Raw genomic sequence first — 72,089 nt, forward strand, 5'->3', positions numbered from 1 at the left:
TGGAATCCCAGCTCCACAATTTTGCATGCAAATGTACACATTTGCCACATGCAGTCACAGTGCTGTAGTCTATAGCTATCATAAAGCAATGCTTTCATAACACTTGCATACCCCACAGCCCTTTTACCTTCTAGGACAGCCATTGCAAAAGAGTTAGGTTCAGCTAGCCCTTAACCTGGTCAAGTTGCTATAGACCAGCTATGAGCGGAAAATGTTGTAGAGAGCACCCCCTTCTTGTTCAAAGCCTCTATGGATTGCCACAAGATGGTATTGGTTCCTGGCAGATGAAGCTCAAAAGTGTTAAGCATCTACCTATGTGGTGTTGATACGCAGAAAAAGGAAAGTAAGAGGAACAGGAGTACAAAATCAGATAGAGGAGAGGAAGTAGCTGCTTGCATAAATGCCTGAACACAGCACACCAGAAAGCAGTATCCAGGAAGGAAGGAAGCAAGGACAAGAAGACAACAACTGAATGCCAACCTAGGAAGTGCAGAGGGCAAAAGTGAAACACAAGAGTTGGTGGTGCAAATGTAAAAACCAGCTATCAAAGAAATAAATGAAACCACAGTAAGAAGTGATATTTCTGGACTCAAAGGTGTGCACTCGCCAGGAACGTTAGGAATTGTGGTTTAACCCTGACCAGGCAGCTCAGCATCACCCAGCTGCTCGCTCACTCTCCCACAGTGGGGTTGGGTGAGAACTGGAAAGCTAAACGTGAGAAAACTCACGGGGTAAGATGGCAGCAAAAGCTGTGCACACAAGCAAAGCACAGCAAGCAATTCATTCACTGCTTCCCATTGGCAGGCAGATGTGCAACCATTTCCAGGAAAGCAGGGCCCAGCACACTAACAGTTACTGGGACAACAGACGTCATCATTGCAAATGTCCCCCTAATACTAAACTGGTTTAGGACTAAATCTATCAGTGTAGCAGTGGTTTGTAGGAAGGACTTATTCTTGGTCTGAACACTTGGTTACAGACACACACGAAGATCTCTGCCAAAAATACTCCTACAAGAGAGAAAAGGTACTGTGAATTATGCCATATTGAGAGTCTATACATAAGACAATTTGGACTGTATACCCCAACAGCATAACACCACACTGGAAGACTAAACTTTGCCCTTACTTTTTTTTTAATCACTAAAACATTTTTGCTGCTTCAGACTTTGGGACTCTACACTAACTCACATTTCTTTCTGATTAAATTAAAGAATAGGCTTTTGACAAATTAATATCCATCAGTGATTTTGGAAAAATAATAAGAAAATATTACAAAGTGATGGAACTAAATTTGAAAAAAGTTACAGCTTTTACAGTACAAAAGCAATAAAATAGAGGAAAAAAAGATAACTGCTGTGACGTGGACTCAGTTGCTTTGCAAAATTTATATTTTACATCACCATTTCATAAAACACTTATAAATATTAAAAGATGCATACGATATTTTTCAGCAGCTTGTTTTAGAAATTGCGTAGCTTAACATTTATTGTTTGAACATGAAATTGTGGGCTTCAAAAATAGTTTAGCTTGGCTTTTATTTCTTTCTAGGAAAGGCCAAAAACTTACTCTAATATTTGATTTTTATTTCCTTCACATAGAATATTCATAAACATACAGTGCATTTCTGCATCGAAACAAGGGGTACTGGTGTTTACGCCAGGGTATACATATGCATATAAGAACAAAGGCAGTAATTTGCCTGGGTAATTTTCAAGTGAGAAAAAGTAAAGCCATTTCTTATAATAATTTAGCTCCCTTAAATTAGTTGGTAGGTTAAAACAATAAATTAATAAAAAGTAGATCCTTAATTTTTTACTAAATTTATTGACAATCAAATGGAACTAAACAGCTGGGCGTAAGTTTGGGTTCTCCTCAAATTAGTCCATGAAAGACAGATTAAACAGCCCTGGAAGAAAAGTTGCAGCACTATGAATATGATCATTAGCTTTTTTTTTTTTTTTTTTTTTTTTTTTTTTTTTTTTAAACCCAGCTATGTAGCAGGAATATAAAAAATTAACAGAAAGTACATTTTGATGTTTAAAATTATTGAAAATTGAGCACCAACATATGTTCTGCAGCCCTCCTCTCCCTCAAGCTATTATCTTTAATTGTACGTAGACTGTTCTGCTGTTCTCTTATAAAACAATTTACACATTTTCATTTCAAATTATGGTAGACTGGAATAAACTCCTTGTTCAACATTGTTATGCATATTGCTGTTGCAGATATAAAACTTTTGGTTGTAAGGCTTAAGAAGTCTTTTGACAAAATAAATGTTCCTGGCCATGTCTGGATTTGGCTTATAGTCATACTACATGACTACTAAAAGCAGTGGTTTTGTGTGTGTGTATTTTTTGTTTTGTTTGATTTTAATACTTCAGGAGCTCACAACTCAAGCCTACACTCAAAGTCAACAGGAAAGGGAAATGTTAAACTAGTTATCAAAGAAAAGAACTGAGTACAACACAAGACCAAGGTGAAATCTCAGCCTCTGAGTTCAGTGACAAAACACAGTGAGGACCAGGGAGGACTTCCGATTTGTTTTATACCACTTGAGCACATGGACACACTTCCTAAGACTCTTCTCTAAAGCCCTGCTGGAAAGACAATTAAATGCACCAGACAGCGATCTAATTACATATTTCAAAGATAGAACCCCGCATAAAGAAATGTTTACATTCTTCAACACGATGTGAGGAAACTGAAATTAATTTCCTTAGCCAGGGAGTCTGACTATAGAAGCATGAAATGTAGCTTAAGCAGCTCAAAAAGAGAGACTAATTTTCCCCAGTAGCAGCTATTCCTACCTGTAGGTTGAAATCTCTGTTGGAAGCCCAGAGCCAGGTTATGCTATATTTAGCATTGCTGCATGGAGACACTTCAGGTAGGTTTGGAAGTGAACAAGCTAGCTCAATACTGTACTGCAACTATTTTAGTTACCTAATTCAAAAGGGGTAGAGTACCTTACCCCAGGTGGACACAGCTTTGGCACCCAAGCACCTGCTCCACATGGTGACAGACGTTTTCTGCAGAAAGCTCTACTTCTGTACTTAGGTCAGAACTTTTCAGATGGGACTGAGTCTAATTTTTAGTGTCATTGAAAAGGAGATAGAGAAACCCAGAAATAGAAGCCAGTATCTAGATCAGCCCGTTGTCACGAAGTCAGATCATCTATTCCCAAGTCTTCGCTGACAGATGTTTGTCAAGAGCCTTCTTAAAAACCCGTGATGAGGGAGCCTTCACAGCATCCCCAGGCAATCTATTACTTAGTGCATGACATCTGAAAACAAGCTCAAAGGTACAGAATGTAAATTAAAAATCTGCTGAGAAACCTCAAACAAGTGCTTTGGGGAAATCCCAGTCTGCTTTAACACTCGGAGAATACTGTTTCTTGTTCATAAAATCTGTACGTTTCATGTACATAAACTATAGAAAAAAGTAATATGCCAAGTACAATTAACTGGAATTGCAGATTAATCAGGTCTAGTCCTGAGTTGCCTATACTGTCTGGTCTACATAGACAAAAGGACTACCTTTGTCCCCAGGAAATCATACTCAATGTATAGAAGAGGCAGCCCATTGGCAGACTGATCTAGAAATACCAAAGGTGTAAGACAGCTCTGGTGAGCAGATAGGCAGCATTTGGGATTTCAAACTTTCATGAAGTTTCTGTAAGCTTTTAATGGAAACATGGAACTGAAGGGGGAGAGATAACTTTGCACTTATTTGAAGATAACTCCCTGCAGGTACAAGAGGCATCAGAAAAGGCAGAAAGATTGTTTTAATGTGAATCCAGCAATACAGAAAGTTGATGGCATGGACTGGTTGAGAGCCAGACAACTGGCTTCCCTGTAATGAATAGGAGATTACTTAAGAAATGATAGAGCAGTCGTAAGAAAATGGGAATGGACTCAGCAGCTTAGAAATTGATGGCTAGCAGCTTCTGTTTGATTAGATTAACAGAAAGAGAACCGCAGAGAAATGCTTACAGAGAACTTAAAAATGAAGTAGTACCAGAAACAAATCTTCACAATATTTTGCTGAGAGATTTGGAGGGGCAGGGCAGAGAACTAGGAAAGATTACATTTGTCAGGGTTAGGCAGAAGAATTCTTTAAGTGATATAAGTACAAAAAAGGCTAGATGAAAATTTCATCTGTATACTTTGATATAAAGTGCATGATTTAGTTCCGTTATTCAGAAAAAAATCTGCAAAACTATGTTGGAAACACAAACAGGTCTGACCTGAGGTTATCACTTGCAGAAGACTAGTATCATGAGAGTGATATTTTCTGCAGCAATTAGGACAACAGCTAGTAAGAGGAGTTTTGAGAATCAAGATTAAAAGCTCCATCTATCAATCGTGTGTTGCAATCATAAAGCAAAGGAAGACATCTGAGGCACAGTACAAGATTTTAATGTGGGGAAAAAAAATGATCTAGATTTTAGCTGTAGATTTGTGAGGGAGAAAGTTGGTGTTTGCTGATGAGGCTTATAGGTGGGAACTTAAAGAATAAAAACTTTTATTAGCTTTAGTGTGTGGTATTTTTGGATTTTGCAATGCCAAAGCTTCCTGTTAGGAGATGTACAAAGACACTGCTTTGGATCATTATTATATTCACACAGTGTAATTACAGTGATTAGCAAAGAAACTTTTTGAAGTTTCATCAGCCTTCAAGATGTACTGATTTCCAGGTCCATTTACAAGAACATGTTGCTGGCAAAAGCTGCCTTTTCAGCTTGTTACTCCAGAAAATATTGAAGGTACACTTAGATGAATACATTTTGTGATGATATTAGGTAAACGTCAATATGACAATGGACCTTTTAATTCCAACTCACAAGAAACTAGCGGAAATTGTGGTGATATGAAAAGGTGATATTATTAAAGCATTGATATTGTATTTCTCTAATATTATTGAAGCAATTTAGTGAGTGTGCAAAGAAGAACTCAAAGCTTATGCTGAGGAAGTTCTCAGTAGGTATTTCCATAGCAAGAAAGTATAAATAATTTAAAGTATAAATAATTCTCTCCAGAATTAGTTCCTCATTCTTTGAAGCCTGGAAAAAATGTGCAGTGATAAATAATTTTGGTCCCTTCATAAAACAAGAAATTAATTCTCTGATGGAGAGATGCGCTGGTGAGCATTTTTCCTGAAGTCTTAAAAACTGACCCATAAAAATTAGGCTTTACTACTACTATTAAGGTACTAAGCATTGTCTGTTGAAATAGAAACACCTTTACATCATGAAACAGAAAATAAGTGTCCTCACCCATCTGTATTTCATGGGGTTACGACCACAATCTGTTAAGTCAATGCAGAAGTGGTACAGAGCATACATTGACTGTCTCCTCAGCTCCTGGTTTTGGCTTTACCTGGATGTAAAGAGTTCCTTATAATGGGAAGCTGCATTACTACTCCATGGATAGGCTCCTTGTAGAACTGTGCCTTCATAAAAGAAGCACTTTGAGAAATGTATTCAAGTTTAACTAGGCTTGATAACCTTTTAGAAAGTTTTGTTTCTTTTTTTTTTTTTTTTTTTTTTTTTTTTGTAGGACCCCTACAGAGCTATCTTAGTGAAAACTGTAGTCATTTTTTAGCTCCAAGATAAGTGAGGTTCAGTGATTTTACTATGAAAAAAAATGAATCTGTATTTTTGCTCCCCAAGTGTAAGTCTCATGACTTTGGCTTCATATTGCGCAAGAGGCTGGAAGATGCATATAAGCACCATGCAATTCATATCACCTCAGTTGTTCAATGAGTCGCATGGTCACCGGTTCCCAGCTCCTACTTTGTGCATAGTTAACATCAGTAGAGGTTAATTACAGCTACCCATAAAGCTTCATTACAAAGAGTAAAATAAATTGAACTATTTCAGCTATCTTAATTATTTTTAAAATTATATAATACAGTCAATGTAATAATGATTGTAAAATAGTTTATACGTTTGCTAAAAACATTCTGAAGCATCTGAACTATTTCACAAGTATAAAAGGTTAGGACTATATAAACAAAAATGATATTCACTAAGAAGCTAATGTTACAAGGTTTTACATCAGGAGTTTTACATCAGTCTCTAAAATTACCTGATTTATCTAGATGCAGGCACACAGGTACTGTGCCAAGGCTTTACCATCAAAAGGAGCAATTCTGTCTTCCTGTAGGAAGACTGAAGTTTAAATCTCATTCTTCACTACAAACTATCACAACAAATCCAGAATATCCTCTACCCTGGTCCCTGGAATATAGGGAATTATCTTATTTAAAAAGGGAAAATTATTACAGTGCTAAAACCCAGTCTCCCTTCCAGCTTCCTGTTGTATCTGTCATCAACACCAGCAACTTTAAACCCTATATTTCAAAAAATATATTGATACAGAGAAAATAATTGAGAAATAATTGATGAATTGAGAAAAAGGGTAACATTCTTCAGATGTGCTGTCAAATAGCCATCATTTATGCATATATCAGTGCATTTTGTCTCGGGGAGTAATTTAAGTAGAGGACAAATAATGAAGAAATTTCATTGTGAAACACTGAAGTAGACTTTTGTGAAACATACTGAAATAGAAATATGAAGTAGAAATAGAAATACAGAATGAGCAGTCACCATCTACATAAGTTTTGTTAAGCATTGTATAAATTATGCAGATTTAACAGCAGCTTGGTGGTTGCTAGGAGGAATATTCAATACCCCTAAACTGTCCGCATTTGGTGAAACTTCCTAGAAATTAGATCATGCTGCAAGGATGTTAAAGAAGTGAGCTGTAGAATTCCTAAGGAAACACAATTGATTTGTCTGCATCTATTAGATCACATCTTTGATATACCTAGATTACAAAGGAAAGTTTTCCATAAATCCAGAATTTACTGCTGACAATGAAATTTGCTGCAAAATATTCAACGTGCTTCTTCAAAAAGTGTTTGCAAGGTTATTTTGTTGTTTTAAGAACAATGGTTAACAGCATACAATTACTCCCTAATCTACACTGCTTCTTAAACCCTTTTTTGAAGATACTGATGAAGAAAAGCTAGATTATTTCTTCCTTTTATGATGGCTAGTCCCTGCCTCAAGCCTGAGTGAGCGCATTTGACATGGGTATTGCTAAGAGGGAAAGGGAATGCTACTGGGCCTTGGTTTTCTGCCCACTTATCCCACCAAAAAGGTCTGCAGCTTATCCTCCCATACAGGTGCTGAGTAACAGAATGACAAGGCTTTTTGTTTTCCCTCAGTTCCACAAGAGGAATAGATCTGGTTGGTATGCAGCTCCAGACTTGATTCATAGAGCTGGAAAAAGTTAGTCTTTTATAATGATGACATTTCTGCTGGTTGGCTAAAACAATACCTTTTCACATGAAAATATTGGAAAAAAAAATCGTGAGAAAAGTATCGAGTATCTTTCTAGAGAAAATCTTGAAAAAAGTATCTTAAATTTAAGTTACTGAAATTAAGTATTTTTTATTCATAGCTTTTGATGGGGCCCAGACAGGAGCATGCTTAACAGTTAACCAGAAGAATTTTTTTTCTTCTACAAGTCAAAAATGAAATAGGGAGTGTTGTGATATCCCCCTTTCCACGATCGGAAACAACGGGCTCCTTGTTCTCCAGCTAACATTTGATTCCTCCCACATTCTTCTAATCCACTGGAGTTTATTTGCAGGGAATGGCAGGTTTATTCCATGGCATTTGGAATTTAACATGTTAGTAACTGGCAAAATTGGCACATTGTATAAGGCACAGAAGCAATTAAGAAAACTGTTAATGATTGCTGAGAAATCCATAGTGTGAGATTTACCCCTACTTCATTTTTGTCTCATCAAGATAAAATGAGCTTTGTTTTATAGTGTCCATTTGTTATTTTGGCTTCTCTGTGTTATTTGTATGCTTCTGTACAGCATGTCTACTACCTTGACCTTCTGCTTAATATACTACATAGGAAGTTTTACAAACCATATTTCAAAGAATTAGTTTCCACTATGAGAATGATGCTTCCAGTTGTCAGTGACACACTTGAAATCAATTATCACTCACTAATAAAAAAGAAGTAAAGCAGTAAAAAGTAAGACAAAAGAACAGCAAAAAAAGCATACTCCAAAGAAAGCTTTGACAGCAGGAGACAAAAGTAGCAGAGCTCCATGACATTTGCTTGGGACTTCAGTATCACTTTTGGCTAAATGGAAGGAATCCAGGTAACAAGGTGAACAGAGGCAACCTAAAATCCTGAAGTGAATTAGGTAAGATTAAGTTAGATGGCTCCAAATAATTTCTAATAAAAATCAAAGGGGAATTGTATCAATGATTCTTTTTGCAAAGAAATGGAAAACGTATCAGGTGTATTTTTCTTAATGAAGAAAAGTAGCCTGTCAAATTGTTCTAGCACCCTAAACTTTACCCCTAAATTTGAATTGTGTTGTCTAAGGTATTCAAGCACTGCTGAGAAGAACACGGGATTTAGGCATGGATAGCCCCAGTCCTTTCAATGGGTCTTAAAGGCGTGCTTGGCTTAGATATCTGCTTGGCTTACAGCCCTAATGACTTAGTTAAACAATTCATTGTGGATGCAGTTCAGAAAAGGGTAAAAACAGGTATTAAACTTTGGATTTAAAGAAATTAAGGTCAAAGGCAGTGCTTAAAATCTTCAGTATCGAGCCATGGGAAATGCAAGGTCAGTCAATTAAGCATGTGGATATGTCCGCATTTCCTTTTGAGGGTCACCCCAGACACCTATAGCCCAGAGCTTTTAGAGGCTCATGCCAAGGCCATTGCAGGTATAGCCGGGGCTGCGTGTGCCAGGACAGCCCAAACCCATTTGCTCAGGTAGGCTGCTCAGTGAAGCAGGCGTTCAGATGGGGAAGAAGCAGAGCATAGAGCACACAACGCTCCCTGGAGCACTGGAGGCACATTCACCAAGGCAGATTTATAATAAGCCAGATGGACACATGTTATAGACAATATGGCATGGAAGTCACACTCAACCATCATCAGTTGCTAACTTACCTAACTGAGTAACTAACTACCCTACACCTCCAACAGATGTAAATATTTTTCCCACTTCCCCCATTTATGCAGCTTTTACTGGTCTCTATCATGTATGTTTTTTTCCTTTTATATAATATTGTGTTTTAAAAAAATAGTTCTCTTACCAAACACACACACACAGAAGGTAAACCCTATGGGCATTTTGGTAATAAAATTAAAATGAATCTAAATAGAACTTAATTCTCCAAAATCAGTTTTGTTCCACTGCATTTAGCAGTGTGAAATAAAAGAAACCATGGATCTAATGGAAATTGGAAAAAAAAAAAAAAAAAAAAAAAAAGCTAAATTTCCATTGAAATGGAAGCAAACCAGCTTCAGGGACATTAAAAATCACCTTTTATTGTCATTAAATAGCAAACATTTAATAGGGTGGCTGGGGGAATAACACAAGTTATTTGACATACAAATCATAAGTAAAAACACGCATGGCCTGCTGTGAGAAACGTGATAAAATCCTTTTCAGTGTCTGTCAGAATGGAGCTGTCTATAAACAAGCAATAATTTGTTTCAAATATTGTGTGCTGGATCATTAAGTGAGGAAAAAAGGCAACAAAAACAACCAAAAAGTTCTTAAATCATACATGAGTGTTTGTGAACAAAGACATATTTCTGGCATTATGGAATGCACCCAGGATGTGAATCTGAAGGAAACCACACATTATGTACGTGAGAGGACAGGAAAGCCATAGGAGCAGACGCAAGCTGTTGTCACGCTTCAGTCAGCTGGGACTTTCCAACAATTCATTCTACCTATGCTTCAGGACTTCGCCAAAAAGCTTTTCACTCTCATCTCAGCAAGAGTACAGGCAGCTGTATTTTGATGCATGCTCTGAATAGATGTATTAGATTCATCTTTTTGGTGTGGTCCTGGGTAAGCATTAACTGAGAGGTTTTAGGAAGGAAAAGGGAAAGCTGTGCTGAAAACCAGTTGCCAATAACTCAGTGTCAGGGTTGTCACCCAGCAGTGAACATATGGCTGCCGAAGCGCGCTCTCCTGTGTCCTAGATGAACTGGTGGGGATCCCTTCTTGCTGGGACTTACCTGAGACATCCTCTCAGTGGGAGCTGGACCGTGAGGCAGTTGGAGTGCTCTCTATCAAGCAAAAGATCTTCCTTAAACTATATCCATACACCTGTATAAATTTTATCAAGTATAATAATCTTGTACTTAATCAAGTACCATAATCTTGGACCCCTAAAATAGATTCTACGTGGACCATTAAAAACATTTTTATTCTTTCAGGTGGATTTTTCATGATCCTGGACAGCCATTTGTGTTTTGGTGCCAGTACTACCCACCCACTCCAGATGTTTCAAGCCTGATCCAAAACTACTGACATCAGAAGAAACATCCCCTTGAATCCACAGATTTTTGGATCTGGTCTTTCCTGTTCATCATTTTTCTGTTTAAAAACATTAGTACTTTACTCTTCCTGAAGATATTGACCCTTTTTTGGCTTTTCACCCAAAACATTGTTCCTTTATGAACCCATCTTAGAGGAAGAGCTATTAATTTTCCTGCAGGATACATAACACATTTTGCAGATGAATGTCATTGTGTAAAGAAGCCTTCAGCTTTAGATAAGCAATAATGCATTCCAGCAGGATGATTTACAAGAAGAGTTTTAATTTTTCACTTTTCTGCTGGTCTAGCCCATTAAAGGCTTGGCTATGATGCCTGCCAACTCCCCTTCATAGGATGAAATACAAGAGCAAGGATTCTCTGTGTTCAGCTTCATAGAACAGAAATGCTCTATGTAGGAAGAGTTGCTTGTGTTCCCCTTTTTCCACCCACCTCCCCAAATTTCCTACATGCTCTGAAGTAGGAGACTTGCAGCCTGTAAACTTCTTGTTTCCGAGTATTAAGATTTAAGATACCACAAAATGAGGTTTATGACAAATTACGGAACAGCAAGGCTGTGCAGCTCTTTTCTGTGCCTCTTAAGAGCCCCACAGGAGGTCACTGAGATCATACCCTACAGCCTCGTCATCATCTCCCTTCATTTACATTTTATCTAATTTTCTCTCGTCTGTCTTGGTACTTATCACCATAATTGCCTCGCAATGAGTTTTGACAACTACTGAGAAGGCGGGGGAATACAGGCAGGAGAGCAGCTGCCACAGGCCTAAAATCTCAGAGGCTGCCACGGTGAAATATTGTGTGAATGACAGCAGGAACCCTCAAGTTTGTAGTGGAGAACCCCAAACCAGCAGGTGGTTTTTCTGTCAAACTGCTTTTTTTCCCCCACCCCGGGGTTGTTTGTCATCCCCCATTATTTATATTCAGCTTGATGCGCAGTACAGAATTACAGTTCAAATTTGCCTGCTGGAAAGTTAAGGCATGTGGTCTGTGACATCTTCCTGGGGAAACAGTGGAATTAAATGAAAAGTGATGCAAGCCTTTTAATAGCATTTAATTGGTAATTGGATGCTTTAGGAGTAAACAACTGTTAAATAATATTGATGAAAGGTCTGTCAAAAGATGAATACATTGTCTGGTAAGCAACTGTGTGGGCAAATATTTCAATTGCTCCAGTCTAGCCAGACAGTGTCTGAGTAATTCCTGAACCTGGTCTTTTAAATTGAGCTGGGCTGGCTTCCAGACAAGAGCAAATCTATCCTCTGGGCTGTATGGCTAAAGACCTCAGTGCAGAGCTATGATCGTTGTTCCTTCTGTGATTTCCCATTCTTTCAATTCCTGACATTTTATATTACAACATTGCTTTTGTTACTATTGCTTTAATCCCCTAGACACTGCTAGGTTTAAAAAAGTGGTCCAAATAACTAAACTACTGTACAAAGGTTTGCTTCATCATTACAGGTTAGGACTCTAGTTCTCTAAAGATTCATATGTATGGGATAAGTCTTTACGGGAGTTGGGAGTTTTTCTTCAAGCATTTGCAGGATTTAGACATAGAAAGTTTAACTGAAATTTTACTTTGCTGGTAAATTGGAATAGTTGTGATGATCTGCACACTGAATTGAAATAAAAACAAGGGAAAAGCTTCCATAACAATCCCTTTTGATTCCAAAGTTTGTTACAGGCATTGCCACACCGTGTGTGGCCTTAGGCTGCATGTACATAAAAGTCCCGCTAGTTCAACCTCAGCAAGAACACGACATCGTGTATCTACTGAGAATATTTAAGTAGGCTTGATCATATAGTCTTTGTAAAAAAGATATATCCTAAAGCTGAAAAAATGTTAATGATGGTCATACAAGTATGAGCAGTGTCATTTCAAAGAGTCTACATTGATGATTATCTTTGCACTATTAAAACCAAATACTCCATCCTACTCCCAGGTTATGAACCGTAACTGAATAAAGCAAAACATAACTCCTGAACCTCACTCATCACTCTTTATACATGGAGGCCAGCTATGACTATTGTGCACATGGTGATGATACTTGAAACTTAAAGGAGTTATGCCTTGAAATTCATCAGACATTTTAAAACAACAGATTTTGAAATAAAAAGGGCAGTAAGAATGTCATAGCACCCATTCACTTTCACCACCTAAACCAGCATATTATTTGAATAAATTCCGCATTGCAATTTAAAAATATTTAATATTGCTGCCAGTAGTTTTTGGCAGATGTTTAAGATGAAGAAAACTTTTATACACTCACATTCTCTTCAAGTAATAATGCTTTTTTCTTGACAAAATTACCAGAGTTAGTAAATGAGAATATAAGAATAAACACATGCTTAATCCAGGTCCCTAAATATATGTATCCTTCAGAAGTGTTGCATGACCTGAATGGTTTAGCCTTCACTCTTGGTAATGCTTTAGATGCTTAGGGCTCCACATGTCACAGAATTTTAATAAGAGTTCATTGGCTAAAAGAAAAAAAAAAAAAAAAAAGAAAAAAAAAGTACAAGGTATTATAATATTTCCTTTATCACAGAAGTAGCTCTACATTGTAGCAGCATGCCAGCAAGACAGCATCCAGCTGGGATGCAAACTGATCTTTCCTTCCCTTACTTTCCAAGATTGGAATTAATCCCTGCATTAGATACTGACAGAATTTGTTTTAGGGATTAAATTTGCTCAAAGCCTTTGTTCATAGGAAATGCAGCATGTGATACACAGATGACTAAGCATTATCATAAGCTAATAAAAAGACAGAGATAAGGACCAAATCGGTAGAAACAAAATTTCAAAGGTAAAATATTCCCTTTGCCTGCAAGTTTTTTTCCTTCTCTCTTGAACCCTGTTTTACTTTTCGATTCAAACTCATTTCTTCACTATGTTATTTTATGGAGTCGATGAAAACCTGATAACCCCCTTTTGCTAAGGAGGCAGAAGAACTAATTGCTTTTTGTTCACTATCTTGGCTGATGGGTGAGAAGCTAAAACCCAATTTATCCAGTAATTGCTACGTTCATGAAAAACAGCATCAAAGCCTCGATGCGTTTTACTGTTGTCTCTTGGGAAGGCTCATGTCTAATTCTTATGCTGATATGGCTCATAATATAGTCCTCTGACTCTTCTATTTGCTCTTGCAATTACAAGGTTTCTTATTCCATTGTGCATATTCCTCTGAACTAAGATTAGCTTAACTGAGCTTCCTTTGAAAACTTGCCTACCCATCAAATGCATCAGGCCTAATGCATTCTGTAGCCACGCAAAATCAATGAACAGCACAATTTTCTGCTTCCTGCAATGATCAATAGGATTCACATAATGGGTGGAAAATTTTTAATCATGACAGCCCAGCATCTAGCAGGCATAAATCTTCCCTGCATTATAACCTCTCCATTTCCCACTAGTACAAATTTGCAGGTATTGAATAATATTTATGTAGCAGATACATTATGAAAAGCAATACAATTAGAACTTCACACTTCAGTGATGATGGGTTGAGACCCCAGAGGCTTGTTTCCCAGACAATGTACTGGCTTCCGTATTCCAAATGCAAAATCCTTTCTTCCTCCAGGAATGTTTTTTGCAGAATCTATACTTCCTCTGGATCAGATCTGACAAAGCTCAGGAAAATGTTACCTCAGACAGACCATAGCTAAATAAGCACATTTAAATGATGGAGCCTTCTCTCCCACCTCTGCCCTGGCTCATTTTGTGGAGTTGTAAGGTCTCGCACCAGGCCCTTCCTCCTCTCAAACACCATGATGGAAGAGAAGGTGCCCTCTGACAGGGCAACCTGAGGCACATCAACATTCTTTTAGAAGTGCACGGTTGTTTACCACAGGTATTTCAGAGGGCACACGTCCTCTGAAACAAGAAGAGCTGCTACAAGAGGAGTAACTCCCTTTTTCTGTATTTCTTTCATGAGAGTTCAGAAATAGTATAAGAGAGAAGTGTAATCCAAATTGTTTCCGCTGATGTCCCAAATTCTGTCTATATTCAGAATTGCTCTTATCACTTATAAAATAATAGAGAGAAAATAATTTCCCAGTTAACAAAAACAGTTAAAGATCCATGAAGATCAGTAGGGCAACCTCTAAAGGAACATCACTCCACCCTAGTTTTCAGTCTAACTGTGGACAAGATTTTGAAGAATAAATTGGGGGTTTTGATGTTTCAGATTTTGAAAGGATCTTTTAAATGACAGTTTTGGAAAGCTTGGAGTACCTGCTTAATGCTTTGTTAAAGCCCAGTGCAATGTTCATTGCTTCTGAAGTTACTCTGCATAGTGAAATGCTAACAGGAATCACCTCATTCTGAATTCACAGCCATCCTCCTGCTGCCTTAGGGCTTGGGTCAAATGCTGAAAGGAAGCCTGAGCTTCCTAAAATGAGTGTAGGACAGACTTGCCAGGTCAAATTGAGTGTCTTTTCCACAGTTTTTATCTGTTTTTAATTGAAAGAAGATCACACCTTCAATATGTCTTCCAGAAATTAGCAAAAGAGAGAGAACTCAGTTATTCCACACACTAAAATATACCAAATTAGCATAGCAGAATGAAGCTCTGGAATAGCGTAATAGTCCAGATACTCTGTATTATTAGTCAGTGAATTTTAATCATAAAAAGAAATTTGGGCATCTTAAAATGTAATTAGACATTAAAATGAGGAATTTGTAGGTTTGACCAACTTGCTTTCATCTTTGTAAAACAGATATTTCTAGTACTTCCAACTGAAAATATTTCTAGATTTTTTTTTCTATTTTAATTTGGTTTATTCTTCACAAGACAGTTTATATTTGTTAGAAACATTAAAAGATGTTCTCAGGCCTGAAGGAGTACTGTTGGTCAACTAGATAACAGAAAGTAGTGCAGCAAACCTGGTTTTCCCATCATAATTGGGATTATATATTGACGTAATCCCATCCCTTACGCTATTTTAGTCTTCTGTAGTGTTCTTACAGACCTGAATATTTAACAGAGCAGTGTCAGATCAAATATGGCAAACCCTGGAGAAGAAACCACTCTTCAAAGAAACTTTGACATGCAATTTTGTAGTTTTTAACCTAATATATTCTGTGCAAGAAACGGGAAATGATTTGGCATAAGAAACTCAGCAGGAATATCAAGTTTGAGTATTGATGCAAAATTGTCCCAAAGTAGTGTGTGATGCAGTGAGCATTTCTTTAACTTAATGCTTTTTCAGAAGCTCATCACTACAAAACCTAACTGCTGTGTAAGTACAAAGGAAGACTTACACGCCTAAGAAAAGTTTAAGGATGAGCAAGAGCCTCCCTGTGTCAGGGTATTCCAGTACTTTTTGTTGCTCTGAGTCTACAAATCTCAGGATCTGGTTTTAAATGGGGAAGAGAAGGTCTGTGGTGCAAAAGCTTAGAGGAATCAAATGGCAGCTGGCATGCAGGTGCCTGAGATACAACCATCCCTTTTCCTGGCTCATACCTCACAGGCACTGCTGCCAAACAAGAACGAGACCCTGTTAGACTACAGCTGTATGTCTTTATTGATATATTCTAGGAATGGATTCTATTTTCATCATCTGCCATTATGTTATACTCACAACCCTATACATGGCTTTAATGCTGAGCCCTTTTTTGTCCTTGCCAGACTGTCAGAGAACATCTTTCCAGCTCCTTATGCTCAGTAAATCAGCATGATTTGCTATGCCTTTGATCTTAGTGGAGAGTGGGTTTCACTGGGCACAAACACAAGTGCTAGCCAAATGTGAACCACTGAAGACTCTGGTAAATAACATTCAAAAAGTCAATGAACTGTGTCACTGCTCAATTCTGTGAAAAAAAATAGAGTTGCAAAAATTTCAGACTATTCTTTAATAATCATTGAAATACGACTGGAAAAGCAAAGGGTATGTGATAAGCACTTCATTACTACACTGTCACAACTGTAACTGTCTACATATTTGCAGAGGTTTAGAAAGAAGATTCCTTTTCCTTATTTTTATAAGAATTTTCTAAAGGAGAAAGTATTAACTTGCAACTTGCAGTGAAGACACACGAATATAATCACTCAATACAGATAGAGGATTATAGCATGAGTCCATCAAATATCTACAGAGAGCATAAGGCTATTCTTCCTATTTTTAACATTAATATGTGGAAAGAGACAAATTCAGTGTAAAATTCTTAGTGAATCTATCATTAGGAAGCTAATCAAATAAAACATTTAGTTGGGGGTTCTGCTGTTACTTCTCAGTTTCTGCTGGAATCTATACTGAGAAATGAAAAGCCTCACAGCCTCATTAATCACAACATCAAATCACAACTTCACAACCTCAGAGTCCTTCCCACAAGCAAAGACGTGTGCTTCCTGGCCAATAGTCTGTCTGAAACTGATAAATCAGTGCTAACTGTAGGCAGATAGTACAGAAAACTATTTGAGCCATGTGCACAGACCAGATACAGTTGAGTTACACAGCCGAGGGATTCCATAAGCAATTAAACATAATTTATAAATGAAGTAATTAAATTATATTCACATACACTGTATTGACTGCGTGCCAATAGATATTTACACTATGATATATCCTTTCTATAGATTAGGAAGATATATTTTGAGTTTTGCACTCGGCCTGTAAGAATGTGTGGTCAGTTAGACTTAACCTACAGGAAAGTCACAGGGTGCTGTGACTTCACAAAAACTTCACAAAAAGTAGCATCTAATGATTTTCCCTCCTTTGGTTAGTGCTTCAATTTTGTTTTCTTTATTATGAGATATCACATTGAGCTTCTAAAGATCTCAATTAAGAAACATCCACAAAAGATGCACAGAATAGTAATTCAGCAGTGTAAACATACCCTTCCACACAGCTCATCATACACACGAGTACTGCACAGCATCACTCAACTCCTCCACTTCATCTAGGACATCCTACACAGACTCTCCTCAGGAAAGGCACTAACTTTTCTTGTATGTTAAAAAAAAAAAAAAAAAAAAGTCACAGTTCTATTTTATTACCAAGCAATATTTCTAGATTCATTATTAGTGTTAATATAGAAGGTGAAAAATGATGCCATTATGTTAGCAGATGGCCAGCTTTACCACTCCACTTAAATCCTATAGTTACATAGTCTCCCAGGTAGGCACATTCCAGTGTCCTTCATCTGCCTCTCAACTCCTTTTTTCGGCTGAAATAAAATGTAAGAAGTAAAGCAGCAAAGTACTTAAATCCTAGAAACGTGGCTTTTTTATTTTATTTTGTTTTATTATTATTATTATTTTTATTAACACACTTGATGCTTTAGAAAAAACACTGGCTAAATTTAGATCATTATTGCTCCCTCTTTTCTCCAAGGCTGAGGTGAAGAAGTATCCAGCAGGGCTTTGGCTATGCAGCACCACCACTGGCAAGCAGAGCTGCAGAGAAACCTGCAGTTCCCCCCAAATTCCTCCACAACTCTTCCCTCATGTAATAACTAAAGAAGTATCGCCTTAGTCACACTTCTATTGCCTGCCTTTCTCTAAAGCTCCTTTCTGGCAGGCAGGCAGGCTAATTTTAAACATGAGAAGTAAAATATCTACAGTATTAAACAAAATGCAGCTGATTGCCAATGCAAAAAGCATTCCTGCAGATACCCAAGTTTCATTAAATGATTCATCCTTCTCATCCCTAGGAACTTTGCAAATGAATGACTTTGGATAGGCCCAAAGTGATAGAATATAAACATGTTGATAAATACAATGTTGCCTACAACTTTTAGTTAGAATATACAAAAACTAGACAAGAACACCACTCAAACTAAACATTTCCCACTAAGTTGTCAGTTGTCAATTACTGATACGGTGTTTAGTAATTATTACACTTCAAAAGTTACTTGTTCTTTGTAACAATTCATAATTTTAACTTTACATCCTACTACTATTTAGCTTGTAAATTATTAATTCATGCATGAACATGCACAAATACATAATACACATGTAGCTGCCTTTGCTACAAACATCTTTAAAAAAGATACACGGCTGACTTCTTCCTGTTTAATTTGCAGTATAATTTTTGTAATGCACTGGTTTCCCCTTAACATCAAGAACAAACATAATCGCAAAGCTACTTTAAAAAAAGGTTAAAATATTATGTTAAAATATATTGCTGAGCATCATTTCCTGTCTCCATGCCCAAAGTAATCAAAGTGTTTTACCCTCTTTTATGTTGCACATTAATTGAAATTCCGCTGGAGCTGGGGAGCCACAGTCTAGACTATATAAAACACCACACAGAAATGACAGTGCCTGCTGAAAAGACTTTATGTTCCGGTAGTCCTTTTTGTCATTATAACTAATTATGTAAGACCAAATAAGCCTGCAATATTAACTCAGCACTCAGGGGTTCCTAGAAATGGATGCTCCCTGTGATGCTATGGATATTAGAAAATGCAGTTTCACAGTTTCGTTGTCAGTAGGGCCATGTGATCTATTAAGTAGTGTCATGTAGGAGAGAAAGAGAAAAAGGCAAGTCTTCGGTAAAATATCTTGGTTCGCCGCGGCACTTTCCACTGCTCTAATTTTTATTATAGTTTATTCTTTAGTAATGATGTATGTACAGGAAGAAATTCTACTCTGTCCGTTGTCAGGCTGTTCAGTGAGATGTTAAAGCTAATCTCAACATACCAGGAACAAAAATATTCTTTTAAGGGAAAGATAATTTCCTGTGATTATTATTCACTATGAAATTCAAAGACTTCAGTAGCTTTACAAATTATCTGGAATGAAAAAGAACAAAGAATGTGAAATATTTTCTATTTATATTTTTCAGATTGCAACAATAGAGCCTTTGAATCCTATTTTTTAAATAAAAATCACGTTTTGACTTTCCATAAATGTTCTTTTGTTTATTGAAGATCTTTTTGGAAGGAAAAATCATTTTTATCAGTAACAGAACAAAATAGATAAGACTACATTGAGCACTAAGAAATACACAATTGCTTTCTCTTCCTTAGGTATTTTGTGTTTGACAGAAGTTAAGCAGTACTTTCAGTTATTTCCATGTAAGTAATGGGCTTGTTGTTGTATTTATTACTGGGAGTGCTGTTTTGGTATTGCTGATACTTTATATTAAATGTCCAAAATTAGGTTCATTCTCATTGAGCATGTGATTCACTAATAATCTGGAGGAAAATCTATTTCTCTTGATGGCATATCTGTAAAGTAGTTGCAATTGTATTAGTGTTAAATCCCCACATTTCCTTGATTATGGTGTTGCACACTGTGTTGCCACTTTCCCAATTTCAAGTTTTTATTCCAGTTCAGTAGACAAAATAAGGCTTTCACTTGCTTTGATAACTCTGAAAAGTGAGAGGTTATAAAAGACCCAAACCTTTAGTCACACAGTGCATAGTATATATAGTTTGTGCAATAGGAAGATACTTTATTTGTATCAGCCAAATCAGTTACCTTCTAGTAAGTTCTACAGCATTCTGGAGAGCCTGGTACCCATTTTCAAGGCCACTTTTTGGAGGAGATCATTGCTGCCATATCTGAAAAGCCGGTTAAGCCTGCAGAGTCCTACCAACATTGGTTGGCATTTGTCTGCCATTGGGTCAGGCCTGTCAAACATTATTTGAATCTATTTGGCATCAAGCAGATATAAAGTTAAAACATTCAAAGTTCAAGAACATGCACCACATTTATGAGACAGTAATGCAGCAGTAAGCATCTACATTCCTCTTAGCTATCATTTTGTGGCAGAACCACAGTATTCGATGGCAGGTTGGGTTTGTCCCCATGTTTTCGATCTGCTCACTGTTCTCTGGTACATCTGCAATGCTATCAACTCTTCTCCTTGCTGGGCATAGCCCTTTCCACTGGCATCTGCCCTGACGCAACAAGCCAGCCATAAATGTTTATAGGAAATCATAGTAATGCCGAAAGTGATGCTGTGTCTATGCCTTGCCTGACCATTTGAATAAACAAGCCGAGGTTCAGGCTGGCAAGCAGAGCCAAGAGATTGTTGTTCAGCTCTGGCATTTTACATTTTCATACAGTAGTGAAGCATCTATAAATAGCCTTTGAGGAACATAAACATTTTAGTATAATGGGATTCATGTTTAATATGGGCAATGACTTCCCTTCCCTTAGGATCACAATTAAAATGTTTAGACAAAATTAAACTGCTTCTTGGGAAGATGCTATGATGCAGAGTACAATATTTAAACCAACTCCCAGTGCCTGACAGAAAATGGTTCTTTGCAATCAAGCTCTAAAAGAGGAGACAACATAGCTGTTTATTACCGCTACATATGCTGATAAAATATAGACACTTGAGCCCCAATATCAGAATTATAGAGAAAAATTGTATTTCTGAAAGAAACTGCCATTCCTTTTTTTCTGAGGAGAGATTAGTAGTTGTCTGAGGCAAGTTTGGGACATGTTTTTATTATTAACTAGCATCATGTTATTGGCTGGCTGGCTTTGGCAAGACAGATTTTCATGTACAGAGCAGTTTGATAGAAATTGCTGTCTGTCTATTATTTGCAAGAAACAGGTTTTAATCACAGTATTCTCTCTCCTTGTAAGATCCTTGGCTCTGGCCGCAAAGCTCTCATGCAGAGCTCAGGCAGGGAGGAAAGACAGTTGCTCAATGCCATTACGAGTCTCCAGTTAATCCAGGAGCTAATGAGGACTCTAGCCCTTGGCACAAAATGGGGTCATCTCTGGGCAGCTCCCACCTATACCCCATTCCAGTCCTCTACAATGGGTTGTTATGACAGACTAGAAACATCCAGACCAAGGGTTGTTTTGTTTTTCTTGTTGCTGTTGGTTTATTTTATTTACAAGGAAGACAACTAGGTGTTTTCCCTCTTTGCTACCCCTTACCCTACATTTACAAAGTTTGAGAGAAGGCATTATGACAAGGATTTCTACAGAACCTCTCTGGAAATGAGTGGCAAGAACTGACAGTGACTGAAAACAAGCACAACCTAAAATGCCATCAGATATTCAGGAAAAGGGAGCTATGCTGGCCAAATTTAAGAGATGAGTTCTTTGCTTTGAGTAAGTGGCATATACTTCCAGGTTTGCCATTTATTCACTGATAAGCTCCCCTATTCAACCTTTACTATTTAGCTGTTCTTAGGTTTGCTATTCTGGCCACTCTAGTTGAAGTACGCAGCTTTAGAAATGTTGTTAGGATTAAATTATACATTTTGTGATTATTAGGTCTAGCCCCACAACAAGATGACTGTTGAGAACGTGATCATACTAAGGACTTATATTCCAGATGTGCTGAGAAATCCCTGCCCCTCTAGATTCTGAGCTCTGTCCCTAGTGCTGTTAAGAGAACAACTCCATACTTAATTTCTGTTTCAAGTTTTCAGTCTTATTCCAAGGACCATGGATAGTTCCACATGTATACTCTGAATACTCACTCATATACCATCTTTAAGAGAAATTCCTTATCACATTTTAGAGCTCTTCACTGCTCAGATACCTTTGAGTTTCCGTTGCAACACCATCTCACATTAGATCTGCTAGTTCTGATTCCCATCACATCAATCAAACATGGGTGGAAAATGTGTTTCCGCTGAACCTAATTCATTAAATTGTCAAGAGCTGCTGATGTAATATCATAATGAGAAGAGGAAACAGACACAGAAAGCAGAGATTTATTTATTTTTTTTTAAACCAGAGCTACTTAATGGTGAAGAACTGTAGTCTTTGCATTACAGAGAGGACTTGGGGAGCTGTTAATTTCTTCTGTTAACGTTGTTATTCTCTGTCACAGTCTATACTGCCCTGGAGATATAAGCTAAATGCTTAATTGACATCTGTTCCTAGAATGCTAGTTTTGTTTTGGGAGTTGTTCCATGCTGTGTGTAACCTGTGGCTGAAGTTTCTGGCATTATGTATCCTTCTTCAACTAATCTGTATGACCACGGTGAGATCATGTGCAGTGCCAGCTTCTGATTGACTGCATTGGCCACATTGCCATGGAAGTTTCCCACCTTCTGCACACAAGAACACCACAATGAAGCCTTGGAAGCACAATGACATTTATTTTTACCATTTTAGCCACCTTGGTTCAGCTAAAGCTACAGGTAGCTCTCCTGCATATTGGATGTGTTAGTTTCTCACAGAGCTATCGTGAACCCATGCTGTGTGGAAGACCAGTGCAGCCTGAAATCTGAGTGAAAACATGCCTTCCCAGTCTGTGTGCTTGCAGAGCTTTATTGATCTTGCTGTAACCCATCACGATACTTTGATGTCTGACTTAGGCCAGCACTGCCCCCCGTGCAGCCAGAGGGGAAGTCCTGCACTGACACCTAGAAAGTTCCCAGCAGTATCTGAGTGCTTGAGGTAGCACATCAAATCTTCCCCTATTCTTGCATTAAATCTTCAAAAGGGCAGCATTTTAAACTATGATATTCTGGAGGCAGTTCACTTTGTTTTATCAGCATTACCTAAGTTCCCTTACTTGAAACTGGCCTTTAAAGTTTCTGTCAGAAGACAGTGCAACTTTTAACTCATGAAGAAAGCTAATACCAGACAAGCAGACAAGACAAACAGCAAGATCAGACTTCAGGTTTCAGGCAGACATTTTGTGAGTTACTAGAAGCCATAGAACTTCTCTTCTAGTTTATAAAACTGAGAATTTCATAGCCAAGAAAACAAGAAAAACTACTAGAACGTGACAAAACAGATCCTTAATGAGAAGCACTAAGGAACCATTAATGTGCATTCCTCCATTTTGGCATTAGAAAACATCTGTAGTGTTTGCATTCTGCAGCATCTTAGGCTTTGAGAATGTACATAATATATACCTTCTGCCTCAAGATTTGAGTATCTTAAAGCCCTCTGTAGTCGACACAAGCAGTTTTTTGTATTACGATAGTGTATGCCGATTGTATAAGACTTTTGCAAATTCAGTTACAAAATATATTTACTCATGAAAAATGTAAAGTATGAATATACAAGCTCCAAGAACAATAAATCAACTATTAAAGCTACAGATGCTCACTTCCAAGCATGCTTGAAATATTACCTATTTTCAATTATTCTACCATCTTCATAAAAAAATCACACTGTTGCTTCTCAAAAGACAAAGACCTTGCAAGCAGCATTACCACTTAGAAATAAGGCTAAAAAACTCTGCATGAATACTGACCACAGCCCACAGTCCAGTTCAAAATGCCCCACAGTAAAAGGAGCCCTAAAGCCTGTCACAGGTGGGCACTGGGCTTCCTAAGGGTTACCAAATATTGATGACTTCCTGCAGCTAGCCAGCTTTCGTCAACTAAGACTCAGGGACCCGGGAAGGCAGGTCTAGGCAGCAAAAGCAGAGGTAAATTTAAGATCAGAATCCTTCCAAAGTGCTGCTCTAACCCATCTGATCTGGATGGTCTTGTGCATTGTGTCAGAAATATGTAGGCACATGAGCACCTGGACTACCATTTTCTCCCAAAATAATCCCTGACAGAAACACGAACACATCCATTCCAGCACTGTTCAGTGAGACACAAAGTGAATACATCCATAGGCTGTAAAGGACAGATTTTCCTGTGAATTTTCTCTGTATACTCTTCACTCAAGCCTTATGGTGGAAACCTAGTATTAACAATACTTCTGAACATGCCATGGAAACAGCCTATTTACTGTAAAACTGAAATTGTGGGGGATTTTCCAGAAACTTTAGCTTCCATGCTGTTTTCATTCCTATTACTTTTGAAAAATTTAGGAAACAGTAAAGATATCATAAAGCTGCTCTAAGACAGAATCAATATTTATCTAGTTAGAGAATAGATGTTATTTTGGACATTAGAGCTAAAAGCATGGCAGAACATTTGCATTTGTTTTAAAAATTTAATTCTATATGCTCAATGAACAAAATATGCAAATATAATAGGCAATGTGCAAGCATATAAAATTAAATGTTACTTTAAATGTTTAATGATTTTGTGGACATTAGTGAAACAAAAAGAATGACATCTTTTGACAAATTCTGCCTATGTTAGTCTGACTTTGGTCACCTAATGGCCAATGATATAAATAGTCACCTCTGGTCTTTACTGTACGGATTGGTTACAAGTGAGGCTACATATGGGACTGGTCATGACTTGACTCAGGTACAGGATGAGGGTCTGCTGAACACTGTCCCACTGGGGCGTGGATTGCATTTGACTCACCACAGCATCCACCTTGTTTTCACCAGGAGCAGATGGGAGGGAAAAAGAAATGAAGCAGGCCACAGTGGAAGTATGCTGTCTTTCCAAAAGGAGCAAAGTGACTGTCAAATGCATTATTATTTCCTAACATTGCTCTTCGTAATTAGCAACTGTGCTTTGTTGCTATAGGGATGATTTGGGATCATGAATCCAAAAGGTGAGACACAGGGAGGCGAGTTACTGCACAAGAATGGAGCCTAGAGGTGTCAAAGTCGTATGGGTGAAAGGAAGGGAATCACAAAAATTTCTTCATAAAAATGTGTCCTTATTTGAAAATAGCTGTGTTAAAACATTTTTACAAGCTGAAGGTTACACACCGTCACAGGACCAGAGCTCAGTTCTTGGAAGACAGAGCTCACAGCGATGCATGACATGACTTAATTCTTGACAGATCTATGCTGACCGAGTTAAAACCCAGAAGTGCTTCGGAAAGGCCTATTGCTATACTATTTTTCTTTTTTACGGGAAATACTGGACTAAGTTTGGAATTAGTCATGATGGCCTGCTGAGTAACTAAAGCCCATTTTCATAACAGCCCCTAAACACCATGCTGATTTCTTAAACATCAGCTATGCACATACTTGGGTGGAGAGCAATTACAGCTGTAAGGGATGTATTACTGTCTTCTGGGGATAAAGAAACGTACTTTTTTTCTCCACAATCTTATGTTCTTCTGCAAGAGGGACTCTCAGCAACAAGATTTCAAGAGAAAAGTAACTTTTTTTTTTTTTTTTCTCCAAAAGGAAAGTAAGTCTCCTCATTATCAGACTTTAAATAATGACTTGAACTTTTTCTTAACAGTCATGCCACACTTCAAAGAGAAGCTAAGGGTCTGATTAGGTTCTTTAGCTTCTACTTTATTAAAATTAGGTCACACCTACCTCTGTCCCAGAAAACTGCTGTGGTGAGCTAGATCTTGTAACCATACCGAGACTCTCCATGCCTTGAAGGCAGCTGAGGAAACTGGGAACTATCTGCAGGTGGTCAGCACAAACATGTCCCACCAGAATAAAGACTTAAGAGAAATGTTCAATGCCTGGGTCCTCACCATGGCAAACAGTATCAGGTAAGGAACTGATCTACTCCTGTAGCCACTTATTTTGAACTTCAAACAGTTTGTGCGAGCTTGAGCATGAAGCAGCAGATCTGATGTCTCAAACAGGGAAAGGTCTGAGAGCCGAGAGGCTCTTCTGCTTCCTCCATGCTTGTCTAGATCTGAACTCAGACATGGGACTGTCTAACTCAGTCCCAGCATTCAGATGCAAAGACATGAAATAGTACCACATCAACTGTGAAAAAACAAAGGTCATAAATATAATCCCCAATAAAAAAAAAAAAAAAAAAAGAAGTGCAGAATAACACTAACAGTGAGGACTGGAGTAGAGAAATTAAAGTACATAGGGAAGGAATAAAACTACAGAAAAATGCTAAGATTGTACTGCATAATAGAAATTTTTACATATCTACAGGAACATTAGTCTCTAAAGGACAGAGGTGGTATGAGCCAGACAGAAGAACCTTTCCAATGCGTGAATATTATGGAATTTAATCTCTATTTTTAAGGGCAGGAATGATTTAATTTAATTCATTAAAACATTAGTAGCGCTGTTATTCAAAATGCAGTTGTGGGTATGTTCGCACTGCTGTGACAAATCTGCATATAAGCTTTGAACTGAATGGCCATATTTCATATTAACCTGCTCAACTAAGGACAGTCTGCCCAGTCAGGTTTTCTTGGTTGTTTTCCCATTTGGGGCCAAATCTAGTGATGTAGGTCCATAGGAACAGAATAATAGTTCACAAAATTCTCAAACTCCCCAAATTTAGCAAGTATGATTCCCAGGCAGCAGGTGGCCCATGTTATTTTCACATTCCTCAGGTCAAAGTTTCTGTTAAATTAGTGACAGAAGTTCTATCACTTGGCTGTTGCTCCAAATGCTGCATTTCCCCTTTACACCCTGTTTACAATCTGACTGGCTGAGGCACCTGCCTGCCCCTTTGCTTCAACTGTTGAATTTCAAGCAGGTGAAATGTAATTTACTTTGACGTTTGATCTGCTTTCTGACTCACAGAAAAGTGTAAATGTAGCCCAGAGATGAATTCAGGCTTTATGTAAGCAAGGACCACCCCATGGAAATTTGTACAACAGACTGTGTTGATACAAGCAAAGGTGAGGATTGATTAGAAAATTAACTGCAAATGGTGTGATTATTCACAGTTGCCTAGCAAGGGAACAATAACCCTATATCCCAAACACTTCCAAGCTATTCTGTTTGTCCTGCAACAGTTTGGGGACCATTTGTCCCCAAACTTGTTTCAGGGTACAACCAAGGACCTGACTTTTTCACAGATTTCTCTTCTTTCTTTTCTCTTCAGCCTGCACTGATGTTAGGGTCACAACTCTAGAGAGGATAGTCCTAGGAAGGAAGGAGATGAACGGGGGGTAGTATCCCATCTGGTTAAACAGGACCACGAATTCAAGTTGGAAAAAAGATGCTTTTTGAAGAACACATCACGAACATGCAAAACAACCTCAGTAACAACATTCAACATGAAGAAACATCCGTCCATCAGTTGCTACAGTGAACCCAAACCATTTTTTTTCTGTGCAGGGCTTCAATCTTCTGCTACATTTATTGGAGAATGAAATGCAAGTATGTCCAGATCTTTTGTGCCCAGTCCATCTAACTGATGACATTTGGAGCCAGCAAAAGTTGCCCAGGCTCTGCTCTTTTTCAAGTCCCATAACCCAGGCTGTAGCTTTTTTCCAGTCACATTAGAAAAAGACGACTCAAAGCTTTCTTCTGTGTCTCTTCCCCATCCATAAAGACCAAGGAGATTCACTCTGCTGAAAGCTTTTCCAGTCCTGAACATCTTTGTGTATCTGCAGTATCTAACACAGCAGGACACTGCTTTTGATTAAGACTTTCAGGCTTTACATAGCATACAAGATTTGGGAAGATGAATATACTTCACACAGAAGCATGGAACTCGAGATGGAAAAGCAGTAGCAAAAATATGCAGGAAGAATATGCTGGCTTATTGTATAGTTTCCTGAGGGTTGTTACTCTCCTCCCTTCCACTCCATCAGTACATAAATTATGCCTGTGGTTCCTTACACCCATTGAATACCAAATATCTTGCTGCCTTCCTTCTTATGAAGATCATGAGTTAGGGGAACAATAATAGTCACATTCTTAGGCTATAATAGCAACATTTAGAAGTATTTGTCTTTTCCGTTTTCTGACAGATCCATTACTAGTTCATTAGCCTTTAGTGGGTAGAGACATTCAGTAAACAAATGAAAGTAACTCCATTTAAGAGCCAGTGAGCTAAATACAGCACTACCGCTTAGCTTGCTAATTATATGGAGTGTTGCAAGTGCACACTGAAACAGATCCATCCTTTTGCGGCAATTTTAGGAAGTCTTGTCCTAAAATTTCTAAAAGCTGAGGCACACAAATTGGCTTTCTTTGTCAGTGTCAGTGACTACAAAGATGTGAAATGGAAAGCCAGTCCAGGAGAATCTGTGTTACTTTAACTTGCCATGGTTTAACAAATGTTGAGAATATATATTTTAAATTCAGAAGATCATCTTTCCCTTCCACTATTTCCCTGTTAAGGAGACAGACTACTCCGAGTACTAAAAAGCATAGTAGCTGAAAGGTTGATCTCTAATTTTTAAACAAAAAAAAAAAAAAAAATGAAGGGGAAGAACATAGAAGTCAATCTTTGATTCTTGTGATACAGTGAATGTTACTTTATACTTTCATTCCAGAATATCTTGTATCAAGCAACAGAACAGTATTTCTTCTCTTCCCTCCACACATTCTTTTTCCCACAACCACATTTGTGCTCCTGTAGTGAAACCAGGCAGCTGGTCACCTTCCTGTACACGCACTGTAACCTCTTTGGGTCAGGCTCCTTCTTTTACAGCAGATTTTGCAGTTCGTCACAGTGAGACTTGAACCTGGCTGGAAGAGGAACTTCACCTTCTCCAGGTACTGCAAGAGAATGCAATAGGAACATAAATCCCGTAATAGCAGTGTAATTGGTCCATCATGCATAAATGTCTCTGGAAATAATACACAGGACTTCATAGAGGAAGTATTTTCCTACTAAATGTGTGGAACAAAGAGGAGTTGGACAGCAAGACAGATTCCTTTCACAAAGATTTAACCAAGATAGAAGGTTCATGTTCTGTTTACACCCCTAAATTGCTAATAGGAAGCTACTTCTCATTCAGAGTTTCTTTAACACTCAAAATTAAATAAATGGCAAGAAACTGCAACCACTATTTTAACATAGCTGTTTCTCTTGGGGCTGAATTTGGAGCTGAGAATGGTGATGCTATGTGAGGAATCCAAGGTTTTTTTTTTTTTTTTTACTTGTTTCAGAAGACTGAATTATGTTGTTGGTACAAATGCTGGCTGTACTTTGACAAGGTATGATGTAGATGTCAGAAATACACATTTTGGGAAGATATGTTATTGCAGGGCACTGTTGTAAAGATGCTTTTAAGAAGCTGTTGCCTCTTTTTCTAATTGATCACAGGAAGTGCATCTCTTTGAGAAGATGTGAGAGCTGGGATCAATGACAGGCTAGTTTAATGCAGCTCTTAACAACCTGCAGAGATTAGGAGGCTGTCAGAAAGATAACACCAGAGATTTATAGATTGTTTTCTGAAGCCATTCTCAGCTCTCACGGGTGCTCTGTTATGTTTCTATACACTTGGATATGTAATACATACTCCCCTCACAGACCCAAACTGTACTTCTAATTTATGAAAAAATAGCATTGCACCTCTATGTGCTGCTCAACTTACAACAAACTGGGCAACATCGGGAAGCCAAGGCAGTTTAGCACTTAGAATGGCTTCAGGATACAGAAGAAATTTGAGTTATAGCTGCAGTTTCTTCTGTCACTTGAGGTGGGTGTAAACAGGCCTCATTCAGCTACCCTAATGCCACTAACCTGGTGGACTGCCATTATCAGCAAGCCCCCTAGGTGCTGAGCTGGGGCTCAGGTGCCACTGTGTTTGGAGGCCCATCTTCTGAAAGGCAGCTGAAGGCCTTGGGGAAGGTCTCTGCTCCCTCAGAGGTGGGACAGTGCCTCTACTCACATGATTAGCTTGGGAAGGAGTCAGACTGATGCCTGCCAAACCCGTAAGGGAAAGTAAGAGATCTTCCACTGATGCAGGAGGAGCACTATTGATTTTCACAGAATTAGGCTACTTTGCATTAGCTGAAGATCCCTTCCCTCTAACTGAATGACCCAGCAAGTCTGTTAGCATTACACTGAGCTTTCCACAGCTTCTTGACATGTATATAGCACCTCTTCAGAGGAATTCATTTATGGAATTTGTCTGTGGTAGCTCTGAAGACATTGCATTTTCTATCTAACCTGGATTAGATTGGGCTATCCATTGTAATTATCCCTGAAGATCATGTCACTTGTCAGTATTCAGCTCAGAGCAAAGTAAAAATGAATTACTTGAATGGCCACTCTCTGGACACAGAGGGCACTCTGGTCAAAAGAGAAATTCAGAACAGGCAGGGAAAGGTTACTCACTCAAAAGCATATAAATTCTGAAGATAAAACCAGTTAACCACTCCTTAAAGGAATATTAGGAAGACTTTCCTGTGACTTTTGGTGTTTTATAATTGTAAATCAGGAACGGAGAGACCTTAAAGACAGAAGTGTGATATACTGGGCAGTTTCAGCCCACAGATTTATCTACACTCCTTTCCCAACTCTGCAGAGGACCTGCCATCATTTTCATAAATATATGACAAGGACAAAGATGGACAAAGACAATTAACTTAGTTTCTCATGAGCTTTGTGCAACGTACAAGGTGATGACTTGAAAGCAAACCCCAGCAGCTTGAGATATATAGCAGTTTAAGTGGGTTGATGTGATTTCTTATCTACAGTGAAGCATTAGGCAGCATCACACTGACAGCAGCAAAAGGTTACCTGTTTTCAACCGGAGAATTCATTTTTAGCAGTTTAGCAGGGAGGTTGTGTTCATTGCCTATTTGTTATTAGCTTCACTTTTAAAATATTTTTTTCCTAAATAAATATTTAAGCAATCTATGGCAATTAATAAAAGAGGTGGTTGACATCATACCAATTGGTTATCAACAGAATTATAGATGTTCATTATCATTTTTTGTCAATATGCGTAGCACCATTTAAAAATTAGTAAGAAATTGACAGGACCATTTTAAAATATGAAGAAATAAGGAATTGCTAGGAATTTTTACATGACATTTGGAATTTATTTTGGTTAGGTAGTATAGAAAGAGCACAATGCATTAATGTTTTTTCCCCTATTTTTAAGATAAGGAGGGATGGGCCAAGTAGGGGCACCCAGCCTAGAGCTCACCTTTTCTTAGGTGAAACTGACATTGAAAGGTTAGCTGTAGGACAGAGGCAAACTGCTAAATTCATAGCTTATACTAATAAAGGAATCTCACTATGGGGACTAAACGTGTAAGACAGTCGCTTTCCTACAATGCCATTTTGATTAGTTTCAAGGCATCCGCCTTACACAGGTGACATTTTGATCTGTCAAAGGAGCAAGGCCAGCACTGCAAAGCACCAGAGGAGCTAAGTCTGTAAGGTTACAGCTTGCTTAAAACACAGTTTGTTTACCATAATGTGGTTGGGATAAAAGTAACCCACAAAAAACTGTTCTTAATCCTCAGACTTATCAGCATGCTTTCTCCAGACCACAAAGAATCTTTGACCACTTCGAATTGTGAACACAGGAAAACCCTACTGTATGTGTGCAACCACACAGAGATGTCCACAGACACAGATGTTGGATAGCAGTCCCTTCCAGATCAAGCAATTAACTGAAAAGAATTTGGAGATGAGATGCTACATTAATAAGTATAAAACTAATAGTAAATAAGCAATAAGTACCATCAAAAAAAGCACTGGGGAGATGGACATTTCTTTCAGACTGGTAAGAGGATGGAATGGAATATGGGCAATAAAAAGGAAATAACCATCTTCCTGAGAATAAACAGTTGCATATAAAAGGTGGGAGTAGTCACTAAAGCTGACTATAAACCATTAATTGCCTCTTAAAACCCATGTGGCAGACAGATCTTTTTTCTTTTTCTCTCTCCAGTCTTAATATTGTATATTGTAAAGTGAGATTAGGAAGGACAGTGTTTGAGAAAATTCTCTACAGCAGCTGAGAGAAGTGCTGTGGAAGAAAAATCTACATCTATACTATATCCATATCAATTTGTCCTGAAAGCATTCACCAAGAACAGAAAATGGGGACTGAAATTGTCAGAGCATCTGCCCAGGAAGAGGCCCTTTAGAAGTGAATTACAGAAGCAAGGAGTAAACCATTAGAAATGCAAGTGAGAATTTTGAGATTAAATGCATTTTTATTTTAAGACTGCAGGATGATTATTTCTAAAGTATTACAGAAGATGTGATCTCCTGCATTCCCCATCATCCACAAGAAGTTCAAAGACACTTTATATTGAACTCAAATGAACAGTAACATCGAGGAATTACTAAGGCTCTTTGTATTGATAAAAATAGACCTATAGCTTGAACAAGTTCATGCTAGTTCCACCAAAGATATCTTGCATAAAGCATTACATACAAACACAAAAAAATATGTTCTTCCAATACATTAGTCAAAATATCTTTGCTAGTAGATACTATCAACAAGCAATTTCATCACGCTCATCAAGTAGATTAAGTGACCTGCTATACCAACAGTAATAACTGACAAACAAGTGTTTATAATCTAGGGTAGAACTTTTGAAGTTCAGTACAGATTAGATACATTGCCCTTCACTATACTCATCTCATTTGCCCCTTAATATAGAAAACTTTTTAAAGAAGGTAACATTTTGAAATGTGACAGAGACCCCGAGTCTCATCAAGACAATTTTGTTAAGTGCCAAAACAGTGCCGATGATCTATGTTATGGATTGGTGGTATTTTTACAACCTAAACTAATGCTTGTCTCATCATTTGAGGTCTGAAGCTGTACAGAGAAAAAGTAAAAACAAACCCTAAGACAACAGGCCAAGCATTTTTAAAGATATTCATTTCCCTGAGACAAACTGTAAGACCATGGCAGTGAGTTGCCATACCATGACAGGTTTTGCACTAGTGCCATGTGAACATGTACAGCATCCATGAATCCTGTAGGTCTTGGACAGAACAGCTAAAAAAGGCTGCTTTTGTTGACACAAACGGATGTAATGGACTTAAAGCTATAGTAGGGATGTTTCAGCCACACCTTACAAATACCCTGGACACCACAGAATTTTTTGAAATTTTGCATTAGGGAACAACATTACAAACATCCAGAGAGAAAAGCATGGTCTGCTGTAGCTTTGTAAGGTTTTCCAAAATGCTCTTAAAGTAGCTAGAATGAAAACTGATGTTACCACCCTTGGAGTGTTATGGCAAAACACTAATTACCAGAGCTGATACAGAGCAGAAAAAAATACCTTTGATACTTCTTGGCATTGAGAGATTACTGAACTACAAGTTTAGCAGTTGGACAGCTTACATTAGACACATATAGTATTTAAACACACTATTTACACAGGTCTGTACTGAGAATGCAAAACAGTTGTGTATGGTAATTCTATTCTTGGAGCACACCCAAGAGGCAGCAAGATGCTATTCAGCAGCAGCTAGGAGTACAGGAAGGCAGATAAGCATGGTTTCCACCTGGGCTCACTGCTGGACACTTCAGTTGCCTAACTCATCCAGAGGCCCCACAAAGCTTTTGATCAAAACCTTCCTGTGACAGAACAATTAAACTTGGTCTATTTCCTTATGTTGCACACTGGTATGTAGCTTTTACACTTGCTCATCCGCCTCTGCAGTGATTGACCATGTTTAACTTATATTACTCCATTCTACATCTGCTTTGCATGTTTAGTAAACAATCTGGGGGACAATGCAAACCTTCAGTAATATTGCCTCTTAGGGAGAGGAAACGTTGAAGCTGCAAAAAACTGACATGCCAAGGAACAATAAAATTCAGTACTTTTCTGAATTCTAAGATGTATATTTATACCATAGAAGGAACAAGTCTAGATCCTATGAATGAATCAGCTTGAATGAACACCTGTATCTGCATAGAGCCCCATAGGCACTAGTGAGACATCTCCTGGTATACAAACTCTCTTCACTCTGAAGCTAGCTGCAGGATCAGGCCTGTGTTTCCATTGAACCCTGAAAGTGGAAAGCCATTGTTATTTTGCTTTTTAGCCTGCGTGATTCAGTTGGGTTGCCTAGAATTACAAGTGTTACAGATGGTCAGCTGAAATGCCATTGTACAATAATAAATATATTTGGCCATTTGATGGCAGTGTTAAATAGTGCATCACAAGATACTGGTAAGGTTCAGGGTTTTGCTCTTGGGACCACACACATCTCTTGCAGCTTTCCTTCCAGGACTTTTGCTACAGACCACCGTCCTCTCCCACCTTTTTTTTTTTTTTTTTTTTTTTTTACATAAAATAAAACAAAAAAACTGTCAGGGATACAATATGGATTAATTATCTAAAAGAACATGTTGAAATAACAGCACATAGTGTTTGTTCATAGACACCTCGGTAGTTTGGATGACTTGAGGTTCCTACTGTAACATTCTAGATCACACCATCAAATTAAAAAAAAAAGTGAGCCACTGATAGTCAGACAAATTATCTGCAGTTAGCAATGGTCTTCTTAAAGGAACCTTTCCTTTCTCCGAATCTAACAACAAAAAACAGCCTTTAGCAAGAGGTCTAGCAGAAAGATTTGCTTTTCACTCTTGAACAGCTCCAAAGTGCCCAACATCCAGCATTTGAGTAATCATTAGCTCTGAACACATCATGCTAATAACAAAATAGCAATCTCTTAACTTCCAGCCAGTCTCTGTAACTACACTTACAGGTCCAACCACCCACCAGCACACCCTTCAGTCGAAGCAAATGATTCAGAGGGAACCATTTAATTGCAAGTTTTACCTTTTTTTTGCATTTACAAGTTCCATGCTATCACCCTTCAGATTTATTCATTGCACATAGTCATTAAGTGAATGAACTTAGGAATTAATCCACATGCAGGTTGCAACACATAAGAATGCGACTAACCCATTCAGAGCCCATGCTTACCTTGGCCTCCCCAAAATTTCCCCAGCATGCAGGTGAATGCACTACATCTTGCAACAGCTGTGACAATTCTTATCTCAGCTAGTCTTTAGTTGTAGCTGGCATGAGCAACTGAAACTACTCCACTACAATTCTAAGAATAGAAGGGTGCTCACTTTGAGAAAATCCCTCCAAACACCTCACTTCAGTAGCATTAAGCCCATAGATACTCTCAGCTTCAGGGAAAAAGGAGTAGCAAAAACAGACTTTATAGATGGCTTCCAGTTTGTGCAGTTATGTTTTGAATATATTAAAACAGAGCTTGGTAGTGCAAAGATGTACTTAAAGAGCAAGACTGCAAGTTGACTAGTTTACAAACTGCAGGGGATTGGCCTTAGCTGGTCACCTGAGTGCCTCAGCCGCTGTAACCCCTGTACCCTTCCCAGGGAGAGAAAACACAATGAAGAGAACCCATGATAAAGAGAACCCACAAGGCAAGATAAGGACAAGGAGATCACTTACACTACCCACCACAGGTAAAACAGATGTAACAACTAACATTTATGTTAGTTTATCACTAATTAAAGTGGTTTAACATAGTAAGAAGCAAAGACAAAAGTTAATACACCCCCCCCATCTCAACCCTCCTCCTCATCAACTCTTCCTCCCACCTCCCTGAGGGCTGGGTCACCATGCAGCAGTCCCTCTCTGTCCTCCTCACACTTGTCACCTGCTTCAGCGTGGCTGCTCTCCTCAGCCCACAGCTCCTCCAGGACAACCCTGCTCCAGCACCATCTCCTTTCATCAGGCCACAGCTCCTCTCAGAAGCCTGCTCTTGGTGGTTTCTCCTCAGACACATGGCTATAGAACCCTGCTGTCTTCTCCAAGCTTAGTACTCACAAGATTGTCCCCATCACACTTCTTACTATCAGTGAAGGTTTTTCCCTTCCTTAAATAGATTTTCCATTGATGGGCCACACTTGGGGCTGATAGGCTCAGCTGTACCCTGTGGAACCTGGCCACTGACTAGGCCCCTCACAGCCCAGCCATGCTACTGGAGCTTTACCACAAACACCTGATGCAAAATCCTTTCCCTTTCAATAATCTAGGCATCAAATAGAGCATAGACTCCTGAGACTAGTTAGTACCACACCTTATTTTTATGTAAAAACAAGAAAATAAAAATTCCTGAGGAAACAATTGTAGGAATAAGCTCATATTTGAAAGAGAATTGCAATACTATGATGGGTATTAGAAGCTTTTAAAATAAGCCAAGCAAGTGCTACCAATAATGACACACCTGGGAGCAATTAGTGGCCTTATTTAATGGGCACCAAAGGCAAGTGGGTATGAATGTTAGATGATAGGAGTTGTAGTGGGTGTGGGGCGGTGGGTAGAGCAGGTTATTTATAGGTTGTAGAAGTAAGGTGGCAGAAGAGGGAAGCTCTTCTGCTTGAGTAATGTTGGTTCTGGAGGGCTTGTTATTCCTCACACAAATGTAAAGAGTTGTCATAAATTTGTCATGAATGTCTCTATTGTATTTGAGGAAGCTGAGTTAGGAAAGCTGGGAAGTTATTGACCTGAGTGGATGGTCTTTAGTAGATCTTCAAATACAGGTGAAGTAAGGTGATACCCAAGGTAGCAAACAGATTCCTCAGAGAAAATGCTTTTCTGCTGCTTTACTTCAATTTTTTTTTTTTTTTTTTTTTTTCTCTCTGACTGTTGTGTATCTTGGGGTTATGGTGTGTGTGGTGGTGAAGATATTTCCACCGGTTGCTTCTTCTAACTGGAAGATGCTATATCTAGCTGTATAGGGATAACTCCCTATTTCTTAAGTATGAAACAGGGAAATCATACCTCTTCGGCTACTGAAGGCCCTAAAGATTGTTCTGTTATCATAATCTTAACATATAGGGTAAGCTGCTTTGTGAAGGAGCAGGCTTGAAAATGTATGGAAAACCAACTTATTTATTTTCTTCAGTAACAGCAGTCAACAAGTCTTCCATCTTTTATTACCTGCCACTTCAACCATGGATTATTCAGAGGCAATGAGAACCAGATTTCTCTTTGAGTGGAAACTACCAATACTAATTAAGTGTAAAATACTATGTCAAAAACGTGTATTTTATGCTTTCTATGGGTCTTAACTTCATTTGGCTTACTTTAGCTCCCATAGGAAAGCAGTGCTAGATGAAACTCCTGCATTATCCTAAGTCAATCTTCGTCTAATTGTAAGCAAATAAATTGAGGAAGAATCTCAAAACAAGTATTTTACATATGTATACTTATTTCCTTGATTGGCACACAATAAGTTTAGTTATTAGTAGTGTTGCAGCTCACAATACAGTATTTTTTGAAGACTGAGGCTGGATGCCCCTTTGTGCATTTCTTCGTATACCTAGAAGAAAAGGAAAAGCTTTTATATAGCATCCTCTGCTATTTGTAATTTTGAAAGTGACTAATCTTTCAATTTAAATGCGTTCTTGGAGGGAACAAAGACTCAAAAACTCATGGTTCAGCTATCCATGTGATGGCTGAATAGGGTACAGTACAGCACCGTACCCCAGAGTGCTAATCTGTTAAAGCAGGGAGAATATGCCTTTCTAACTTAATGTTTTTAACAGCTGATGTTTACTGCCTTAAGTAACACGTTAGTTCATGCTATGACTCTGGAGCATAGGCAAGGAAAATGCAGAAGTAATAATCAATTTCCTCTTTTTGTATTTTTGCTAAAATAAACCTCTGAAACCATCATCTTCCTGAATGTCATCTGACTTTCTCTGTCCTTACTGTACACATTAAGTGGCCTATAAAATCTCTTGAAATTCAACTGGAATGATCTTTCTTATTTGATAGGCTGCTTTCAGTTTTAGAGCTTCCTTTTTCCTTGGGCATCAAATATAACCAGATAGCATGGTGACCTCAAGCAATTGTGGTGAACATCAGAAGACATTGCAATCATATTAGCAGCGCCTAAATTATTCAGAGCACTCTCTGTTAAAATGGTGCTGCAGGACAATGAAAGCAAAGAACAATTCCCAGCAGATTAGATTTTTTTCTCCTTCTTGCTGTCTGTAATTATTTCTATCAGATAAGTTATTTGCTATGCAAGCTTACCTTCAAAAAGCATGTTTGTTAAAAAGAGAAAGGGGAAGAAATCCTTTGTAGGGTCCTGCACATGATTAAATGGCTTTAACAAAACATAATGAATAATAATGACAAAGACCTGTCAATTGGAATGTTAAGCATTTTGTCTTGTGAATCAGAAGAGCAAATGATATCAAAATGATTACTTGTTGCAAATAACTGGGTATTTGCCAGTGATGCTTATTGGTGAATATTACAGATGAGTTATTAGTTTGTGTATTTCTGTAAATAACACTTCAATTTTAATAAACAGCATAGGCAAAACCAGTATAAAACTAGTGCCTTTACTAACATGCTCTGCAGCTCTTTGAGAAGAACTACGGACCTATGGATTCTGTTCTTGGACAGCTCAAGAAAATGACTGTTCTTTCCTATTTTATATAGGACCTTAATGTTACTGATCTTAGGTAGTCAGAAATAGCCAGATGAGACTGTAGTATTGAGACAAAAGTATATGTTAACTTCAACACTGCTACAGGAAAGACGACATGAGTACCACCATTTTTTTTTGTTGTTGTTGTTGTTTAATTGTTTTTTTTTTTTTTTTTTTTTTTTTTTTTGAGTGGTGATTATTGTTCTGTCCTTGGTATTGCATCCAGTAGGGTGGGAATTTGTGTAAGATTGCAGTGAATGAAATACTTCACTCTTTTTTGTCATTCTGGTAACTGGGATTTGACATAAGAAGTATATTAGACTAATCACTCACGTTATTGTATTTTAAATGGTTTTCTGACAGATGTCTTTCTGCATGACAACTTTACTTCATTCAAAGGATTAGTTTGGAGGGGAATCATTTTTTTGCTGTTGTTGTTCATGTTTTCTTCTATATGAAGACACCAAGAGTAATATCGCTTCCTAATTACTATGATTAATTTTTCACATTTCGATGCCAGGTACTGGGCAATATTAGGTGAAATGAATATGAGGGAGGAAAAAAATCTCTAAGCCGTGCTTATACCTTTTATCACTATGTACTTCAAAATTAAACAAAAAAAAGTTATAAAAATGCTTGGATATAAAATTATAGTAGACAAGAGCTGGAGAAAAGGCAAAAAGGTGTTATAAAACTTCAGTTTCTACATTTTTTTTTCTTAGAAAATATTCTTTTATAAAGCCTATCTATTCAGGTAGGTCTATAGAGAAATGGCTAAGGGTCTATTACTTTATCATGCTGACGATATTCATTAACAATGTCACTTTTTTTTTTTTAAAGGCAGTGTTTTCTCTAAGAATTACTTTTTGACAATATATTATGTGGCTGAGGCAATTTTTAACATCTATTCCTCTTGTGTATTGTTTGAAAATGATAGTGTTGAATGTGCTACTGTTCTACTATTGGATATTCACTGTAGAAAATAGAAACATGGTAAAGGCTACTACTACATCAGTGAAGAAAAAATCTGATGGATTTCTATTGAGGAACAGCTGACTAAAAGGGAGTTGAAGTAAGCAGAATGCTGTAAACAATTTCAGTAGGATGCTGGTTGGATGAGGTGGAAGAACAGTGTGTGTGGGCAGGGTACAATATTTTGGAGGAATTTTTAAGAAAGCTTGATTTTTTTCTAATAAAGAATAAGCATACCTATTCCTTGTGAATACAAATATTTTAGCAGGTGATGACAGGTCTATAGTTTTCCATTAATAACAAAGACCAATGAAATAACTTAGTGTGTGGAAATGTGCCGTAGATTTTCATAAACTTGGAACAGATTCCTGAATGTAGTATATTTTCTGGTTGGGAGGGGTGTTGGCATTTTTGCAGCATTGTGTATACTTGCTGTTGCAGAAACCACATCTGTTGGATTGAGGTGGATCTGCATAAACCTCCATCCAAAAGTGAACTCCTGAAAGCAGCCATGAAACACTGACTCAATGGCCTATTTTTAATAGCAAATGAATAAGAGCTCCCTATCTCTAATTAGAGGACACTCGGTTGTTTGAGGACACGGTCCTGCTGTGACTGTCTCCTCTCTTAATTTAGTCTGAAGCCTATGGCAGCTTTTCTGTGTTTAGTTTCTCCAAAAAAGGAAGCCATCTCCTCTTCTAGTCCTTCAATTTTTTTCTTTAAGGAACAGAACATGTGAACTAAGAGTAAACGATTCATGTGGGAGCCATGCATCATTCAGTCTGATTAATGCTTGTATAGGCTTCTTAGGAGATAAGTACTGTTTTATTAAATTCTCACTCTACTAATATCAGAAGACTTTGAGTTAAGCACTGGTCCGTGTAGGTTGACTATTTACTGCATGCTTCAAAACTTTTTTCCCTAAAATTTATCATGCTTCTTAGGCCCATTTTATTGGGAAAACTTAAGATAAAAGCTAAAAACCTTGAAATATATCTTTAAATATTAACTTAACCTTATATTCTTCTACTTCTGGGTTTCAGATATAGCAGTACCTCATTATATACTGATTTATATTTCATGGAGGACCATGAAATAAATTAAAAGCAGTAATTAAGTGTTGATTTAATTTTTTGCCAACAGTAGAAAATGTGAGTCGCTTCTAAATACAGGTGAATGCCTCCTAGTATCTAAATACTAAATTCTGCTTTCTGATCATGTTTCTAAATTATAGGAAAATATAGCTGAGTCTGGAAATAAGTGATGATGAGCATTTTATGATAATAAGTGAAATCTTGTTTTCAGGTGAGTTGATGGGGTATCACTGACTTGCCCTGCATCACAGAGTGACAATGGATTTCTAGTATGACAGCACAAACAACTTCATGCGATTGAGTTCACTTAGTGATGTTGATTTAATTCACTGAAATCAGAGTGATAACAGTATTCTCTGTGTAGAAAACAATATGCACTCCTGATGCTATATACAAATGCTAACAATAACATGTTGAAACACAAGCTCGACGAATCATTTAAGCATTTACTTTAGCCTGCTCCACTGCAGCAAAACACTTGAGTACATGCCTAAAGGTATAGACATGCTCAAGTGCTTTTCTGATTAATGATGGACTGGAGCCCAAGTGTCTAATTTCAAGACTAACATTGTGTCTTATTACTAGATTGGAAGAATTACTCATTCTTGTACTATCCAGGGAGATTAACATCACATTTCATTTCCCTTTCTCCATGAATGCTGCAGATGCACATCAGTTGGGCTGAGCCATTGTGCTCAAGGAGCTTGGAAATGCTTACAATTGGAACAGCCATTGAATGACATCCCGAGCCCCTCAAGAGCCAAATAAGTGTGACACATATACATGTGTGAATGCAGGTTTATAAACTAACACCACCATGTAATTTAGATGAGTGAATCCTAAAAATCAATTTTCAGGAAGTGAGGGAGGAAATGGTTAAAGTGTCTTAACCTGTCAAAATGTCAACTACGTGCAGGAATGGTGTGGCTTTTTCAGAAGAAGAGAAATGCAGAAAAACACATGACAATCTCAAAAGAACAAGCTCAAAAAACTAAGGGGGAAAAGAAAAAAACAAGGATGAGTGTACTTAACATGAATCCTGATTTCTGGCTCCAGATGTTGAAGACAACAAGGTCAAGGTCTGAGTTTAAAGAAAAATGCAGCCTCCTATTGCCAAGGCACCAGAGACAATGTCGGACTTAATTGTCAGATTACTGTCTAATCAATGATTTCTCTGATTAGTGACCCACTGACAATACAGCCAAATCAATGTGTTTATTTCAAGTGTTAGTGCTGATGCTCTAAAGAGTGAAAATCAGGCAAAAAATTACAACATTAAGTAACTCAAATCCCCTGCATATCAATGGAAACCATCGTTTGGCTTGCTTATTTACAGGGTTTGAAAGGTTTATTTGACAACAGAAGGTCTAATAAAAGGAATCTATGTCATGCTTAATTACATCACTTTTATTATCTTAATTAATCAGTCCACTGCTGTGCACTCTAATATCATAACATTGTATTTTTGTATAGTGGAAGACAAAAGGTTGCCTTATTTTTCATTATATAGTTTTTGCCCTGTATCTGCCATGACACTCTTCTTGTTGAGTTTACACTTGTAGGCAGGGGAGCGGGGTATTAAATAAAGCTTCACAGGACTGCTGTTCAGGTGGAGAACAAAAGCACCCTAAGAACTGAACGGAATAAGAAAAAGACAACGGAGTCTGTGCTCTAATTAATTTTAGATGAAAAGAAAAATTATAAAAGGCAATAAAGGATTTAAAACCCAGAGATATATGGATGGGAACTTAGGAAAGGCTGTGTAACTGTGGAATTGATTATAGAAGTCCATATACTAGTGCTTGATTACAAGCAGAGATTGTATACAAAAAATGCAAGTTATAACTTAATCTATACCAAGAGTAGATAGATATGAAATATTCTCCTGATAGTTGAGACAAATGTGGAAGGGGGAGACTGGATAATGTTGATTCCAATTTTAATTTAAATTTCAAATGCAAACTGTTTTAATTATGTCTAATTAAAATGATTTATTGCATTAAGTGGTAAGGAAAAAGACATGCACAGAAATGCAGTTTCTTAATCTTTGTACTGCATGTTCTTCCTGTTCCTCATTTGTTTATTATTTTGAATGCAGAAATGGGAGATATGCCTGTGTCATGTCTTTGCACATCTAACTATTCTAGCTGAACTGAATGATGATATGAAGGGAGAGGAAATAATTTCCAGAGCAGGGAACCAACAGTGCGAAAAGGTGAGCTGCTTAAAGGTGAACTGACACCCTGCTTCAAAAATAAGCACAGCCAAGGTGTGGGAATAGAGTATGGGGTGGGGAGCAATGTCAAAGATTTTTCTTTTGTGGCCTTCATCGAAGAATTTCCCCTTTAAAAACCCTTTTCAAAGTAAAAAACTGATATTGGCTACACATATTGATCTTTGAATTTTTTTCTATTTGCCTCTTACAATATATCAGCTTGCAAAGCAAAAGAAAAGTATAGATCAAGAATATCTATTGACTTTAATGAAGATGAATCTGATCTTTGAAATATGGTTCAAGAGTTACTACAAAATATAGAAATAAGTAAAAAAAAAAAAACAAAAAACAAAAAAAAAACCTTTTCTATAATAAGCATAATTCATTGTTTGAACGTTTTTTTGAAAAAGAGGGTTTTTTTTTCTAGTACAGTCTATGAAGCTTTTCATAAAGAAATGGAGGTGAAAAAACAGCAGCATATGCCATACGTAACTGACCTGAGGGAAAGCAGCCTGCCAGAAATCTCTCATGAGGACTAACTATCTATATAAACTCCTATGTTTGAGCTGATGCTTGCAGACAAGCAGAGGCTGATGTCAAAGTTCTCAAGGCCAAATTAAGACAAAGTTTTTCTAGGTTTCTTTGTAGAGCAAAGCATTTTGGACTATCTTTCAGCTCCTGTAACTCAAGTCTCCTTGACAGCCTATTATTTGTTCAGTCATATTACATTCTCTTGATTCTTTCTGACAAAGTTATCAAACACCCCACTGGGACCACAGCCAAAGAAGCATTCACCTTTACACAAAGGGCCAAATCCTGATAAAGAATGCACAGCTGGAGTAAATGGACTGTTTGGTCAGAAAATAGAGCTAAATGGAAACTTCTGCTGCATCTTGTCACAGCTGGTGTAAATCCGAGCCACAGGAACTACAGGGTATAGGGTGAAATAAAATATACTGCTCAGCAGTGCAGGTTTCTCCCCATGCTAGCACTCCTGTACAAATAGCCACTGCAGAACTTAGATTCATTATACAGGTGTGCTTTTATTCTCCCTTTATAGGCCCTCTATTGTCTATTCTTCCATCCATAAAGGAAGTGGTATTTCTTTATTTTTATCTTGTTCACAGCTGCAATATGAGCAGTAATTCTTATTCAACAGCCGATGCAGTAGTCAGTCACAATGCCTATTTTTTATATCATTATGACTTATTTTCAATATCATTAGTGCTTTCTATTTATTGCAATTACTTGATCAGACTTTCAGTTTTTATATTAATGATCTGAAGTCCCATCTTTTGCATGTTCAAAGTGATAAATTTCCAGCTGCATTTATTATGCTGAATATTCAGCCTTGTTAAGGTATACTAGAATAGATGCCACCATTCTACTCCTCTTACCCATTTCTGAAGAATTCAAAGTGGCTTCTGGAGATGCTTTTGGTGACCTTCAGTATCCATACCATAGCTAGATTTAATCATTGTATGCACGGTGCTGTTGCATTGGTAGCTATCATGGGTACACCAATACACTAGGTGCTACCTTTGCTGTGATTCTATTTGTTTAAGCAGAAGAGTCCTGAAGGGAAACCAAGCTCTTCTGTCTACATCTGTGACCTTTTTGCTGTAGCACACTTGTACTTAATTGCAGTCCAGTCATTACATAGCTGCTCCATAAGTGAGTTATTTATACATATCTACATGCATATGTACACTCATGTACGTGTACAAGCATATTCTTACAAAGGGAAAAATGAAAGTGTCAGGTCCCTAAAAAGGCAACTACTGAGTGTAAAGGAAGAGAGAGAAGACAGGAAATGAAAGTGTGTGCAGAAATTAATTTTGCTTTACTGGTACATTTGGTTCTTGATTTACAAGCTCCTGCCATAAACTGGAAACATTCCCAGAGGATTCACATAAAAGTTGTGCTTTTGGTCAGTGAAAATACCTGGCTTTCTAACACTAAGAAACATTTCCTTAAATGTAATTTTATTTTTCAGATGGTAAAATTTATGTGCTGAACATTAAAAAAAAAAAAAAAAGATTCACCTTGTAAAAGGCAACCATCTGTCGGCTCTTGGTTCGGGTACCTGCTTATCGCAGCTTCTAGTGATTTTCTCCAAGTAGAGCAGTGCAGGCAGATAAGGAGGAGTGTCAGCATACTGCAGATGTATTGTCATCTTCTGCTGTGACAAGCAAACTAGAAACACGTGTTCTTTTAATTTGAAGCAAACATTACATTGGCCATTAAGAAGATAGTTTTTTTTAATGGAAGGATTACTGCTGATTACTGATTACTTTGTGAACAAATTATTTAATGAACTTTAATTTCCTGTAACTAATTCATTCTCTGTGATCCAGACTTCCAGACTTTCCATTGTTTCAAAATAACAGGTGATGCTAAGTATCTGAAGCATCTTCTAGCTTTCTAAAATCCATCTAAAACAAGAGATATATTTTTCCTCTTTCCTAACACTTTGCATCTCTAAAATACTTTGCAGAATAAGGTAATACAGTTGCAGAAATAAAGTAGCAGGATATAGAGAAAAATTGAAATGAACAATAAATGGTGGATGAAATGTTTTCTTCTTTGTGTCATGTTCCAAGGTGCTGTCAAATATTGCAACTTTGTCAATGAAAATCACTGGTCCATGCTTGGGTATAAGACAGCTGAGGTGCAGTTCATGAGAGCACAAGTGCTCATTGGTATTTCGACAGCTTCTGCTTCTTTGCACATCATCTGGGCTTCTCCATCCAGTAAGAAATAATAATAGTGAACTGTGACTCACATCTAAAGCAAAAATCAGTTTAGAAGACTTTCTACAGTTAGCACAAAGAACAGCTGGAACAGCCACCCCTCCTTATGTGTGCTGCTTTAAAACCATACGAGCTATGCAGTACAGGCTAATCCACACAGTTTTTTTGTTTGTTTGTTTGTTTGTTTTTGGTAGGCAATAGCAACCTTTTCCATTGCCTAAAATTTGGTCTTTATTTCTGATGTGGGAGCACTTTCTTGTATGCAATTAACACTGGTTCCATTGCGACAGCTCATCAGCTCAACGCCGCTGGGATTTCTGTGCAGAGGTGAAGTGATGCAGACAGAATACCCCACTCCTGCCACCACATCTCACCTCGAATCAAGCTAAGCCATTTCTCAAGACCTTTGCCTTTTCACAAGTGCAGAATTTCACCCAGGAGTTCAACAGTAAAGTGAGAACAAGAAACAGCTAAATGTAGGAATGCAAAAACATGGGATACAGTGAATTCTCTTTTCCAGATTCCTTCCTGGGAGTCTAATCTGTCATCCTTATGTGCCAAGCAACAAAAGAATGCTTTACTTTTCTCTGTATAAAATCTGTTATTTTATGTTTTCTATGCCGATTCAGATATTTTTATTGGTTGTATCTGTGACTGTTTAACAATGACATTACTTGCAGGGAAAAAAAAAAAAAAAAGAAAAGAAAAGAATGTGCAAATAAAAGTAATCTATTTAAGTCACCTAATTCCAAAGAAAAAGGTACATGCTTTTCCATTTGTTAAGGATTTATTTTGAATGTATCTCATTGGTATTTATTTGAGTTAGACTGAAGTGGCAAAAATCTAGGCAAAATGTGAAATATGATAACTATTATAGTTCATATTAATATTTCATATTCTAGCATGTAGCTACAGTCACACACACACACAAAAGTCTAATTCTTTTGGCTCTCACAGCTTGGATTCTTTTTTATGAAAACCGGATTCTCATATTTGTTGCTTTTAATGAGTAATATGATTTCTCTCTCTGTGCCAGGCAATTTGTTAAGAATAAGGCATTTTCCAAAGAACCCTCTGTTGTAATATTTTAGAATCACAAACCCCTACTTTAATTTCATAGGGAATGATCATTCAAACTTATTTCCAAGAATAGTCTGGCAAAAGTCTGTCTTTTCATACATCAGTATCAGTGAGAAATCACTTATCTGTTCCAACTCCATACACAGTGTCTAACTTGACATTTGAACTGAAAGGTATCAAATTGTGTGTAATAAGAAAAACAAGCAAATGCACCTATAGGAAGAGTGTACTCAGGGAACAAGATGTGCTTAAAGTGTAAAGTGAAGTTCTTTCTCCTGAATGTTGCTGAAATGAGATTGTATCACTAAAATCAGATGCAAAACTCATTTTGCGATCTTTAAGCATATGTCAAACTCCTACCCAGGGAATGTTTGTTAAAAATGTGCTGTGTACAAGCAGAAGACAATATTAAATATTGCAAAAAGAAATCCAATTTTAGAAAATATGCTACAATACTTGACTAAAATGTCTGCATATGTTTCTCGTACAAGTTCCCATGTCTGAGGGAGGGCTCCTGGGAGAACCGAGGGGCTTGGAAGTGGTGAGAGGTGTCACCTGCATGCATGGTGCTGTGCCAGGGCACCAGGAAGGTACAATCCTTGCTTTCTCAAGGAACAGCTGCTTTTACTCTGTGTTTTATTGTAACTGGCCAAAAAGAACTGCACCTGGAAAGATGCCTTGAGGCGTGGTCACATTTAATGTTCCCAGTTCAAGTCCTTGGGACAGGCAGAATCCTATACTGGGTCAGAAAAGGCTCATCTCAGACCAGTAGTCAGTTTCTGATGAAGGTGAAGGGAGATGCTCTTTAGATAAGCTGAAGAGTGTTCAAGCCTAGCCACTTGAAGTGGTTTGTTTCCCTTGTAATCTCACAGCAAAAATAGTTCTGATACGTTGCAGGGTCCATTTATGAAGCTGAACACATGAGTTGCTCTAATTCCTTTTTTGTCTCTGATGATATCCGTCTACCCCCACAGCAAATCTATGTGGCAAAGAAATTCAGAAGTTTTCTATCTACTCTGCTTCCCCATATGTGTTTTAAAACAGTTTCTGCTGGTTTGTTTGATCGCCATCTCTTTCTCATATTGTGGAATTTAGTGAGTAACAGTTCTGAAAGAACAATATCCATGGCCTTCATGATTTTGTAGATCTCAGGTGAATAATATCCCAGTTCAAAACTTTCTGATTTATACAGTTCAAAGTAGAAGAAATGACAACCAAAATATTTGTATTTGAGTTTTGAATGAATTAGTGAATGGAAGGTAAGAACTTTTTTTTTTTTTTTTCTTTTTCCTTCTCCTTTCTACCCTACACTACTCATTTAGAAGCCAGAAGAAATTGAAGGCAACTAAAAGTATTTACACTTTAAATGAGTTTATATTCCATGAAAGATATTTGTGAAAAGTGACAATGGGAGGGGTATGTGTGTGTCAGTATTACATAACCCTTACTGATTATTTAAACAAATAATTCTGTTTGCAGAAATCACAAATTATATGTAGTTTGGGTAATAGCCATGGACCTAGTATTGTGTGGGCCATAGGCTGTAAGCAGCTCTGACACCATTACCACCTTAAAAATAAATAAAATAAATAAATGTAATAAACATAAATCAGCATATATTCAGATGACATTTTCTGCAAAGCAGCACTTTTCATGATCATTTCATAGTAAATTAAGATTATCATATAACTACTTGGAATGCAAACAGGTAAAATCTTCACTTTCTGAAAATTAAACAAATGGAAGACTAGTTTGTTAGATTTTCTTTTGACTAGATATTGGTAGTCCTGTTAAGTTTGTTTCTGGCAGATGTAAAGTATCTCACCTGAACGAGAAATGTGTTTTCTCAAGGGCTGGGCGTATACCAAGTTTTCTTGAAGATCGAGGCCTAATTATCAATTCTATCCATTTTGAAATCTAGTAGTGACCAGCTCAAAGAATTTTAACAGTACTGAAAGAGTTATACAGAAGTGGGAAAGTAGCGTGCATGTGCCATTTTCCCAAACTATAGAATAAATATCTGCAACCTATTTTGTTATAGCTGTTAGATATTTCCTAAGTATAGCACAATTTTATTTTTATTTTTTGATAATAGGTGATTGCTTTAGTGACTGCTGGGAAATGAAAGCCGTTTTATGGCAGCTACTAGAGCTGCTCCAATACACTTTAATCTCTACTGACCCGAAACACAGCTGGTACTTCAGAGCAAACAAGAAAGGCTTATGGAAGACCAAGGATCAAATTTCTTGCTGTTCTACATCTTGTGTCTTCATTTACCATTGTGAAAAGAGTAATAAATCAGCTGCTTTTCAGATCTGATTGTATTATATGCCTACTTAACAGAAAGATGAAGGATGACATAAGGAGGAAGACAATGGGAACTATGCCCATAGGAATTTATATTTGTACTGTTATGCATTTGTTTTTACAGCACTCATGGTTTTCTCTTTGGACAGCATGATGCTAAGGTAAAGTACTTTATGCACAGTGTAAAGAAAACCAATACATTATTTAACAGTTCTGTGTTGGCATGTGCTGATTCTTGTTTGCAAAACTATGTTATGTACTGGAAACTAAATAATTTAGGATGGCTATCCTGTTCCAATATATACACATGATATACAAAATAGGAAATCTGCGTTTTCTGCCATTGTCAGTAAAATTCAATAAATGAAATTTTCACTGTTGTGTACAGGCAATGTGGCAGGAAACTAAACAGAATTTTGAACACTGAGGTAACAGTTTTGTGTTGTATATTATATGGTAGAGTCAGTAGATTAATATATAAGTATATGGTATTACTGACTCCACTGGATGCTTATCCTGATTTTTTCAAAAGCATTATGTATGAATGTATAACTTAAGTTTGTCTGGGAGGTAAAATCTGCATTAACTATACCATTCCATCATTCTATAACAAACACCAGAATGTACAAACTCCAAATACTGCTTGTATTTTAGCTGTTAGAAACTTGTATTTCCATTTCAGCTGCTGCATATTTAAGTTATTAAATGTCATCCCTGTATCAGTACACAAAACAAAATATGACAGACATGTGAGCGTCAAATAGGATTTGTGTAGTCTGTTGGTAATCTGTTTTGAGGTATACCCGTGTGTTTCACTTGTAACTGTGAGTCACACTGTAAACCAGATTGTAAGGCACTAGAATTTAAAGGCATTTTACATTTCAGGGGATCATTGTGGTTTGCTCAATACTCTCGGTGCCTTTGTGCTCCAAGGGGGCTGCCAGTTGCTATGAGATGAGACAACTTTGAAATCCTACTTGCAGATTTGTATGTTGGGCAAGTTTATCTGGGCATCCTCAAGTGTGCACAGTGTCTGCAAATAGAAATGCAAGAACATAAAGCTACCGTTTGCTGGGCAGCAGTTGTAAGATTTTAGTGGGAGGGATGGTGGCATCCAGTCCAATTCAGTTTAGGAAATGGCACAACAAAGATTGATCATTCAGCAAATGCCTTTCTTCATGTCCTCCAAGCTACAGTGTCCAGCAGGAGAACACAAAGAAGGTTAGAGATGTTGACACTCACCTAGGTTGTTTCAGAAGGAAATGGAGCTACTACTGTTCAGGTTGTTGTTGGATGGTGTTCAGACACTGCAAAGTGCTCCACAAGGTCAGCTCTCCAGGCTAGTAGCAGAAACAAGACTTCACAGGCACTGATTTGTCTTATGTCTAGTACAGTGGTTCCAGGACTTAAATATTTCCACACTAATTCAAGCAGAATTAATTGATCCCTAGGCTTTCATATTGGACTCAGAGGTGAACATTTTTAACCAGTAAAGGTGCTTTCATTGTTAGATGAATAGATAACATATCTGGTATTTTTACTGGAGGAATAGTAACAGAATTGGCAAAATCTTTCAAATCAGTAAAAATGTGTTTTGATGATACTGTATCATGTTCTACCTGCCAATAATCCCTGACTTCTATGTGGTTTTGTTTGTTTGTTGTAGAGAATCTTGTAGATACTAAATTCCTTCTCCTAACAAATGAAAATAATATAGACCTTTGGAAGAGCTGGTACAGCTTTCCTCCCACAACCAGTATTTCCAACCTGTACCACAAGGTTGGTTTCTAAAGAGCATGAGGAGTGAACTACAAATGAAGACTCAAATATGAAGAGCATTAAGCTGTTATTCTTTAGTCATTTAGGAAACATTCAAACCTTAGTTTGCTCAGATTAACTAAGCAGTTTCACTTCTTGAACTGTATTTGCCCATATATCATGGCTCAGTGGCTAGTGTATCCATGGCATACTGTCTCCTCAATCATTTGCTTCAGGAAAACAAATAATTCTACTATGTAGTGTAGAACAGAAATAAAATAAAACCTGAAATAGGTGATTTTGAGGTCACAATTGAAAACTAAAAAATGTCTGATGTATTTGTTGGGTAGCAGGAATGATGGAAAGAAGGTACAGATCTCTTGCCAAGCAGAAAAGATAATGAATAGTGAAAGATAGTGCTGATTGTCACTCAAATAGTTTTCAATAATAAGATTCAGCCTGTGTGTTCCTAGCAACAGATGCTCTCAAAGACCTTGTCACAAATGACTTTTAAGCACAGTATTTGTTGCAAAGAACCACAACATTAACCATCTCTTCACGGATTCAGATGTCCAACATAATGCTTATGTTCTGCAGAATACTGTTTCAGATTCCAGGTTTTATTTCTTTAAATTTCTTTATTTATTTTTTTTTATTTTTTCCCCAGTAAGAATTATATGAAAATAAACAGGATGTAACATAAGAAAAGGTTTGCTGTTATGGTGCAATATGAGCACTAATGTTTGTCCCGTTATGCTGGAGAACAAAGGCTGTGCAAAACATTATGGCCAGTTACCGTAGCAGGTATGGCTTAAAAGATTTTTTTTTTTTTTTTAATTAGCATCTTTCAGCCATTTAAGTACCAGTGAATGATGTTCCTGTTTAACCATTAAAGCTAGAGATTCTTTCCTGTTGCAACAAGTTCCAACAGAATGGATGAAAAACTCATTGGATATTGTATAAATATTTTTTTCCTGCCAGATTTCCACCTAGAAATTTAAAATAATTAACACAGGAATAGAGGTAGTCTCTTTCTACTCATCCTTTTCCTACTCACTGCCTCCTTTCATAGAGAGGGGAAGGTGCCAGAAAATAAGTAGGGAGGAAATCATATTAATTAATCCTTAATTTTCAAATTAAAAATTCAGCACAAGTTTAATGTGCTGACTGCAGATCTGACAGCCCTTGCACACGCAAAATAGGGTAAAGCATTGCAAATGCAGTTGGGCTGTCTGCTTTGAGTTGAAGAAGTACTAGGTTCAACACTGTGTCTGCTCTGCCCAGGAATCCCAAATCAGGCTTTCAGTCCATCCTCTTCAGCCTGCAGTACTTGGGCTGAGACCCTTTGAAAATTTAAATAAATTTACTTCAATAAAATCCTTCAATTTAAAGCAATATATATATATACATTAATCTTTAAGAAACATATCCATATTTTAAATGAAGTTTCAAATATTTTGGACAAACCTAATCTCCATACCAATTCACAGGAGCTGTCCAACTAATTTTTTACATTCTTCACACTAAAAAGGAGCTACACTGAAAGTGGTTTTGAAGAGAGCTGTAGTATTAATGCTCATTTTCAGCTGTATAATTTCCTTTCCTTTTTTTTTCCCTCTAAGAAGCCTTCCCTGTATAATTCAATCAAATTTGAGAATTCTTTTCACTTCCTTTCCAATCCCTTTTCTCCTTCCCTCATGTGTCCTAAAGAATATAATGAGCTGCAGATTGGTCTGGAGTTAATTGCATGTATTATTTCACAGATGCAATTTCTGCTCTGGATAAAGTCCTATAGCTAGGAGTACTATGATTAACTGCATTTATTTATCCAAAGGAGTTACTGTAGTGTATATAATCACATTCTGTTTCCAAAGCTAGTATTCCATAAATTACAGAACTCTAATTGGACACAAACAACTGTGTTGTATATGAAAATGAAAATAGTAGTGCTATCAAGGAAACAATGAAGGGACAGACAGATAACTGAATGAAAAAAATTCTCCAACAACCCTTTTTAATCTGTCCACCTGCTTTCTTCTGGGTGGTGGCCAAATGTAAAAATGAAACAAGCCTTATGATTTACATGTATTACTTTGGATCTGTGCATAGGGGCTATAGAAGTAATGTGAATATTTATTAGTGCTTGCAAAGAGTGCAATTTATTATTGATTTTTTTTTCTCAACCTTGTTTAGCTACTGGCATGTGGAGACTATGAAAATGTAAGAAATATTTATAATATTTATTACTTCAACATGCTTTCAGCATACATAGTCTACTGAATTAATTCTTTCTTCTGTTTGGTTTTTAATTGGAATTTATGTTCTTGCTGTGAAACCTCACATATTCTCATTTTATCAGCAGCAACTCAGATTAATACTACAAAAAACAAGGTACTCTGTGCAAAGATCCATGCTTGACAAATTAATCAAGAAAAATAGTTTTATGTTATTAATGTTCTGTAGTTTGAACAGACATTAGCTAAACATACTTTATATTTACATATCTGAAATGAAGCGCCAAAAGATAAAGTCACAAAATTTATTTCAATTGCTAAAATTATCCAGAAAGCAGGAAATAATTGAATTAGAATATGTGTCAAACTCCTTGGAAATAACAATTTAAAAAATAATGCAGGGCATCTCAAGATTAACGGCACTGAAGAAAAAACAAACAAACAAACAAAAACAAAATGAACATCTTTGTAAAGGCGCATCCATAAAACAGGATTCCAAGCATGTCAGAGGGCAAGTTCTCTGCCCAGTGAGTACCAAGATGGGCTGACTCCCGACGTGGGGGTGTTCACCCTTTCAGGATAAGCAGTGTGGTGCCTGCAGGGCCACCTAAGCCAGCCAATAGGAAACGGCACACAGAATTTTATTTATTTTATTTTTACTTTTCCCCATCTCTCTGATTTTAGCTCTGAAGCCCTGAGCCTGTGGAAGAGCATTTTTTTTTGCACTGGGAAGTTCCCGCTGGATTTATGTTCTTGAATTTCCCCTTTATACATCATTAATCAGCTTCTTGATTTCTCTTCTTTTAGGTGTTAATAAATTGAAGAGAGTTCTTCAGCTACAGGAACAATGGAGGGAATAGAAAATCTCTTTAACAGGAAGAATCAAATGCTTGTGTTGTTTTGCTAATCAAAGAGACTGCTACAGCAGTATGATCTTTGACAGTGAGGATAACTAACCATAAAGTGATTTAACATAGGCAGCTTTGGACTTCCAATTGATGCAATTAAAAAAAAAAAATGTTTTCCATAAAACTCTCCACCTGAAAGAAGGAAAACACAATTCAGTGAAGTTCTGCATCCTGTGCTGTAGAGGATCATCACAACTGCTTTACATTATCTGCCCTTTATACATTATGAATCACTGTAATGTTTGAATACTTTATTTCCCTCATGGCTCAGGAATTGACAGGATGTGCACACTTGCCCTTGGGTTTGTTATTTCATACCTCTACCTACCATTTGTGTGTATATTTTAATTTTATTTGCTCCTGTCAGTTCTTTACACAGGAAACAAGTCTATTTGAAGGAAAGCAAAATGGTGGCCTGGCCAATTCTAAAGTGTACTGTGTCGTGATACTTGCTAAATAATGTATGAATGGATCCGTGCTAGCCATAATTCACTTCCAGTGCTATTTATTTCTTTATCATGTGTCAGTTCCCTTTCCTGTCGGGATATCAAATGGCTGCAAAGTGCAGTGTGCTGTTTTCCTTATCTTTGAGCTAAATGTTCCATTATATCACATTTTAGGCTTTTAAGATCACATAATGAATCACACATAAAGTCTAAAGTGATCTTGAATAGTGTATGCAATATTTTTGATGCAATATGTTAAAAAAATGATGCTCAAGTGTTATGCCACTGCTATATCTGGTTGTAGAAAGGAGCATGATTTAAGTAATTTGGTCAGTAGAATAGTGGATAAACCGGCAGATTTTGCTGTTGGTTTACTGTAGGTTTTTGGGAACATTTATATACACCAATTTAGAGACATCTAGAGATCAAGGAACTTGACTGGACTGAGATAAATGTCTTTGCAATTCTGGGATTCACCACGAGAACCTGTTTTCTGGCTTAAGCTGCTGTGCGTGCTTGCTCTAAATCTTTTGGTTTTAACCTTTGAATTTTTACAGCATGAGCAGCTTAAGCTCTTTCTCTTCCAATATTCTTCCTTAAATGGGAATCACTACTTTGAAGATGGGACATACTTTCCATCTCATTGTTCTTTTGGATTACAGCATTGGAGCTGAGACCCTGCATTTTTGATTCAGAATGGCTCATGTGGTATTAATGTAGCTATGAAAGAATCCACTTTTCTTCTTTTGTGGAACAAGTGGAATAAGAAGTGGATTCACCACCTAATATGCCTCCCTGAAACATGTATTTGAGTCGCCAGCTTTGCACCTTATTTTTTACATTTTATACTTCAACTGACAATGACATATCTATTATATCATTGTTCTTAAAATAAACAATCTAATAATAAGTGTTCCTGCATGGTATATCACCAAACAGATGCTTGAAAGAACAGCAGCTATTCAAATAAAAAACAAATAGAAATCTTAAAAGGTCACATCACTTTCTGATATTTTAGGTGTCAAAACTCAACTGAGTATAAATATTAAAACTTAAACATCAGCTGCTGGAAAAAAAAAAAATCCCAGAACTTGCAAAAATTTCTGAGTCACTTAACTATTTATGACTATTCAATAAACTACAGTATGCATAAAAAAATATTAAATTTGAGTTGAATTTAATCTTAGGTATGTAGAACCATTCTGACAAAAAATATATATATATATCTGTAAATAAAACAAATAAATAAATAAATAAAACTCTTAAAAGAGTTGACTTTCTCCATGCATCTGGGAACATTCTGTTCTTTGCAAGTCCTAAAGCTCTGGCTGTGTCCTGAGCAGGTACCTGCAGGCACCACAGCCCCATGTGGGGCTCCAGCTCCAGCTTGGGTCTCCAAGGCACCCCCACTATTTCCTATCAAACATCCATTTCTTCTGTCCTGTCCCATACAGATTAAAAACCAAACCAAACCAAACCAAAACACAACTGACATAGGTCACTACTAATGATCAAGACTGAGCACCTGCAGGTAGTGTTCAAGGTGTTACCAACCTGAAGAGCTGCTGTACCAGACAAGACCAGTGTAGCTGAGGATACAGCATTGCATTGTGTTCTTCACTCTGTTTCTTGTAGCACCCTGATAAAGTGAACCTCGGAAAATACAAAACATATGAACACATGAGCTATCAGTACCTGATATATTTTCACTTAACAAACAAACAAACAAACAAAAAAAATAGCAACCTAGCCATAGATTTCTGAAGAAGAGGCAAATCTAAATGACAGCAGATGGAGTACCTTGAGCTCATTTTCCCTCACTCCCCTGTAAGGAAAGGCTATACAGATACAGGATCAACAAATAAAGCCATGGGTGGGATGCAGGAGCATCTCCAACTCTCTATCATGCTGTGAGCACCTAGCAGCCTCCAGGCATTGCCTATGCCTCTGCTCTGGGATGCACAGGATGGGGAGCTCAGCACACCAAAAACAGTCTTTTAGCTTTAATGCACAGAGATATAGTCACAGACCTTTTACATGAGTACAATTTGAACTAATCCATTAGCCTTACCCAAATTAGCCTAGCTGTTTATAAGTTATTAAATGCACTACAAAGCCTAACGTGTTTGCTATGCTCTATAATCAGAGCACCTGTTTAAAAGCTCACTGCAGCTGTACTTCCTGAAGATTATAGGCCATTAGGCAAGTTATGCAGTACCTTATTTTTATAACCTAATCTCTCTTCCTCTTTCACATTTGAATTTTAGAACCATACAAATGAGATTCTTCCCCCTCTGTATGCCTTCCCCAAGTCTTTTACTGATTGAGATGAGGGGAGTAATATTAATATTTATACAATGCTCAGATCTGACTTCCAGTTGCTATGGTAAAACACCATCATAAAATATTTCATTAACTTTTAATCCTATTTAACACAGTTCTTCCCTCTTGAGACTATACTGAAACTTGGGATTCTTGCAGGACACAATTTTGTTGAGAGATGCTAAAATATTTGTTTTACTTTTTCCTGAGTTATTCTTCTTTTAAAAAAGATGAACAGAAGAAGACCATGGAATGGCTGGCATTTTGGAAATGTAAATTTATTATGCTATTCAAACAGGCACAAAGTAATACGTTGGCCATTTGAAAGGTCCTGGGAGGGATTCACACCCCCCGTCAGGCAGCAGGAGGGTAGGGGGGTACCTGCTGTCTCCGAGTGGCCTCACTGTGCTGCTACTCAGGGCATGCAGCCTGGCTCTAGCTTCTGATCTTTCTCAAGAACTTTAAAAATACACTGTTTCTGCAAAACAGAAAAACTTTTATTTCCTTCTTCAGAAATCCCTGTTTTGGTTACAGCCTGTGAGCATTTTTAGGCACAAAGGCCAAACCTCCTCCTGTATATGACCGGGCAACAAGTAAATAGACATCTCTGTTTTAATCCAGTGATCATCTGCATGAACACAGATATGTGTTCTGTTGGCTTCTATACATCTACCTATTAAAAAAAAATAATAAAAAAAATCAATAGTACATGTTGCTGGAATTGGCTATGTTATCCTTTTTTGTGTGTGTGCTGGTGATGGAGTTTTATTTTATTTTTGACTGGTTGTGAGAGGCATTGATTCTATAACCCTGGGTGGTTCACAGATCAGATACTAGGTATCTTTTACTTTCCATCATCTATCATGTATATTATAATCAGGGAAGAGGTGGCCATTTTAAAACAATGTTTAAAGTAAGCCTTACTAAGAAAACTAAAGAGAGCGTATACTTTTGATTTAACTGTGTTTTCAGGAAGATACATGTAAACAAAACCTGTAATTAGCTCTATTGCTTATTTCCAATATTTGCAGTGTTCTCTCTAACTGTTACACAAATTTATGCTGAGTGAGACAGTCTACAAATAATCCAATTACAACACATTATCTATTTATTTTGTCAGAATTTATATTTATTATGTCCTGCTTGACAACTGCTTCAATAGTATGTAAATAGAAACAACAACAAAAAACAAACACAATCACTCAAGATTTTTTTAGGCAACAGAAAGATCATTAAGTGATCATACAAGATAGATACAATATAAGAGCACAGCACAATGACAATAATGATTAAGAGAACTCTTTCTCTATGTAAGAGTGAAAATAACATCACTGATTTATTGCTGTTGTAGGTAAGCCACAGAAAGGCCTGGGGTTCATGAGGAAAATTAGGTTTGCAAGTCCTGTTCAATGATTTCGGTGCCTTTGTGCTATCTTCCCCAGGTCAGCAGTTGGAAGGAGGGAGAGAAGGAGCAAGCAGAATGTGCATGCCACAGCCTGGCTTCAGTCATTGTAAGACTTCATTTTTGCTCTTCTTTTATTAGCCTTACTAACACATATTACTGATTACACCACAAAAGGATTGACCTTCAATTCTCACTTAGGAAGAACATGGTATTCTTTCCTCACACATCATTGTCATACAGTGAATTTCATTGCAATTTAACTATTGAGACAAGAAATCTCTGACAAATGACCAATTTAAAGTTTCCTAGAACATACCTTTTAACTTGATAAGCCCTTAACTTGTGGGATAGTGCATTAACTAATTCAGAGAAAGACTGTCTTGGACAATGCAATGATTTCAAAAAATATATAGATGGGCTTTGCAGTGACATTGCAAATATGATGAATACCTCTTCAGAAAGAAAACTACGAGCGTATTTTTGAGATGCAGTAATGGCTGCTGAATATACTCAACTCAGTATATCTATTGCATGATAGATCTAAAGAATACAAATACCTTCCAGACTTTTCTGCTCTAAAGTGTGCTTTAGTTGTCCCTTCTTAATTAGCTAGCTGGAACACAGTACTGAACTTTGCCCCTTCCTAATTTTCCAATCACCAAGAAATTACCAGTGAAGGAGGGGAAATAATCATGTCAGAATAAGATAGTCAGAAATAGAGTTACCCCCAAAAGCTTTGTTATTATTAGGAAAAAGGAAATAACTTTTTGGATGGTCACACCGAGAACTTTTGAGGAGGCAGTTACTCTCGTTCCCTTGTTGGAAACATTTAATCGTTTCTGCTTTCTCCCTGTTAAAACAAAGGCATAAGTTGTTTGGTAGATCATGCACAAGTCCAGCTTCTGTGAAAATGTTCAGTCAAAGCTGGGGGGGTGAGAGGGGTAGAGCTTAATTTTTCAGAGATTTTGTGAGTTTGTTACTCTAATCAAACTATGCAGATACTTACAGAAAGGTTGTTGTTTGCTTCTGATTTCATGTTTAATATCTTATACACTGTTAAACTAGCAATCATAAAAAACCAGTTTATGTCTATCATACTTTTTTCATTACATTTGCATTGCTCATTAAAAGGTTATCTTTGTAATTTCTGCTCAGCCCCTTGAACTGATGTCAGCCATGATGTATACATAAGCCTTGTAATTTTATGTAAAGTGGCAGGAAGCTGCAGATGGAGTTTTCATTCAGATTCCCAGCATGTACAGTGTGTACAGTACTGCCTGGATACTGTTCCACAGCATCAGTCACACAGTCTAAGCTCATATTCATTTAATTTTTGAAGTCCTCTCTAGAGGTTAGGTCATCTCAATGCTTACCCATGGGCCCTTTCTGACCGGGAAGGTCATCCTGGCATTACGTTACGTGGCCACCATTAAAATTCTCATATTGAGTCAAGTCACAAGAAATGTGAGTAGGAAAGTGAAATCTTGACAAGTTTAATGGTCATCTGAAGCTACTGTGATTTATTAGTTTGTCCCTTGAAATAAAAGTTTTAACTTGAATGTACTATTCAATAACAGACCAACTGACATAATCTGTCTCAAATTTACTCGAGTGGCAGTCAGAGCAGGGCCTTCCCGAGACCCTGTATACGTGCTGTCTCCTGAGTGCTGGTGGAGAAGACTTTTGGACCAATGTTTTTTTGGTGTCTCAGGAAGAAATGCAAGGCAATGCCCATCTCCATCAGACAAGTTTGAGACAGTGCATGACTTTCTGATGGGGGATCTCAGTATAATTATCTGCTTAGGCGCAGTAAATATTAACTAGCTTTGATATTAATGAAAATGATATTTATTTATTTTTTGCCACATAAAATAACAAAATTTATTTCAAAAATATTGTGTTGTATTTCAATCATTATTATTTTTTAAACTGACAATCCATTCTATTCTAGAGTTATCCGTAAATGTTCTTAATATTTTGGTGTTACTTTGTTACTTTAATTGTTTTAGCCTACAGAAAGAGTACAGGGATTATTGCATATTGTGTTCAAGATCTGCAATGTGACATTAATTTTGTGAATGTTTCTAAGTGCTATTGCTGTTCTTTGATTGGATGAGTTCCTAATTAGAAGTTTTCAGGAAATACTTGTGAACTCTGTGTGTGTTGCATATTCATCAAGGTATTTGCCATTAAATACTTACATGAACATTTGTTATTTTTACCTAGAAATAATTTAAAAATTACTATTGCTTGCCTGACTATTCACTTAAAGATAAAGTCCATCAAATGGGATAAGGACTCATTTATTTACCAGGTATTTATACACATCATTTGGTCAAAATAGATTGATTAAGAAATCTATTAGAGATGCCATTTACACACATGCATATGCCATATTTAATTCCCAGTCAATGGGCTGTTTTCATTGCTTCCTCTGCACGATTGCTCTGCATTCTAGTAAACTAATTTTCAGAGTGGTTTCTTAAAATTTAGTCTTCTCTATTCTGATTTTACCTCATTATTTGTCATGTACCACGTTATATAATTATTATTCACTGCATTAACATTTTTATTATTATAATTTTTTAGGCTGTTGTCATGCTTTCACTCAGTAATGGCTTTATCTGATCTTTTTTTTTTGGTGAATCACATGCTTTGGTTCTTTCACTATTTTTCCTTCATTTTGATTTTTTTTTTTAGCATCTCAATTTTGTTACTTTCTTTCTGGGAATGCATTGTTCTAAAATGAACAAAGGTTATACCATGTCATCTTCATATCATTGCTATGTCTCTCCTACACCTAAAAGGTATCTGTAATACCATTTAGTTTTCTGACTATATCATGAAATCATGTCTGCTTATATTATTCCTTTCCATCTTTCCATAGTACATCCTGGGTTTTCATCTCTTATATTTTTTTTGTCTTCCCATTGTTTCTTTATATGTTTTTTTTTTTTTTCTGCACTTTTCCTTTAGCTATTATTATTATTTGGAATTTTTTATTCTCTTGTACCCTTTGTATCATCTCTTTACTCTTGTGGTGTACAGAATTTTGAATTTAATATCACCTGTGAATTTCATTAGCGCACCGAGAGGTTTATGCTTGTTATATAATGCTGTTATGAGAGGTTTGTACTTTCTGTGACTAGTGAATTTAAGTTTTTGCTTGAAACTATATTTCAGTGGAGTCAATATAGGTGGACTCTGGCAGCTGTAATATAACATCCTATCCTGACTATAGAAGTCGAGTACTGAATCTATCTAGGTGTGGAGTTTGAGCCTGGGAACTCATATTTTTCAGGAATGTAAAGCACAGAATGACTCAGTTTTAGCAGATCAGGAAACAGAGACGAATGACCATGCCAACAGGAAATCTCTGAGGTGACAGTTGTACCCTAAAGCAATGTTGCCCCCTTTAACTGATCTTGTTAAAGCCCTCTGAAGTTCCTGATTTTGTAGAGAGAGAAAGAGATTACTGGAAAAAGAAAAAAAAATCAAAAGGCTTGATAAAGATTTGACCACTGCTGGAATCGGGCAGATATACAGACCCAGTTATTCCATGCCTGTGGCCATGGTGGTGACTGGCCTGTTCTCCCACGTGCCTGGTGACAGGGTGAGGGTGAATAGGCTAAAGTTGCACCAGGGGAGTTTTAGGTTAGATGTTAGGAAGATCTTCTTTACCGAAAGGGTTGTTAGACACTGGAACAGGCTGCCCAGGGAAGTGGTGGAGTCACCATCCCTGGAAGTCTTTAAAAGACATTTAGACGTAGAGCTTAGGGATATGGTTTAGTGGGGATTGTTAGCGTTAGGTAGAGGTTGGACTCGATGATCTTGAGGTCTCTTCCAACCTAGAAATTCTGTGATTCTGTGAAGACATATCTCATGTGTTTACTGCATGAGATATGAGAAGGCTAGAGTCTTTCAAGCCCTCCACTTGGACTTCAAGACGAAGATGGCAGATCTAAACAGCACTTTAAGCTCTTCCATCTCATCAGGAAACCCCTGCATTTGCCAGTGCTTCCATTGGTTTTCATATAAGTTACTCGGAAACTGGCAATATTTAGAGAATTTATTGGCTGCTCTGAGTTAAGTCAGCCTCTGCTATTGCAGAGGGATACTGCAGGATCAGTGCAAAGAAAATCACCTCTAAGCAGCCATCTCAATTGAAGAGAGAACTCTGTTGATGGACAACAGCTCAGGAAAGACTTAAGCAATTCAGGAAAATAGCAGGCTTTCTGATGCATCTCTTAATCCTAGTCAGATTCCTCTCTCTGAATGATAATAATGACAGGAACTTTAACTCTCTCACAGGGCTTGGTTTTCAAATGGAAAATAGAATGGGAAATAAAAATATAGATTATTTCAAATTATTTTGAAATAATTATTTTGTTGTTGTTGATGATTAATTCTATTTTGCATGTCTGTATTTGGGAAGACTGTTAAAGGCAGGCCATTAAAATTATAGCAGTACAGTGCTGCACAATTTTTATGTGTCTGGTCGTGAGTAACTGAATCATCTTAAATGTCAAAAGCTGAATGTCATAAAGCTGTTTTGGGGAGCTTTTTATATTGGTTTGTTATCAGTCATTCTATTTTATAAAAACAGCACCTAGAAATGTTTGTCCTGTCATTGAAGACCGACATGGTGAAGATTGAAACAGTTCTGGGTTTCACTGAAAAGAAAAACAAACAAACAAACAAACAAACAAACACAAAAAAAACAGAAATAGTGAAAATGTGGCTTAGCATACTGCTCTTCATGTAAGTAGGGAAACAAAGAAATAAATATGGTTCCTTATTATAAAGTCTTACAACTATGTTTAAGCTAATTCCATTAGATACAGTATAGCTAGGAAAGTATTTTTTTGAGACTGTCAGACTTGAAGACATGAGTGAAGTCATACTGACAGTGATTCAAATTTTCCACTCTGGCATTTTGAATTTGATTAAAGGTTTGAGCTTTTAAAGCTAAAGTGCATGTTTTATATAACACAGTAGGAGCCCTATTGTCAAATGGACTGAGGAGCTGTGAATCGACAGCTATCATCAAAATAGCACAAATCCACCACCAAGATCTCCTAAAAGACTATGGGGTGTTATTATAGCACCTAGTCGAGTATAACATGTTATTTATTCGCAGACATTTTTCTTACAACCATCAGTCCCTTTGTAGGAAAGGCTCCGTCTAAAGGAATCACACATTCTTTCTCCAGGATTATGGACATGTGAGTCCTGCTGGAAGAAAGTTCTTCAGTATTTCTTGTGCAAAGTAACCGTGAAGACAGAGATTTATGCCACCATAATATTTCATTAGCTTGCACCATATTTTTTCATACATGTATGATATTAAGTGCTGGTACTGGAACACAATCATGCTGACAGGACTGTTATTTGTTATTAGTACTGGGTATGGTCTCCCCATTCAGCATTGAACGTGGGGGACACTGGTTTCCATCTTATGCTAAAAGAGATATCAAGAAAGGAAAACAATGACGTCTAAATGTCTGAAGCTTCCACATGTCCTGGTCAGAGAGGTTGAAGGCTAGAAAGCACAACCCATTTCTCACTGTGGTCAATTAATTTATTTTTACTTTTAAAAGAAGGGTGAAACAAAACATTTTTCTCAGTCTATTACTCAGCCCATACATGAAAGTGAGGAACTGGTAAAAATTTCACCCCTTTGCTCTCACTTCAAATAAGGTCCAAAAAACTGTCCTGCCATGTACAAGCCAAGGCAGTTTCTTCTGCTGTACAATGCCCAGGTATTCGGGTTCCCCCTGCTTGGTGGCACCCCAGCACACAATTTTGAAGTGCCTTTTGAAGAAAGTTAGCAAAGTTAACATGACCGGCACATCTCATGCCTAGCAAACAGAATGATTCACAAAGCAATCTTTTCTTGGGTTTTCTTTGTCTCTGCTTTCTAGCCCTCTTCAGCAGCCTTGGTAATTAGGAAATATTTCCTGCTTTGTCAGTTCAGATTTATTTGTTCTCTGCTAGTATCTCCCACGTGGCTGGAATACAAATCATTTGCCAGAAAAAATGAAAAGTGATGAAGAAGAAGGTGATTAATGACCTAACATTTTATTTTACCAGATAAAACAAGAGGGGTTTCACTCAGTTTGCCTCCAGATAGTGTTTTGTATTCATTTTGCAACACAGTTAGAACTCAATTGTATCAAAAGTGAAAATTCATAAACCTACAACAGTTTGTGAAATATGAATGATTGATTGCATACAGCTAGCAAACTCTTGAAAAGATAAACTAATTCTGTGATGAACAACGCATTTCATACTCAATTAATTATACAGTACATTTTGTTTCAAAATATTAAATTCCTAGAACAGTCTTCTGCCTGAAAGCATCTGGGCTTTGTAATGAGACAAAAGTCTTGAGTTCAATCAGCTGTCTGTGCAAGAGTTTAGAATGACTTATGTCTGAATTAAAGAGAGGTTTAGGGCAGTGATTTCCTGGCAGGAAATTAATAATGAGCTAAATTAGAACATGCCTAGAGATGATTTAAACAACTTAGCTCGCATTGTCTGTGACAGGCTGTCAATTTTTTTTCCAGTTCTACTATTGTCTAGTAAATCATTGAAATCATTAAAATGTTGGTAGTGCATTGTGACTCATCCTGCAAAGCCAGACTCATTCATATCATCCTTCAGGCAAATTGTTACGGAAGAAGGGAAAAAAATCCAAATGGAGAAGCCAGCCACATTTGAACACAAGATGGGAGACAGGGAGATGAAGAGTGAATTCTTCCACCGTACAGGGTGCTGTGGTTGAGCATGGCAAAATGCAGATCTAGTGTTTCTGACTGAGATGGTTTTTAGTGTTGGCTTGTATTTTGTTAAATAAAGGGGAACATCTGGGTGGATTTGAATCCTCTTCATAATGCAAAGGATGAGCTAAATAAACTGGAGAGAAATAGCTGATGTTTCTCTGGCTCTTTCAAAAATACTATTGGACTCAATCACCTTTTAATCCTGTTGAATCAGGGTACACCAAAGACAATTTAAAATGAAGCATAGAAAGATGGAGAGAGGCCTTTGAGATTCCGCATCCACATGTTTCAGCTGCTAACTATGGCAAGCTCTTTCCCTAAGCAAATTATCAGGAAGTTCTCTCTGCCCGGTCAGGCCATGTCAGGTCAAGATAAATTATTTTTTACTTTTTCCTTCTTTCAAGGTACAACAAACCCCAAATCATTTATTTTGCTGTCCAATTACTAAAAATTAATACTTAAAAACTAATATCATTTCTACAGCTCCAGGGAAGGAACCAAAGAGGGCATGTGTAGTTAAGTGATGTCCAGTGACACTAAACTACCTGTCCGTGCTCAGAGAGCTGATTCAATAAGAGTGGCAAAGCAATAGAGGCTCTTACTATGGGGAAACTGCAGTTTCAAGTGGCTCCTGCCAATGGAGGGCTAATAGGATGACTGACATTTGCTTCTGAAAAACAAACCAAAAATGGAAACAAAGCCCCCACTGTGAATGATTTCTGAAGGGAGGCTGAAAGCAAAGGGGAAGTTACTCATGTTAGCTTCACTGTGGAGCAGGAGCTGTGTGTAACCCTCCTGTGGATGTTCCTAACAGGGTAAAATGTCTCACTTTATGTTCCCAAAGATTCATTGAACTTCTAACCGAAGCAGCTCCACATAGCTTTGGGTCTTCAGATGCACAGCAGCCTTGCTGTGTCCTTGCAGGTGTGGGAGCAGGAATAGGTCCCAGGAGGAAGACAAAGCTGTGGCAGCATGCAAGAGCATGCCCAGAGAAGAAAGGTTCCCCACAGCATCAACTTGACAGGTTGTGCTCACAACCCATGTGCTTTAGAATTAAATTTAAATCCCCAGGGCTGCTTATGTTTTATACACAAATGGATCCCATAGGACTGGAACAGAAAACTTTTGCGTCTCAGGGGAATATACAAAATGCTGTAACACGAGTCCCTTCCCTCTGGGAAGGAAGAAAATGTCTTGGTTAAATATTTATCAACAGTAATACTCTGAAAAAGTAGTTTGGCTTTCAGAATATTTCATAATATTTATTATTATTTTCACTGAAATATCTTAACAAGCCTAGTTCCATTAACTTCTGAGGAGTTTATCCAAAACAGATCAGATACAGCATGGGCTTCTGTATTCAGGACTTTTCAGGCTTCTTCATAGGGGCTGAGGTTGTAGCAGCTAATTTTCCAAGCATCAGCAACTTTCAGTGGATGAGAAAGACAAGTATGTGTTGGGGGAAAGTTGTAGGAAGGAGACGGAGCAGCATTTCAATATTTCTGCTTGTTTCCTTTGTGGTCTAGACTTCTATTCAATTCAGCGGTGTAATAAAGACACAGTTGTTTCATGGAGACGTAATGAAACAGTAGATAAAAGTAATGGATCTGTCAACACTGAAGTTCTTCTACTTGAAAATTGAGGTGAAATTTGTAATAGAGAATTAGAGGTAGAAAGAAAGTATTGGAGTGTTTACATTGTCTAGTATAGTGATGTTCATTTATATCTTAATGCGCTTGTTGCACTTAGGGTATTATTTACTGGCACTGTATTTTTAAGTTAAGTGAGGTTACTTAAAATATATGACTGGCGATTCTGAAGGATGTCTAGAAATAGAAATAAAATCAGTAATCTACTTGTTTGTTTTTTCTCTTCTCATGTTAATGTAGAGTTGTTTGATACTTTCTCAAAAACATTTGCTTTATCGTAGCAGATAATTAAAAGTATTTCTCTTTTTTATTTTTTTTTTATTTTTTTTTTTTTTTAAGAAGAAAGCCACAATAAATATCTTTTATAAAGCGCTTCAAAGTCAGGAAGTAGCACAGCAGTTTTATGGAGAGTACAACAACAATTACTAGATCCAAAACTCCAAAGCCATTCACACTGATGCTTCTACCTCTTTTTAAAGGGTAAAAAACCAAAGTGCATACACAGCATTGTACTGGAACAAAGGAACACGCAGCAACATTGAGATTAAAGGCCACTTTTCTACATGAAGTGGATCTGATAGGTTTGGGATACTATCTGGGTTTGATGTCTGCATTCTGATGCTGAAGAAGAGCCATAGTTCAGCTCTGGTCTTCACAAACCTTCCATACGGAGTGGTTTCAACAAGAGAGTTTTTCAGACAATAGAAGTCTAAAAGGAAGTGAGATATAACTACAGCAATCGCATCATCCCCCAGAAAACTACAAGTTACAGTTTAAAACAGTACCAATTTTCAAGTACATTTGTTTTGGGATAAAAGCCCTGTTAACAAGCAATTAACTTAAGAGTTTTTTTAAACATGGACTTTTCTAGTATAATAAGAATTTTTAAATTATTTATTTATTTATTTTAACCCGGAAGTGTGCTCTTTTCTCTTTTACTGCTTAATTATTTAGGCAAACCCAAAAGTAGGGACTTAAAAGTTGAAACTCCAATAACACTTAGAACGTTACAGAAATTCTGAAATTATTAAAGTTTCATAGGGTTAATCGTTACTCCAAATATTTTTGTATTTTTGTTCCCAAAGTTCATTCATCTTTACTGACTATATATAAAACGCCAGCACAGTCACAGTGATACACAGTTTAACTAAAACAAAAAAAGGTTCTCCAGCAGCATAAGTTTCCAATATTTAATAACTGTGCTCTTGTTGATGGTGCTCTATGATTTTAGGAGATCAGTGGCTGTGTCACAGTGTGAGTACTAATTCACATTAGCACACATTGAGGGCACCGCAGTGACCACTTGGATGTTGATCATTCCCCAGATCTCCCAGTACCCATTTGTAGTCATCTCTGTCCCCTTTCCTAAGTACAGTAATCTTTCCTGGTTAGGGCAGCACAAGAATAATCTGTACATTTATTAGAAGACTGGTTTTCAATTACCTTCCAAATACTGCCATAGATTGAAAGCATGGATTAGCCAGACAAATGATTCAAAGCTAATTAGTTAAAAATAGATACTCTTTTTCCAAATACTCTTTTAGTCCCCTATAGCTATTTAGCGCTTTATAATGAGCAGAATTACACTAGTGGGCCACCTTTTAAATACATTTTCTCCTTTAGAAAATCAATAAAGGCCTTTTAAAAAAAATTCAATAGTCAACACCCATGACTTATACAGGTGACTAATTCAATACAATCAACATATCAAGTGATTTTAATTCTTCAAGTGAAGGCAAATTGTCACTGCTTACTAGAGCACTAACATTAAAAGTTCATCTGTGAAAATTACAAACTGTCATTATAATTTTTATTTTTGCTTATGTAAACCTTTCAGCGAATGCTTTCTGCATTTTTCTAGAACAGGCCCTGTTAGAATACAAATTACTCTTGAAAACAAAATAAATCATCCCCAAAGTAAATCTTAAGCAGAAACATAAATTTCAGTTGATGCAGCAGCACAGTTACAAGAACATCAGCTGAGTAACAAGATACATACAGAACCGGATTGCAAGCCAAGCAATACTACATAAACTTAGCAAGCAATGATCCATTAAATGAGCCCTCCTATACATGATTTCAAGCCTAGGTTTGGAACAGCACTATATAACAGACTTCATTCAATTACACAGTGAGAAGGAAGCAGCAGAAGTAAAACATAAAATAGCACTGAAGTTATGGTGAAGCAAAGGGAGGATATCTCAGAGAGAATAGGGTACTATTTGGGAGGAAAACAATAATTTTTTGGTAGAAACACTAATTAAAAAACAACCAACCAACCAAAAAAACAACCAAAAAAACATGAAAAAAAAAAACAAACAAAAAATAGAAAACAAAAAAAAAAATCAACAATTTATGAATTATAGCACTTTACTAGTTGCAAAGAATAGATGAAGATCTTGGAGATCTAACTGACAGGCCTGCCATTTGCCAGTTTTCACATCAATATTTACAGTTTCAGAGAAGTTGTTTTTTTAAAATGTATTTTATTATTATTATTATTTATTTTTATTTCCCATGCTGAAATTATTACATTTCAAAATTTGCAGGGAGTGTACCACTATATATTTTACTCAACAAAGCCTGTTTCCCCCATGCTCAAAATAAGAATTTTGTGAGTTCTGTGCAAAGCCACTGTTTGTTTTGTTTTTGTAGTGGAGACTTTGATTTTCTATACACTTAAGTTTATTAAATGCAATACATCACTGTGTTCTATTACATACAGAACATCTGATTATTATTGGAATAACTCAACTTTTTTCCAATTCTTTTCTTTATCCCCTGTTAATGCATGATTTTGAGTTGATGGCCTTTAAAGTTCTCTTAACACAGTTACAACATACAAAGCTGAATAGAAGGGAAATCAAAGATTCCATGTAATTAAAGGAAGATTTTTTTGTATAAGACTTATTCAGATCTCAACACTTTCCAATAAATACAGGTTTAACTAATCTGGGAAATGCAATATTTTTGTTTGCTACGTAATTGTATTTAGTTTTCTTCTGTAAAGTCTCTGAAAAATACCCCAGGATTGCAATCAGATTACAGTTTTTAAATTGTCATGAAGATGGATTAGATTTGTTGTACCATTCACTAGTCTCATTACAATTATCATCACAAGAATGAATTCATAATATGTCATTTCCTATTCATTAAAGGCATTGTCATTGCAGAATGTGAAATGAGGATTAAAATGCCTCCCACATTCCGCACAACGCGGCGGTACTGTAAATCAGACCATTTTGACCTTTTCAATGCTCAGTTATTTGATATGTTGGTCATCCCTATTCCCTGGTTACTTGAAACTGGCTGAACGTGCTATTGGGCAGCTTTTGCCTCCATTTGAGATGTTAGGCTAAGAGTGGAATTAGGATGTCAGAATTGGCAGACTGGACACTGGAAAGTCTTTATCAAGTCATGTTTTTCTGTTAGCATATAAATTTGAAAATGTTAAAGTAGGGACAGAATCTAAGCTGCAAAGGATAGACTCCGAAGTAAATTGTCAGAAAGAACTTTGCAATATGGCAGATTCTGGTAAAAACACATGCCGATGTTTATCTTTAAAAAAATACATTCAAATTAAACTACAAAACTAGAAAGATGATAAAAAAGGTAAATATATATATATATATATATATATATATAAAGGATAATATATATATTTAAAGACGTTCAGCTACTGTGTTAGATTATTGTGATTATCTTACCACACAGACCAAATGCATTGTCATTAACTAATTTGAGATATTAATGCAAAACTATTACCCCTTCCTTATTATATCTTCTCTCCTCCTTTTCACCCCAAGCCCTAAAACAAAGCCTCACATTTTCTTCTATAATGTTAGTAGTGGAACAGTAGCTTTGCCAGCTGGCCTTCAAGGAGGATATTATTATGCAAAAGGTGGCATGGAGCATCATTCCTCTTCTGGTGCTGGCACCTGTTTTCCTGTGGCCTGGTATCTAATGTGGTGGTTTCAGTCAGGTGGACGGCTGAGCTCCACCACAACCACTCTCTCACTTCCCTTCCTCAAAGAGGAATGGGGAGAAAATATGATAAAAAGGGCTCAAGGGTTGAGAGAAGGATGAGGAAATCACACTAATTATTGTGATGGGTAAAAGAGACTCAGCATAGGGAGATAGTAAGATTCATTGCTAATTACTAACAAGCTAGAGAAGCGAGAAACAAAGGAAAGAAATCAAAAACACCTTCCCCCCCATCCACCCTCTTCCAACTTCTTCCCCCGAGTGGTGCAGGGGAACAGGGGAATGGGGGTTATGGTCAGTCTGTAGCACTTCTTTGCTGCTCCTTCTTGGTCACTCTTGTCCCCTGTGCTGTGGGGTCCCTCCCACAGGATGCAGTCCTTGCCGAACTGATCTGGTGTGGGCTTCCCACAGGCAGTAGCTCTTCCAGAACTGCTCCAGATTTGGTCCGTGTCATGGGGTCCATCCCTCAGGAGAAAACTGCTCCAACCTGGCTCCCCTACGGGGCAGCAGCTCCTGCCAGGTCAGCTGCTCCTGCGTGGGTTCCTCTCCACTGGCTACAGGTCTGGCCCGGAATCTGCTCCGGCAGGGGTCTTCCACAGGCAGCAGCCTCCATCGGTGCAGGGCCACCTGCTCCACCTTGGTCTCCTCCACGGGCTGCAGCATGGAACCTTGCTCCACCGTGGTACTCCATGGGCTGCAGGGGGACAGCCTGCTCCACCATGGGACTCACCACAGGCCGCAGGGGACTTCTGTTCCAGCACCTGGAGCACCTCTCCCCCTCCTTCTTCACTGACCTTGGCACCTGCAAGGCTGTTCCTCACTCCTCTCACTCTCCCAGATGCTTTGTGGCACAGCGTGTTTTTTTTTGTTTGTTTGTTTTTTGATTGTTTGTTTTGTTTTTCCCTTGTTCTTTTCCCTGTCTTAAATATGCTCTCACAGAGGTATATCACTAACATATCACAACAACATCACTTATTGGCTCTGCTCTGGTCAGCAGTGGGGCCCTTACCAAACATGGGGCAGCTTCTAGATCCTTCTCACAGAAGCCACCTCTATGGCCCCCTGCTACCAAAACCTTGCCACGTAAAGCCACTACATCTAATAATTAGTACTGAAGATGACAAGCCAGTGGGGGGAGTAGTGCAGTAGATGATTCAATATTTGTTCCTCCACACTTGGGCAATGATAGTTAAATACTCAAAGGATTATTTTAAAGATGGTGCAATACAGGAACTGAATAAATGTCAAAGAGTCTCTACTGCTTAGACAAAATTTTCATAAGTAGTAAGAAATTCAGGTGGCATTACCTGTAAAGGGAAATTATTTTCAAGAATTAGTTGGTTTACCCTTTCTAAAAATTTCAAAAATTTATGCACCCTACCATTTCTCACCACTGTTATTGATATTAAACTTAGGTCTATTAAACTATTTCAATACTTTGGATTTTAAAATCTGAAAATAAATTGTGGAAACTATTGAAATAAAAAGATTAGAAGAAAGGTACTTTTGCTATTGATGATGGTTTGAGAAATTGAATATTTAAGCTAGTAATAGTGCAAGAGAAAAAAAAAAGAATAGAAAATGTAAAGCAATACGAAATGTAGGCTGTTGAAAATCTTGATAGAGCATAATTCATTCAGCTAAATAGGTAAAGAAAAATATCAGTAGATTTGTGCAAGTATGGTATGCATCACAAGTCTTTCAGGGAGAATACGTGATAATATGGATTTTAAAATGAATTAGGAAATCAATAAAATATTTTCATTAGATGTAATCTTATAAATTAAAGTGTATGCAAAAAAACAGGCAAATGAATTCAATTTTTTAAATTTGATATGAGATTCAAATTCAAATAAGTATAAACCTTTGGTCACTTTGCGTAGCTTAAAACTAAGTCTGCTATTTGACTTCATCTCAGAATTATAAAAG

This window comes from Netta rufina (genome assembly GCF_964035555.1).
Source record: "Netta rufina genome assembly, chromosome: 6".
NCBI classification, from domain to species: domain Eukaryota; kingdom Metazoa; phylum Chordata; class Aves; order Anseriformes; family Anatidae; genus Netta; species Netta rufina.